This window comes from Phoenix dactylifera, unplaced genomic scaffold, assembly GCF_009389715.1.
Source record: "Phoenix dactylifera cultivar Barhee BC4 unplaced genomic scaffold, palm_55x_up_171113_PBpolish2nd_filt_p 000600F, whole genome shotgun sequence".
Classification (NCBI taxonomy): domain Eukaryota; kingdom Viridiplantae; phylum Streptophyta; class Magnoliopsida; order Arecales; family Arecaceae; genus Phoenix; species Phoenix dactylifera.
This window is the reverse complement of record NW_024067997.1, coordinates 186,600-258,688: the sequence shown is the minus strand read 5'-3', so window position 1 is coordinate 258,688 and position 72,089 is coordinate 186,600.

Genomic DNA, 72,089 nt, shown 5'->3' with positions numbered 1-72,089 from the left:
CAAATATTTTTGGTTTATCTCATCCCTGGATCTCTTGGATCCTTTGGCACTCACTTCTTGCTCAGACACATTTACAGATATATCCATATGCAAATGATAGAGACTGTCAATCATAAAACCATGTGCGACTATTTTATTTCTGAAATAAATAGAACAGCAGTCTTTGTCAAATGTAAAAACATGACCTTCCTGTGCTAGATATGAAACAGAAATCAAATTTCTGCTAGTAGCAGGGACATAATAGCAGTCTCTAAGTAATAAACTAAAACCAGACGGTAGTCGCAGATGGTAGGTGCCCACAGCCACAGCAGCAACTTTTGTCCCGTTGCCAACCCGAAGGGTTACCGCACCTTCCGCCAGCCTTCTACTTTTCTTTAGACCCTGCATGGTAGCGCATAAATGAGCACTAGAACCAGAATCTATAACCCAACTAGAAGTAGAAGAAATTGTTAGATTAGTTTCAATTATGAGCAAGTCTATACCTTCTGAAGGTGTGTCACCTTTCTTGTTCTTCAGGCTCTCGAGGTATGAAGGACAGTTTCTCTTTCAGTGGCCGTCGACATTGCAGTGGAATCATTTTTCTTTGTCATTAGCCTTTTTCTTTTGAACTTCCTTCTTTGGCTTCTTGTCTTTCTTCTGCTTCTTAGCAGGCTTCTTTTTCTTCCAAGTAGACTTTCTCTTAGAACTAGAAGTCAACTCAGCAGCAAGGACATTGCCCCTTGAACCTTTCAAGGCTCCCTCAGCAGTTACCAACATATTTATCAGTTCAGTCTTAGTGCATTCAATCTTACTCATATGGTAGTTTACTATAAACTGACCAAATGAATCAGGAAGGGATTGAAGGATCAGATCTACTTGCAATTCCTTGTGCATGTTCATACCGAGCTTCTCAAGCTCCTCTAGGTCCTTGATCATAGTCAGACCGTGATCATGGACGGACTGCCCCTCGCGCATCTTTGCTTTGAAGAGCCTCTTGGACACTTCAAAACGAGCTGTGCGACTCTGCTCACCATACAACTCTTGCAGGTATGCTAGTATGTCCCTAGCAGTCTTCATATTCTCATGGTGGCATTGGAGTTCATTGGACATGGATGCCATCATATAGCACTTGACTCTAATGTCATCATCCATCCACTTTTGATGCATCTCACGCTGAACATCAGTAGCACGTGTTGGTAGTGTGGGGATATCTGAATCGAGTATGTAGCCTATTTTCTCACAGTTCAAAACAATTTTGAGGTTTCTTAGCCAGTCCTTGTAATTGGTTCCAGTCAATCGGTTGGTCTCAAGAATACGGGTCAAAGGGTTTGAGGCTGACATTATGATCTGCAGAGAGTAATGATTTTAGTTAGACTTTTGTACTAGATCCTTAATCTGTTCTAAGGTCTTTTAGAACAAATGTATCTCCCACTGTTCTCTCGAATCCCTTACACTCCCCTAGTAAGAAAATGGAAATCCTACGCGACTAGAGTTTCTAGTAGGTACTGAGGTCTCACCAATCTACATGGCACCTCACCTAATAGTTATTGGTGACACATAGATGGAGGAGTGTATAACTCTTGTACAATGCTTCTCAAGCATGTTGCAGTGCAACTTGGTCTCTAAGCCATGAAGACCTCACCTAACAGTTATTGGTCCCATTTCTTAGTTAAGTCAGACTCACCGTATAACCATAGAAATAAAGTCGTCATTGGGTCCTCATCTAACAGTTATTGGTGCCCAACCCCATCTTTATCCCTACAACATCTCATGTCTATAGAGAGGTCCAGCCCCCCGATGCAACTTCCCCACTGTATCCAGCCAAGACAAATCAACATCAGAAAGACCTTAGCAGCTCTACTACAGTGGAAGACCTATTGACTTAATATTGGTTAATCAGGTCTTAGTGTTTGCAACTTGAGCTCTTCATAAGAGGTAATCGAACAATTGGGCAGGTAAGCAGGTGGGAGGCTTCCCTTACTTAGAGAGTAAGGTCCTAATTAAGTAACCACCTTTCATGCTTTCCTAGACACCAATTAGATCAATTAATCTAATATAACTTGCTCATGTTGGTTCACTCTCGACTTGATTGAGGAGGTTTTGATTTAGGTCTCAATTGGGTTTGTTACATCACATGTAAACCTATCTACCCCGCTCTCATTCACATCACATGCAAACGGCACATCACAGGTAGTTATAATCGCAGCATCAAATGAAGCTAAACTTTAAATAGGTGATGATCATGGATTCTAATTAGGTCGTATTACATGCACATGCACGTCAATCGATCAATTGGTCTTCAACTCTTGAATTGGTTCCAAGCCTCCTTGATTCGATCCTTGATCAACTCTTGATCCAATCGCCATCAACCGCTTAGATCGCCGTTCATCTCATGCCTTGTCTTCAACTTGATCATTGACGTACATCACATCTTAGAAATACAACCAGATATAAAATAAAAATAATAATAAATTACATTCCCTTTTAGGAGGCACGCAGGCCTCTCAAAATATCAAATAAGATGCATGCAAGCATCTAAAGATATTACAGATCACATCGCAGGTCATTACATTTTATACCAAAAGGGTTTGAATCCTATGATCATCACCACATGCAGCAATTATAATTTTCAGATCTGAAATCTAATTGATTATCTCATGACATAGGTTGCTGATCATGCTAATCATGATTCTAAACTTTGTAATCCCATTAACAATGTGATTAGAATCATCTTTTTATCACATAAAAATCAGCATGCAAAAATCAGCATCCTAGAAAAAATCAGCATGCAAAAAATTTTCAGCATGCATAATCATTTAAATTTCAGATCTAATAAACCAATTAATAATTAATCCTTACCTTAATCTACGATGCCTATGCTCTGATACCACTGTTAGGAACCCGCCCATGCCGCAGAAAATTTTCAGAAATTACAGATGCAGCGGAAGAGGCATGCGCGGGATCAACCGTTCATCGCATGAATGTTGTTTAAAACCGTTCGTAGATAGATAAGGATTAAAAACTTTTAAAAATATTAGAAGATCAGATCTTCACCTTGTGTGGGTAGATGATCACCGCAAACTGATGATCGTGATTTTGGATGAAGGTTCGCTTGAAGCCATTCAAGTGCCCGGCCTCTACGGGTATCCACACGAAGCAGGAACCGATCCAAGCTTTCTATCTTCCCGGGGTGCTAGCTCCCTTGCAGAGATAACTTTGATGGCTGATGTCCTCCCTCTTAATCAACCCTTGATTTGTTAGATGTATGCCCTAGAAGCCAATCTGGCTGACACATTATTAATTCTGGGACATAAATTTGTACTTGACTTTATTATTATTGAATAATAAATGGGCATTCTTTTCATTCATATTGTTTATGTGTCTATGAATCGTCCAAGGAATTAATAAGATGATGATACATATTCTCAAGAGTTGAGAATTTGAGCCATGTATCATTGGTAATTAATTTCTAAATGCTCCTGATCAATGGATCATCACGAGGACGGTGATCGATCCGATCAGTGCACACATCGCTTTCCTTATGGATGGACGAGACTCGAGTCCACAGTGTGGGGACACTGAAGTGATAGTGCAGGTGCTTGTTAGAGAACAAGTGTACTGAGCGTGACCAAGACAAGAAGTCACTTGGATGTCTATCCACTCTTCAGTGACTTGCTTGATGTTGCAGTAGTATGACTGATCCTTTGACCTGCGGTGCTTCGGCTACTCACAGTGAGGTTATTGTAGTTTGACTATACATACACATGGTCTCTAGTCATATGGGTCCTTGTAGTGTAGATTGGCTGGAGTAGGGTACGTATCTACATGGAATCTATCGACCTTGATAGATGAGGAGAGATCCTATGTGATTTATTAGACTGAGTTCTAAGATCTTGGCCAGAGCAGTAATATACAGTGGAGAAAGAGTTTTCCACTATCGAACTCAAGTCGAATAAATCTAGACATATGACAGACGACGGGATTTGACGAGTTATCCATGATCTCCGGTCTGTAGGGATCCACGATAGAAGGACTGTATCATACGATAACTACACCTAGAGGTTCATCATTCTATTCTACTGGGTAGCCACTACATACTGCTAGGTGTCACTGGTAGATGGTGAGACTCACAGGGATCATCTTGATGGTCGATAAACCCTGATGAGTTGAGTTGAAATTGTTTCAACCCATTGAAAGGAGTTTTCAATGATATTGTGATAGAGATCGCAATATATCTCACTACCAGTCAGAATGGAACCTATGGGGTCACACACATTAGAGGTAATGACCGATCCGATGGTTGAATGTGATTAGAAATCACAAATAATCAATTAGATTGATGAATGGATAACCCGCTAAGAGTTAGTGGTTGGAAGAAGGAACAATTGCAATCGGATTGCAATTTAATTTAATTAATTAAATTCAATTAATTGGACTTGATCACAAGTTCTACTTGGAGTAGGATCCTTGGAGTCCTAATTGGATTAGGATTTCAAATTAAATTAGAATCCTATTTGGAATAGGATTTCTAAAGTCCTAATTGTCTTAGGGCTGAAATTTAATAAGTCCTAATTAGATTAGGATTATTTTAAGTCTTAATTAATTTTAAATTTAATCTAATTAATTTTATGACTCCTAATTGGATTAGGATTGAAGAGTTCAATAGAGTCATGGTTCAATTAAATCCTAATTAGATTAGGATTTGGAGGAAATTGAAATAGGTGCATATAAATCCTATTTTGACTAGGATTAGACCCATGCATTAGACCCAAACCATTTTACCATTTAATTTGATTAAGTGGTTAATTAAAGGGGTTATGAGGGAGGGGCCCACGCCCCTCCCCTTGGGAAATGCGTGGAAGGAAAAGGAGGGGCGTAAGCCCCTCCTTGCTGCCGAATAAAAAAGATAAGGGTGAGCTCCTAAAAAATAGGAGCTCATCCTTATCTCATGGGAAATTAAAAGGAGGAGGTGTTTTTTGGCCCCTCCTCTCATAATTTTCTGGGAGTTCACGGCAGCAACCCTCCTCCCCTCATTCCTCCTTCCAGCCGCAAGAGAAAAGGGAGAAAAAGAAAGGGTGGGGTGGCCTTCTTCTTCCTCTTCCTTGGGTCCAGCGTAGGAGAAAAAGAAAAGGCTGCGAAGAGCCTTTGTTTCTTCTTTCTTGGCATTTTCTTCTTCTTCCTCCTCTCAAGCCAATCAAAGGTTGATTCAAAGGAGAGGACCTCAGCCATCTAAAGCCATCTCTGCAAGGGAGCTAGCACCCCGGGGAGATCCAAAGGCTTCGATCGACTCACTACCTCGTGTGGATACCCGTAGAGGCCGGATGCGTGTGCGGCTTCCATTGAACCTTCTACAAATCCACGTAAATCAGATTTTCGGAAACCATCTACCTGCACAAGGTGAAGATCTGATCTTCTTAATGATTTTAAAATGGTTTAAAATAATTTAATTCTAATCTATCTACAAACGAATGGTTTTAAAATACGTTCATGCGATGAACGGATCCCGCATAGTTTTTCCGCTGCAATCTGAAAATTATTTCGAATTTTCATGGCATATGTGGGATGCTAACAGTGGTATCAGAGCCATGGTTATGTAGATTAAGATTAGAATTAAATTTTTCAAGGCATTTTAGATCTAAAATTTAAGGGATTATGCTCGCTAAAAATTAAGTATGCAGAATTTTCAGCTTGCTGTTTTTTCTGCATAGTAATTAATGGATGCTTGGATTAATGATTCTAATGCATTAATAATGTGATTATAAATGTTTAGAGTCAAATCTAGCATGATCAGCAAGTCATGAGATGGAATAATCAATTAAATTACAGATCTGAAAATAATTTTTTTATGCATGTGATGCGTATGGTGATGATCATGGATGGACCCTTTGAATGTGCTGAAATGTTCTGCGATGTTCTGTGATGCATGTAATTTTAATTTTCAGATGCCTGCGTGCATCTTAAATTTATGTATTAGAGACCTGCGTGTCTCAATGAAAAGGGTTGTAATTTTATTTTTATTTTTATTTAATTTTTAGAGCAATCTGGGATGTAATCTGTGATGTGTGTTGCACGTCGATGGTTGATCGATATGTACATCAACAAACTCAACATGTGCGGATCAAGATCAAGGGTTGATTGAAGATGGATCAAGGAGTTGATCACAATTGGACCTAGAGGATCAAGATCAAGTCAAGAGTTGAAGACGATCAAACCAATTGACGTGCATGTGCTTGTAAAATGACCCCATCCTGGATCCATGATCATCACCATTTAATTTTATTTTTGATAAATGCCTGGATGTTTAATGCTTATGATTATGCGGGTAGACTTATATTTGCATGAGATGTGAATACGCGATCGAGTGAGACCTAAATCGAAACCTCCCTAATCAGTCGAGGGTGAACCAACATGAGTTAGTCATATTAGATTAATTGATCTAACTGGTGTCTAGGCAAGCTTATAAGGTGGTTACTTAATTAGGACCTTACTCTCTGAGTAAGGGGAGCCTCCCACCTGCTTACCTGGCCAATTGTTCGATTACCTCTTATGAAGAACTCAAGTTGCAAACACTAAGACTTGATTATGCAATATTAAGTCCATAGGTCTTCCACCGTAGTAGAGCTGCTAAGGTCTTTCCGGCGTTGATTTGTCTCGGCTGGACACAGTGGGCAAGTTGCATCGGGGGACTGGACCTCTCTATTAGACATGAGATGTTGTGGGGTAAAGGTGGGGTTGAGCACCAATAACTGTTAGGTGAGGACCCAATGACGACTTTATTTCTGCGGTTATATGGTGGGTCTGACTTAACTAAGTAATGGGGCCAATAACTGTTAGGTGAGGTCTTCATGACTTAGAGACCAAGTACCACTGCCATTTGCTTGAGAAGCATTGTACAAGAGTTGTACACTCATCCATTTATATGTCACCAATAACTGTTAGGTGAGGCGGCATGTAAATCGGTGAGACCGCAGTACCCACTAAAAATCCTAGTCGCGTAGGGTTTTCGTTTCTCCATCAGGGGAGTATGAGGGATTCGAGAAAATAGTGGGAGCATATTTGTTTTAAAAGCCCCTAGAACAAATTAAATTCAAGTACAAAGTCTAACTAGAATCTTTACTCTCTACAGATCACAATGTCAGCTTCAAACCCTTTGACCTGAATCCTTGAGACCAACAGACTGACCGGAACCAACTATAAAGACTGGCTTAGGAACCTAAAAATTATTCTGAATTGTGAGAAAATAGGGTATGTGCTCGAGAATGATATCCCTAGGCTACCAGCACGTCCTACTGATGATCAGCATGAGACGCATCAGAAGTGGACTGATGATGACATTAGGGTCAAGTGCTATATCATGGCATCCATGACTAACGAACTTCAATGCTAGCATGAGAACATAAAGACTGCTAGGAAAATACTGGCTCACCTGCAAGAGTTGTATGGTGAGCAGAGCCGCACTGCACGCTTTGAAGTGTCCAAGAGGCTCTTCAAGGCAAAGATGAGCGAGGGGCAGTCTGTCCATGATTATTGTCTGACTATGATCAAGGACCTCGAGGAGCTTGAGAAGCTCGGTATGACCATGCATAAGGAACTGCAGATAGATCTGATCCTGCAATCCCTTCCTGATTCATTTGGTCAGTTTATAGTAAACTACCATATGAATAAAATTGAATGCACGAAGACCGAGTTGTTGAATATGTTGGTAACTGCTGAAGGGGCCTTGAAAAGTTAAAGGGGCTCTGTTCTGGCTGCTAAGCTGACTTCTGGTTCCAAGAGAAAGTCTACTTGGAAGAATAAGAAGCCTGCAAAGAAGCACAAGAAAGACAAAAAGTCTAAGAAGGAAGTTCAGAAGAAAAAGGCTAATGACAAGGAAAAATATTTCCACTGCAATGTCGACGGCCGCTGAAAAAGGAACTGCCCTTCATACCTCGAGAGCCTGAAGAACAAAAGGGATACACCTTCTGAAGGTATGCTAGACTTGCTCGTGATTGAAACTAATCTTACGGTTTCTTCTACTTCTAGTTGGATTATAGATTCTGGTTCTAGTGCTCATTTATGCACTACTATACAGGGTCTAAAGGAAAGTAGGAGGCTGGCAGAAGGTGCAGTGACCCTTCGGGTTGGCAACGGAGCAAGAGTTGCTGTTGTGGCTGCAGGCACCTACCCTCTGCGATTACCATCTGGATTTAGTTTATTGCTCAAAGACTGTTATTATGTCCCTGCTGCTAGCAGGAATTTGATTTCTGTTTCATGTTTAGCACAGGATGGTCATGTTTTGTCATTTGACAAAGACTGTTGTTCTATTTATTTCAGAAATAAATTAGTTGCACGTGGTTTCATGATTGACAGTCTTTATCACTTGCATATTGATGTATCTGTGAATGTGTCTGAGCAAGTAGTGGATGCCATAGGATCTAAAAGATCGAGAGATGAGATAAACCAGAAGTATTTGTGGCACCTCAGGCTTGGCCATATTGGAGAGGACAAAATGAACAAATTGGAGAAAGATGGGCTTCTCGGCCCATTGACTTCTGAGTCATATCCAGTTTGTGAGTCCTGTCTTCAAGAAAAAATGGCTAGATTACCTTTTGTAGGACATGGGGAGAGGACCGCTGAAATACTTACCCTGGTTCATACTCATGTATGTGGCCCATTTGATGTGTCAGCCAGGGGTCGTTATTCATACTTCATTACCTTTATCGATGACTATTCACGATATGGGTATGTGTATCTTATGAGATACAAATCTGAGTCTTTTGAAAAGTTCAAAGAGTTCAGAAACGAAGTAGAAAAACAGTCAGGAAAAATCCTTAAGGTTCTTCGATCAGATCGAGGAGGAGAATACCTTAGTGGAGAATTTCGGGACTATCTCAAGGAGAATGGCATAGTCTCACAATGGACACCTCCGGGTACACCTCAACTCAACGGGGTGTTAGAAAGGAGGAATCAGACTCTATTGGATATGGTCCGATCCATGATGAGCTTCACAGATCTGCCTATATTTCTTTGGGGAGATGCCTTATTATCCGTGATTTATTTACTGAATAGAGTTCCCTCTAAATCCATTCCTACCACACCGTATGAGATATGGCATGGTAAGAAGCTGAGTCTTGGTTATCTCAAGATTTGGGGATGTCCGGCCCATGTCAAAAGAATGCAGGCGGACAAGTTAGAGCCTAGGACCATAAGTGCTCGTTTCATTGGATATCCTAAAGAGTCATTAGGATACAATTTTTACGTCTCAAAGGATCACAATGTGTTTGTGAGCCGACATGCCGTCTTTTTGGAAAAACAGTTTATTCTTGATAGAGGCAGTGGGAGAAAAATTGAGCTTGAAGAGAGAGTCTCTGAAAAGCAACAAGTAATGGATCCTATAGAACCTATTCACATAGAGCCAGTACACGTTGTACCTCCTCCACCTCGTAGATCAAGTAGGGTCTCCCATCCTCCCGATAGATACTTAGGTATACTAGTAGAGGATACAGAGGAAATGTTCCTCATGGGAGATAGGGAACATATACAAGATCCCAATACCTACAACGAGGCGATATCTGATATCGATTCCGAGAAATGGCTGGAAGCCATGAAGTCAGAGATAGACTCCATGTATTCCAACCAAGTCTAGACCTTAGTAGATCCACCAGAAGGTATATTACCTATTGGATGCAAATGGATCTATAAAAGAAAGATAGGTTCGGATGGAAAGGTAGAGACCTATAAGGCAAGGCTAGTGGCGAAAGGGTATAGTCAGCGTGAAGGCATTGACTATCAGGAGACCTTTTCACCTGTAGCCATGCTAAAATCCATTCGAACATTGCTTGCCATTGCAGCATTTCATGATTATGAAATATGGCAGATGGATGTGAAAACTGCTTTTCTGAATGGATATCTTGATGAAGATATCTATATGGAGCAGCCTTTGGGTTTCACTTTCAGTGATGAAGATCACAAGGTCTGCAAGCTGCAAAGGTCCATCTCGGAGTTGGAATACTTGTTTCAATGATGCGATCAAATCGTTTGATTTCATCAAGAACGAAGAGGAACCATGTGTTTACAAGAAGGTTAGTGGGAGTGCTGTCGTGTTCCTCGTACTGTACGTGGATGACATCCTCTTGATTGGGAATGATGTTCCCATGCTAACCTCAGTCAAGGTCTGGTTGTCAAAAGAGTTCTCTATGAAAGACCTTGGAGAAGCATCCTACATTTTGGGGATTAAGGTCTATAGATATAGATCTAAAAGGATGCTTGGCCTATCACAGAAAATGTACATAGAGGAGGTACTGAAGAGGTTCAGTATGGAAAACTCCAAGAGGGGTCTATTACCCCTTAGGCATGGGATTCATCTCTCCAAGAAGATGTGCCCCAACACATCTGAAGAGATTCAACGCATGAGCAGGATTTCTTATGCTTCTGCAATAGGAAGCCTCATGTATGCCATGCTGTGTACACGACCTGATATAGCCCTTGCTGTGAGTGTCACTAGCAGATATCAGTCGAATCCAGGTGAAGAGCACTGGACAGCTGTGAAGAACATTCTTAAGTACTTAAGAAGAACTAAAGATTTGTTCTTGGTCTTTGGAGGAGCATCGGAGTTAAAGGTAGAAGGATACACAGATTCAGACTTTATGACTGATATTGATGATAGAAAGTCTACATCTGGATATGTGTTCTTGTGCAATGGTGGTACAGTAAATTGGAAGAGTTCCAAACAACCGATCATTGCTGATTCTACCACGGAAGCTGAGTATATCGCCGCCTCTGAAGCTGCAAAGGAAGCCTTTTGGTTCAAGAAATTTATTGCAGAGCTAGATGTAATACCATCAGATGCCATCACACTCTACTGCGATAATAATGGCGCCATAGCTCTTGCTAAGGAGCCAAGGTCTCATCAGAAGTTTAAGCACATAGAGCGGCGCTTTCACCTTATACGAGCGGCGCTTTCACCTTATACGCGACTACCTCGAGAAGAAATATGTCGAGGTGCAGAGAGTAGACTCCACGGACAACGTGGCAGACCCGCTCACTAAGCAGCTAAGTCAGCAGAAGACTGAAGCCCACCTTGAGAAGATGGGACTTAGATATATGACTGATTGGCTTTAGTGCAAGTGGGAGATTGTTAGATGTATGCCCTAGAAGCCAATCTGGCTGACACATTATTAATTCTGGGACATAAATTTGTACTTGACTTTATTATTATTGAATAATAAATGGGCATTCTTTTCATTCATATTGTTTATGTGTCTATGAATCGTCCAAGGAATTAATAAGATGATGATACATATTCTCAAGAGTTGAGAATTTGAGCCATGTATCATTGGTGATTAATTTCTAAATGCTCCTGATCAATGGATCATCACGAGGACGGTGATCGATCCGATCAGTGCACACATCGCTTTCCTTATGGATGGACGAGACTCGAGTCCACAGTGTGGGAACACTGAAGTGATAGTGCAGGTGCTTGTTAGAGAACAAGGGTACTGAGCGTGACCAAGACAAGAAGTCACTTGGATGTCTATCCACTCGCCAGTGACTTGCTTGATGTTGCAGTAGTATGACTGGTCCTTTGACCTGCGGTGCTTCGGCTACTCACAGTGAGGTTATTGTAGTTTCACTACACATACACATGGTCTCTAGTCATATGGGTCCTTGTAGTGTAGATTGGCTGCAGTAAGTTCACTGTAGGAGTAGAGTACGCATCTACATGGAATCTATCGACCTTGATAGATGAGGAGAGATCCTATGTGATTTATTAGACTGAGTTCTAAGACCTTGGCCAGGGCAGTAATATACAGTGGAGAAAGAGTTTTCCACTATCGAACTCAAGTCGAATAAATCTAGACATATGACAGACGACGGGGTTTGACGAGTTATCCATGACCTCCGGTCTGTAGGGATCCACGATAGAAGGACTGTATCATACGATAACTACACCTCGAGGTTCATCATTCTATTCTACTGGGTAGCCACTACATACTGCTAGGTGTCACTGGTAGATGGTGAGACTCACAGGGATCATCTTGATGGTCGATAAACCCTGATGAGTTGAGTTGAAATTGTTTCAACCCATTGAAAGGAGTTTTCAATGATATTGTGATAGAGATCGCAATATATCTCACTACCAGTCAGAATGGAACCTATGGGGTCACACACATTAGAGGTAATGACCGATCCGATGGTTGAATGCGATTAGGAATCACAAATAATCAATTAGATTGATAAATGGATAACCCGCTAAGAGTTAGTGGTTGGAAGAAGGAACAATTGCAATCGGATTGCAATTTAATTTAATTAATTAAATTTAGTTAATTGGACTTGATCACAAGTCCTACTTGGAGTAGGATCCTTGGAGTCCTAATTGGATTAGGATTTCAAATTAAATTAGAATCCTATTTGGAATAGGATTTCTAAAGTCCTAATTGTCTTAGGGCTGAAATTTAATAAGTCCTAATTAGATTAGGATTATTTTAAGTCCTAATTAATTTTAAATTTAATCTAATTAATTTCATGACTCCTAATTGGATTAGGATTGAAGAGTTCAATAGAGTCATGGTTCAATTAAATCCTAATTAGATTAGGATTTGGAGGAAATTGAAATAGGTGCATATAAATCCTATTTTGACTAGGATTAGACCCATGCATTAGACCCAAACCATTTTACCATTTAATTTGATTAAGTGGTTAATTAAAGGGGTTATGAGGGAGGGGCCCACGCCCCTCCCCTTGGGAAATGCGTGGAAGGAAAAGGAGGGGCGTAAGCCCCTCCTTGCTGCCGAATAAAAAAGATAAGGGTGAGCTCCTAAAAAATAGGAGCTCATCCTTATCTCATGGGAAATTAAAAGGAGGAGGTGTTTTTTGGCCCCTCCTCTCATAATTTTCTGGGAGTTCACGGCAGCAACCCTCCTCCCCTCATTCCTCCTTCCAGCCGCAAGAGAAAAGGGAGAAAAAGAAAGGGTGGGGTGGCCTTCTTCTTCCTCTTCCTTGGGTCCAGCGTAGGAGAAAAAGAAAAGGCTGCGAAGAGCCTTTGTTTCTTCTTTCTTGGCATTTTCTTCTTCTTCCTCCTCTCAAGCCAATCAAAGGTTGATTCAAAGGAGAGGACCTCAGCCATCTAAAGCCATCTCTGCAAGGGAGCTAGCACCCCGGGGAGATCCAAAGGCTTCGATCGACTCACTACCTCGTGTGGATACTCGTAGAGGCCGGACGCGTGTGCGGCTTCCATTGAACCTTCTACAAATCCACGTAAATCAGATTTGCGGAGACCATCTACCCGCACAAGGTGAAGATCTGATCTTCTTAATAATTTTAAAATGGTTTAAAATAATTTAATTCTAATCTATCTACAAACGAATGGTTTTAAAATACGTTCATGCGATGAACGGATCCCACATAGTTTTTCCGCTGCAATCTGAAAATTATTTCGAATTTTCATGGCATATGTGGGATGCTAACATGATTGTGCTTGGGAGGAGGAAGAAGAAGGATGAAGACTTGATGAAGAACCAAAGCCTGATTTCAGCCTTTTCCTTTCCTGCGTTGGATGAAGGAAAGGAGGAGGGAGGAGGATCCGCCAACCACCTTTGGCTTTCCCCCTTGCTTGCGGCTGAAGGCAAAGGGGAAGAAGAGGGCCACGGCACAAGGGAGGAGAGGGCTTCAATTGCTTGCCCTAGCTGCCGCCCACACCCTCTTTTAAAGACATGTGGAGCTCCTAACATTTAGGAGCTCTTGATGACTTCCCTAAGAGGGGCGCCGCCCTCTCTTCATGCCGCACCAAGAAGATAAGGTGGAGGGGCGTGATCCCCTCCTTCTTATGATGCCCTAATCCTCCTCTAAGGAGGATTAGGTGTCCCTTTTATGGCTAAGTCCTAATCCAATTAGGCTTTAACCAAATCATGAATCAATTGGGTTTAATCTATGCTAGTCCTAATCCAATTAGAACTTGAATGAACCATGACTCAATTGAACTCTTCAATCCTAATCCAATTAGGAGTCATGTTGATTCATTAGATTAATAATTAATTAGGACTTAAAAAATCCTAATCCAATTAGGACTTATTTAATTTTAGTCCTAATCCAATTAGGACTCTAATTTGAATTCGAAGTCCTAATCCGATTAGGACTCTAGGAATCCTACTCCAAGTAGGGATCCAAATTTAGTTCAAAACTCCTAATCTAATTAGGATTATAGGAATCCTACTCCAAGTAGGAATCCTAGTCCTACTCCAAATAGGATTCCCAGTCCAAGTAGGAATTTCAGTCCAAGTAGGAATCCTAGTCCTAATCCAATTAGGACTCTAGGAATCCTACTCCAAGTAGGATTCTTGTTTTAAGTCCAATTAATTAATTCCCTTTGTTCCTTCTTCAACTTATTATCAATCGAATTTATTACATGTGATTCCTAATCATGATTCAACCATCGGATCGGTCAATGCCTCTAGTATGTGTGACCCCATAGGTTCTACTCTGACTGGTAGTGAGATATATTGTGATCTCTATCACAATATCATTGAAAACTCCTTTCAATGGATTGGAACGATTCCAACTCTACTCATTATGGTTTATCGATTATCGAGATAATCCCTATGAGTCCCACCATCCACCAGTGACACCTAGCAGCATGTAGTGGCTACCCAGTAGAATAGAATGATGAACCTCTAGGTGCAGTTATCATGTGATACAGTCCTACTATCGTGGATCCCTACAGGACGGAGGTCATGGACATCTCGTCAAACCCCATCGTCTGTCATATGTGAAGATTTATTCGACTTAAGTTCGAGAGTGGAAAACTCTTTCTCCACTGTACATACTGCCCCGGCCGAGGTCTTACGAACTCAGTCTTATAAATCACATAGGATCTCTCCTTATCTATCAAGATCGATAGATTCCTTATAGGTGCATACCCTACTCCTACAGTGAACCTACTGTAGCCAATCTACACTGCATGGACCCATATGGCTAGAGACCATGCATGTGTGCAGTCAAACTACAATAATCTTACTGTGAGTGGCCGAAGCACCGCAGGTCAAAGGACTAGTCACATTACTGCAATATCAAGCAAGTCACTGACGAGTGGATAGACATCCAAGTGACTTCTTATCTTGGTCACGCTCAGTACCCTTGTTCTCTAACAAGCACCTGTACTATTACTTTAGTGTCTCCACACCGTGGACTCGAGTCTCGTCCATCCATAGGGAAAGTAATGTGTGCACTGATCTCATCGGATCGATCACCGTCCTCGTGATGATCCATCGATCAGGAGCTTTTTAGAAATTAATCACTAATAATACATAGCTCAAATTCTCAACTCTTGAGAATATGCATCATCATCTTATTAATTCCTTGGACGATTCATAGACACAATAACAATATTAATGAAAAAGATGCCTTTCATTTATTCAATAATAATAAGTCAAGTATAAATTATGTCCTGGAATTAATAATGTGTCAGCCAGAATTGGCTTCTAGGGCATACATCTAACAGACTCGGCTGTTACTGGAGTCGACTTGTCCTTTATAGGAGACGACTCGCCCACTGTTCAGGATTTGAATTAAAGTGCTTGTTCCATTCTAGAGTCGACTTGGACCATACTGGAATCGACTCACCAACATCTAGAGATGACTCGGGCACTTAGGAGTCGGCTCGTTCTCAGGGTTCCAGAAATCCATATATCTGCTCTTCTCTCTCGAGTCGACTCGGGTTCTCTTGGAGTCGACTTGGCTCTTAGAGTCCAAAAAGCCGATCCTCTATCTGTTGATCTGAACTGCCTCGGAGTCGACTCGGACCTTATTGGGGTCGACTCGGCTGATATGGGAGTCGACTCTGGAGCACTTGGAGTCGACTCGTTCATAGGGTCTCCGAAGTTGGTTCTCTGCCTTCAGACTTGCTTTCCTCTGGAAGTCGACTCGGATATAACTGGAAGTCGACTCGCCAAACATCGGAGTCGACTCGTAACCTTCTAGAGTCGACTCGGTAACAGGATCTAAAAAACATCATTCTGTCTTTCTTCTGTTACCCTTTGGAGTCGACTCGGAACCGTCGGGAGTCGACTCAGCAAGCATCGGTGTCAACTCGAAATCTTCGGAGTCGACTCGGTGACAGGGTCTGAAATTCATGTTTCTGTCCTTCTGTCTGTTCTCAGTCGAAGTCGACTCGTAGTGTACCGGAGTCGACTCGAGCTTGTGCCAGAACCTCTGAAATACTTAGAGTCGACTTGCAATCTTCCGGAGTCGACTCGAGCTTTAGACTTTGGTTCAATTGAGTTCAACACTTAGCCAAATTACTTTGAACCAAGGCTCGACGCACTTAAACATAAATTCACATATATTCATCTGAAACACTAGATTGAATTCATTAGTACAACATGAAATATACTCAAATGCTTTGAGCTCATCAAAATCAAATAGGGGTATAATCAATCACTCCACAAAGGACAAGGTTAAGGAAAGCGTGGTGGAGTGATGTGGTTGGATCCACTAGACCGCCTCGGACTAAATCATTTGGTTATTTTTGCTTTTGAGTCCTTGATGTTAATTTTATTTCAGCATAGCCTTGCTCGGGCTAGCCGACTTGGCCTTTATTAAAGTCGCTTTGGGTTTGGTTGTTTCTTGAATTCAATTAGATCAAGTCAAGTTAAGGGGTCAGGTAGCCACCTATAAATAGATGTGGTGAGCACCTATTTCAGCATGCAAAAATTAATTGAAAGGCTTTTGCCCTAACTCTCTTCCCTTCTCTCCTCTCTTCTTGCAACCGCCACCCCCTCCTTCGTCCAGCTACACCACCTCTGTCCCGAGAGGCCAGCCACCTTCTCCCTCTTCTTCCTCTCCTCCTTGATCCCTACCAGCCCTTATAAATAACTCCATCCCGTCGGATTATCAGCCCGTTCTCCCCTGCGCAGTCTTCCGTCAGAGGCTGATATCTCGAGATCTCGATATCCCCTCTAGACCCACGACCTACTGTCGAAAAGCTAACGCGGATACCTACAACATATCCAAAATGGAGATCGATATGACGGGTAGATCTTCGAGAATCACGCCCGTAAGCAGGTCGGAACCACCCTCCCAGAAATCAAGAAGAGTCAAGAATCTTGAGATACAGATCGAGTTCTATCAGATCGCATCAATCCATTTGTTTGAATCAGTTAGTATAGCTCAATCCATTTGATCAAAAAATATATATCAAATCAAGAACAAGGTAATAGATCAGAAATTATCACTTATGGGTCCAAGGTAGCTGATAATAGTCAGCCGCAGGACGGATAGGGTCATCTATGTTAGAAGTATGCCCTAGAAGCCAACGTGGCTGACGCATATTTGTAATCTGGGGCATAAATTTATAATTTTATACTTATTAATAAATAAGATTGGGCAATTTATTTTTCATTCATGTTTGTATGTGTCTATGAATCGTCGAAAAAATTAATAGATGATGACACATAATTTCAAGGAGTTGAGAATTTCAGGCATGTGTCATTAGGAATTAATTTCTAAATGCTCCTGATCGATGGATCCATCACGAGGGATGGTGATCGATCCGCTAAGATTAGTGCACAGATCACGTAGTCAGATGGACGAGTCTCGAGTCCACGGTGTAGAGACACTGGAGTGATTATGCAAGTGCTTGTTAGAGAACAGGGTATTGAGCGTGACCAAAGATAGTAGTCACATTGATATCTATCCACTTGTCAGTGACTACTTATGCTGTAGTTGTATGACTGGTCCTTTGACATGCGATGCCTCAGCTATTCACTGTGAGGTTGCTGTAGTTTGACGAGCATGTGAACTTGGGCCCTAGTCATTCGGATCCTTGTAGTGTGAATTGGCTGCAGTAGGTTCATTTTGGAATAGGGTTGCATCTAGATGGGATCTATCGACCTTAATAGATTAGGAGTGATCCTATGTGATTTATGAGACTGAGTTCGATAAATTTCTGGCCAGGTATTTTGGAAAAAGAGTTATCCATATCTCGAACTGGAAGTCGTATAAATTTGACATATGACAGACGATGGAGTTTGACGAGATATCCATGATAGAGGGACTGCATCATACGCTAACTGCACCAAGAGTTTCAGATATTTCATTCTGCTGGGTTGCCACCACATACTGCTAGGTGTCACTAGCGGATTATGAGACTCGAAGGCATTCATTTGGTGATCAGTGAACCCTAAGAGTAGAACTGAAATCGTTTCAGTCCACTGACAGGAGTTTCAGTGATATTGAGATGGAGATCTCAATATTTCTCACTACCAGCCAAAATAGAACCTACGGGGTCACACACATAGAGGATTTAATTAGTCTGACTATCATAATTGTGATTTGAAATCATAATAGAAATCAATCATCAATATGATTGGTGATTGAATTAACCCACTAAGTGTTAGTGAGTTAATGGAAGAAGAATTAAGTGGAATTGATTGCAATTGGATTGCAATTGGGCTGATTTAATGAGCCAAATCAAATTGGGTTCGATCCAAATTAATTTGGGTTCATGATTGGGTCAATTTGATTGAACCAAGGTTTGTGCGGATTTTAAAGACCACATGTCGTTGTAGGATGAATATGACTTAAGTCATGTTCACAATATGCGGACTTTAAAGTCCACATGGCGTCGTAGGATGCATGCTCCCAAATCAATTAATTCTCCTAATGAGATTAGGAATCCTAATATGATTAGAAAATTAATCAATTGATTAAACAGACACATGTCATGCATCTATGAGCACAAGGATTGGACACTTGGCATTAATCCAAGGGTGGGTTATAGTCCCATACTCCTAATAAGATTAGGAGGAGCCCTGAACCCAATCTATAAAAGGGTAGCAGGGGAGAAGTTATGAAAAAATTCTCTCCTCTTCCTCTCCACGCCTCCTCTTCTTTCTTCCTCCTCCACGGCAGCAAGGGGTCTTCATCCTCCTCTTCTTCCATGGTAGTAAGGCAAGGAAGATCCACGTGCAAGGTTCCTCCTTCCTCTTCCTCCATCGCGAGCAAGGTTGAAGAAGAAAGGGTTCTTCTTTAAGAATGTATGTTGCAGATTTTTATCTTCTAATCTATATGATAGTCATTAGAGGTCTTTGCAAGAAGCTAGCACTCCGGTAAGACCCTATCTCAGATGATTAGATCCTCATGTGGATACCTGTAGAGGCCGGATAATTGTGTGGCTCAAACAGGAACCTAGATAGATCATCAGGCTGCGGTGTTATTCACCTGCAGAATTTTTGAAGATGAGATCTTCAAATTAATTTCTTCTGATTTTAGTTTCAGTTTTATGAATCCTAATCAACCTTCTTCAGATCCTAATCTCCCCTTCCTAATGAATTCAAAGATCTTCTGGATTTGGATCCAGAAAATTTTTTGAATTCTACGATCCAAGGCGCGTTCATGCGATGAACGACGTTCCGTTCGAATTCCGGTGCAAACATCGCATCGAACGGGGCGTAAGTCAGCAGTGGTATCAGAGCCATGGTTCTAGGGAGCATGATTAGGACCTAAGGATTGATTACTCCATTTTTAATCTGATTTTTAAAGGAATTATGCTTGCTGGATTTTCTGCGTGCTGAAATTTTCAGCATGTAGATTTTTATTTGCTATGATCTTGTAAATTATTTTAGAATTGCAATTAGATTACAATATTTTAAATCAAGTAATGTATGATCTGAAATTCAGAGAATAGCATAATAGGTTTAAAATTTCAGATCTGAAAATATACATGAGATGCATATGGTAATCATAATGTTCATACTTATTTAAGGTTATGTTTAAAATAATGTATGCATGAGATGTATGTATTAGTTAAATAAAAATTTATTTGCATGAGATGTAAATAAAATCCTTAAACAATAGGACATTTACATAAAATGCAAACTAAAACAATTATGTCATTTACATAAGATGTAATCACATAATATATGAAAGGGTTTCATAATTACATAGGATGTAAACCTAAACCAATGTGACATTTACATAAGATGTAAATCGAATGACATATGGTATGGGGTAGATGGTTACGTTAGATGTAAATTTCCAGAGACCTAATGTTAGATGTATGCCCTAGAAGCCAATCTGGCGGACACATTATTAATTCTGGGACATAAATTTGTACTTGACTTTATTATTATTAAATAATAAATGGGCATTCTTTTCATTCATATTGTTTATGTGTCTATGAATCGTCCAAAAAATTAATAAGATGATGATACATATTCTCAAGAGTTGACAATTTGAGCCATGTATCATTGGTGATTAATTTCTAAATGCTCCTGATCAATGGATCATCACGAGGACGGTGATCGATCTGATCAGTGCATAGATTGCTTTCCTTATGGATGGACGAGACTCGAGTCCACAGTGTAGGGACACTGAAGTGAGAGTGCAGGTGCTTGTTAGAGAACAAGGGTACTGAGCGTGATCAAGACAAGAAGTCACTTGGATGTCTATCCACTCGTCAGTGACTTGCTTGATGTTGCAGTAGTGTGACTGGTCCTTTGACCTGCGGTGCTTCAGCTATTCACAGTAAGGTTATTGTAGTTTGACTGCACATATACATGGTCTCTAGTCATATGGGTCCTTGTTGTGTAGATTGGCTGCAGTAGGTTCACTGTAGGAGTAGGGTATGCACTTACATGGAATCTATCGACCTTGATAGAAGAGGAGTGATCCTATGTGATTTATTAGACTGAGTTCTAAGACCTTGGCTAGGGCAGTAATATAAAGTGGAGAAAGAGTTTTTCACTATCGAACTCAAGTCAAATAAATCTAGACATATGACAGACGACGGGGTTTGACGAGTTATCCATGACCTCCAGTCTGTAGGGATCCACGATAGAAGGACTGTATCATACGATAACTGCACCTAGAGGTTCATCATTCTTGTTGCCCAAGGTGACAACCCAAGAGGGGGGGTGAATTGGGTTTTCTAAAAATTATGTTCCCTAATTTTTACTTTGAATTGAATGCAGCAGAATGATAAGATGTTATTTATTTAAGCTCTAGGCAATTACAAGTAAAGTAGTGGAAAATTAAGCTAGAGCAATTATACTATGGCCTTAGGGTGCAATTGATCTAAAATTAACTTATAGTTGTATGATCAATTTTAATCTATGTGTATGGTAAGAATGGAGAGGAAGCTAAGCAAATTCTAAACAATCACTTATAACTCTATAGAAAATAAAGCTAGAGATATTACACAATCAAGAATGAATGTAAGGCATGAAATACAAGAGATAAGGCATCACAAACACAAAGATGTATAGTGGTTCGGTGCACCCCAGCACCTACATCCACTCCCCAAGACCTCTTGGGAATTTCACTATAATCCCTCAGATTACAGCCGGTTGTTTTACAAGCTCACAACCCAACTTGTTGTTTTGCGAGATCACAACGAACTCGGTCGGTTTTCACAGGCTCACCGACTAGAACAAACCGATTGTTTTTCCGGGTTCACAATCAAACCCAGTTGGTTTTTCCAAAGGCTCACCAACCACAACCTTACAACGATTGTTTTCCGGGTTCACAATCAACCCAGTTGGTTTTCTCAAAGGCTCACCAACCACAACCTTGCAACGTTGGTTTTCCCTTTGGCTCACCAACAAACATTAACCCCTTGATTCAATCCCTTGATTGAATCAAGTTACAAGATATTAAAACAAGAGTTTAAATCAAATACAAGCTTCTCAAATAAGCAAATATAGCAAATATAAACAAGCAAAGTAAAGAGAAGAAGCCCTCAAACAAATTTGTAGATGAAGGAACTCGGCTTCTTCTTTACTTGACCCTCTTCTGATTTTGCACGAAGTAGAGGATCACCGAGGCAGCACACAATTGGAGAGGAAGCTTTGGGATTCACTTGGATGCTCTTCTTCTCTCTCTTTTACTTTGAATGGCCCTTTTGTGCTTTTGGAAGATTTCTCTTGTAATCTCTTTGAAATCTCTTTCCTAAATGTTCTCTCCCACTTCCATACCTTCTTTCCTAGCTCTCCTCTTGTTTTTATAGCTTTAGAGGGAGTGGAAACAAAAATCTAGCCGTTAGAGACAAAAATAGAGCCGTTGGAATCAAGAAAAAACTAGCCGTTATGCCTCCCAGCATGCTGGAGTCGACTCGGCTGAAGTAGGAGTCGACTCGGCTGAAACAGGAGTCACTTGTGAATAGTAGTCTGTCGGCACTGTAGCTGGGAGTCGACTCCGCACTGTAGCGCTGAAGTAGGAGTCGACTCGAGCACTGTAGCACTGAAGTAGGAGTCGACTCGAACACTGTAGCGCTGAAGTAGGAGTCGACTCGAGCACTGTAGCGCTGAAAATCAACTCTATCTTTTTGTTTGTTCTCAGTCGGAGTCGACTCGTAGAGTATCGGAGTCGACTCGAGCACTGTTTCTTGAAACTCCAGAGTGCCAGAGTCGACTCTAAACTCCCAGGAGTCGACTCGAGGACTATTCTTTTGAATCTTTCTTTGAATTTGCTCCTCTAACTTGAATCATCTGAACTTGAAACTTGGGTCAATAAAGTGTAGCTTTCTTCCAACTTTTCTTGAGAGCTTTTAATGCCTTCTTGTATTTTTCCAACTTGCTATGTTCCTTGCAAAACAAATTATCTTTCTTCTTGCAACACAAACATTAGTATTTATACTTCAAGATTTTGTGATCATCAAAATCAATCTTTAAATCAATCTTTGGGTCATCAGTCTCCCCCTTTTTGATGATGACAAAACTTGGAGTATATGCAATATAAAATATATTATGTTCTAGAAGTAATGCATAGCTAAGTTGTTTGAAGTAGAAAATATATATCTTTAAAATATACTTCATGATAATGCTTTAGATTTAATCAACTTAACATAATCAACACATAAAGCATTATGAGCATATACTTAGATATTTCTCCCCCTTTTTGACAACATCAAAAAGATAGTGAGACATTAAGCACAAAGAGAAGAATACTCAAATATTTCTTTTTCTTTTTGTACTCTGATTTGCATGTCAAATTATTGCAAGAATATGAATCATATAATTCAAGACAATAATGTTAGAAAAAGATTAATGAGCATAGACCAGAGCCAATTAAGATAATTTCAGAGGAGAACACATCAAATGTGATTCCAAAGATAGTTTTCAAATCAAGTGTAGGTGGAATCTTTCTTAAGTTAATTCAAGAAGTACCACAAATGATATTCAAGGAAAGCACGAATGGAAATCTAACCTCTCTTCAATAATAAGTATGAAAGCTTGTTCATTTAAGATCTTTTGCCCAATATATTAAGTATTTTATCAACATGAGAGCAATTTAATTAATTTTCAGAGTATAAGATCAAAACTTATATACTTGAAAAATATATCATCATGTTGGATCATTAATTCTTAATGACTTCAAAGTTCTTTTATGATAATAAGAGCATTGGGGCACAAATACCAAAATATGGATTCATGCAATTTTTGATACATCTTAGAGCTCTTTTAAAGACTTTCTTTTATTCCTTTAGAAAATAAGCACAATTTGATACATAAAAATATGAATTGGCACAAAATTGAAGCTCTAAAGAGCAAGCCAATTAGGACTCATTAGTGAATTTCAAAATAGATTTTCTAAGAGATACTCAAAAAAATTCAACACATTATTCTCCCCCTTTTTCATTAAATTAGAGGCTCTTAAGATCAACTATTTGAATTGCAATTTGGTTCATGATTGATGCATAAGATATACTAACCAAATAACAAGCCTCAAGGTGTATCGTAAAGATTTTTAGATTAAATTTCAGATGATACATATTGGAGAGTATTAGGATCACTTTTCATTTAGTATTCTTTCTCTCTCCTTTAGTTATGAATTTATGCGATTAAGTTCCATATGATCTTTCCTTCTGAAATTTTCTTTCTCTCCCTTAATTGATCGTTCCTATTTAAGAGTTTAGAATTTAAAGATAATGTTCAATAAAATTGTCAATCTCAAAAATATATTTTCTATAAGTTTCAGCATATTTTCATAAGACTCAAGGTTTGAGATAAGACAACCTTTATATAACTCAACTCAAGGCAAGCAATGGCAACACAAGGAGGTTTATCAAAATCAATCCATAAAACATTGAAGATATTCATCAAATGATGTAACCTTTTGCATTTAGATTGAATATCTAAAGCTCCCCCTCAAAAGATGCATTTTTCTTTAATCATTCTTTTCTTTGTTGAATTTCAGATTTTGATGATAAGTGTGAATAGAACTGAAATTCTATGATATCGAGAATGTAGAGTGATCTAGAATTATTCAAAATTTGTAGCAATTACTCTTTCTAATCCTTCAAGAACAAGTTATGCTTTCTCTTAATCTAGAGAAAATGTATAGAAATATTAATCAGAAAATGATTCATTTGAAGCTCAATTTCTTTCAAAAGCATTTACATTTTCTTTCTTTTAAGAATCATTTGAGTGAGCTGAAATATTTCTAGCTTTAAGATCATTCACTCTATATATATATTTTGATGGAAGTCTTTAAGAATGTAGGAGAGAAAAATATATAGATGATCAGTGAGGTATATATATTTATAGAACTCAATTTCTTAATCATAGTTTTTCAGCAATGTATACATGAAGCACAATAAATCTTTTCAATATCAAAATAAAATAATATATTTAAAAATATTTGTTTGCAATCAAGATCATCGAAAGACACATCATTTAGACCAATATTAGTACACTTTAAAGATAAGAAATGATATGTTTCATATGCGTATCGGGGCAAACAATCAAGGCATCAGAATTATTCTATTTTTCTTAAACTGTAGTTTTTATCTAGAAATCATATTGAGTTTAAGCTTTTATACAAAATCAGATTCTGAATTTCATAAAGATTTTCAATAGAGGCTTTCAAAATCATAATTTGAGATATGTATCTTCCACATTGTAGCTTATCTTAAATTATTACGATTGAAAACACATATTTCAAACATATTAGAGCATATTCAGAATCTTTGTATTTAATGTTGAGTTTTGGTATGAATTAGAACATTATATACCAAATTTAGGCAAGTTGAAGGATAAAACAAAATCAATTAATTTTGTCTAAATAGAGATATCCTTCTCTTCTCCTTTTTACAAATTTATTCAACTTTCAGATTTTAAAGATGATTGTGAACGACAAATCTGAAATTTCTTTTCAATAATACCAAAAAAAATTTTATGTAGTATTTCAAACATTCAATCAAATTGTCCAAGCATGGAGCATTACAAAATATTGAGAACCCATAATTCAAGACATCATGCCACATGCAAAATATATTATGTGTTAAGTCATGCATTAAAATATTAAGAACAAGCATGTCAATGATCAAAATCAATTCTTTTCAAATAAACTCCCCCTATTTAAATATAATCTTGCACTGATTTCATCCTTAAAGTGTGTTTTTACGTGATTAAAAATTTGACTTGATTCTTCTTATATACTTTCATTTACTTTGTCTTTCATTTTTACTTTCTTATGCTCTATACTCTATTTGCTCCCTATCCGGTGGAGTTGGAAGGGGCACGAGGTACTACCACTAGCCTCTCTCTTGTGCCGTCCCTAATATACCCTACACCGAATAGTTGGGTCAAATAGTGCCGGGTACTACCACTAGCCTTCCCATTGGCACCATCCCTATGATGAGCAATATAGAAAGGTTAAAATGTTCACTTCAAACTCTCCCTGTTTAAGTGTAATTAATTACAGATTTTATTCCTTCCAAAAGAATGCTCACACAAGTCTCACAAATGTGCCGAATATATTATGCTTGTTTTGGTTTTCCTTAAGATTGGAGTTTTTGTCTTTACTTAGATTTTACTTCTCTTGAATAATATCCATTTTCTTTTCTTTATCTCTTTCTCTTTTTGTTATTCTCAAGTAATTTACATGAAAGAGCAGAATAAAGAAATAATCTTATGTATCATATAGATGTATATCATGCAAACAACATTTTCATTATGCTCAAGAATTCATAGCTTCTCACAAGTCATTTTAAATCAGCATTTTAAGCATATACTTGTGTATTTCATGGTTATGATATAGGCAAAGGAATATTTTAGTTTGAGCAAACCATGAATCAATTTCTAAAAGTATAAGTCAATTAATACATATATAGACATGATATCAAGAAATTAATGATTAAAGATTTTAACCATGCCACAATAAGATTTAAGTTATTGACTTTGCTCAGCTAATTTATGAGAAAGGTATCTAAAATTACCGATTCATTCTGCATTCTTCAAGTCAAATACCTACTAGATTTCTTATGTGTAACCTTTTGGCTGAAGAAAGTCCTCTCTCTTGTTTGCATGTGAATGTTTATTGTACCTTTCATGGAGGTGTCCTTCAAGTTGAAATTTCTTATTTCTTGCTCATAGATCCTGCATTATCAACAAAATCCTTTTCTTTTTTGAAAGCAAGTCATTAGTTTCTTCGAGATACAAAACATTCATATAGCATATTTCTTAACTAGGTGACTCAACATAAGATATAATAATAATTGAATGTTGAGTCACTTTACTCAAGAGATTGCCTGAATATAAGCAAACATATGTCACTTGAACTAAAGAGATAGTTTCATTAACCAAGATGGTTCAAGGACAAGTATGTGAAGCAATAGGAAGATTCATCAAGGTCAAATCAATTTCTTATTTTCAAAATCAATTTAGTTTAGATTTTATTTACTTAAGATAATTATCAATAAGACACGCTAGCTAAGTTTTAATCAACTTATCTTAAACAGTTGTTTCTATCAAAATTCAGATTATGATTTATTTGTTATCAATAAAATATGATTCATTAGAGTTAGATTGAAGTCTTGCACAAGGGCACATAATGAGCATATAATCTAGTCTACTAACTGTACGATAAAATACTTATTCTATCATGCTTCAATATAGCTTTAAAACAATAGATCTACTTTGCTCATCCTTTTCAAATTCTACAAGATGGGGTCATAGACATACCTTCTTCATGCCAATCTTCTATAAGAGTTTTCTTGTGGACTAACTTTGGTCAATGAAGATCCCCTTTCTTGTTTGTCTTAATTTGGAGTTCAAGAAAAAATGTTAATTCATTCATTATACATATTTCAAACTCACTTTGCATGACTTAGTAAAATCTCCATATAAATCTTCATTAGTAGAACCAAAAAGGATGCCATCAATGTATGCTTTGAGCAAGCAAGATATCACAAATTCTTCTTTTTAATGTATAGATTTATTACTTTTTATCAAAAAGTTACTCAAGCTTTTATATCATGCTTTTGATGCTTGTTCCATATCATATATTGCTTTATCATATTTGTAATGAGTGTTTTCAAATAAGGTGGTTATTCTACATAGACCCTTTTTTTAATGAAATAACCACATAGGAGTGCATTCTACACATTCATTTGACAAAATATAAAGCTCATAAAGTAAGCAAATGATAATGGTAATCTTAACTTCTAATCATGCAAGAATTTCATCAAGATCTATTTCATCTTTTCTTAATTTAGTCCTTTAGTAGTCATCAATTTTTCTTTATTAAGTGCATTTCTGAAAAATCCAATTTGGTTCTAATTATTAACAAGTTTTCAGATTGTTATATGTAAAAGATTAACCATATACATATATAATTTGATTTCAGTATCTTGATACTAAATCATTAGTCTCATAAAGAATAAAATGAATTGATATTTCTACAACTAGAATCTTTTCATTGAATGTTCTATATGCATTGCTTGATGAATGATATCCAAAGATAGAAATATCTTTATCAGATTTGGCATTATTTTCAAGAAACTATATCAAGCATAACATATACTACTGAAAAATATGACAGATATGCAATAGATCATTTTTTATTTTTCAGAAGATCAAATGGAGTTTTCATCAAAAAATAGATCTAATAGAAACCATATAGATGACAAGCAATGATGATAGCTTTTAGATGACCATCATACAACATTGCCTTTTTCATTTCTTCAAGGATTCTATTAATCCTATTTTACTCATTGTATTCTTGGTGCAGAAATAATTGTATTCATTATTATTTTCTGTGCACGGCTTAATACAAAATTGGTTTTCAAAACTATGCCATGATACTTCTTTATTTTTATAGTTTGCAAACCTTTTTCATTTGAACCCTTTTTGTGAGTTTGTGCCAATGTAGAAAATATTTCAATTTGAGTGCCAAGAGCAAAACTAATGTAAGCTTTTGAAAACTTAGTAATGGAAACAACATCTTTAGATTTAGAAATTGATTTTTGGTTGTTTCCTTAGTTAACATGCATAGCAAACTTTGACCTTTCAGAAGATAATCTAAGTAAGCCAATGGCAAGGTCTTTTGAGATTAAGTACATACTAGCATGAGTCGATTTAATATGCCAAAGATGGTTTCTTTAATCTTGGTATTCATAGTGCATATATTCAAAGACATACCAAGTACATATTTTCATATCTATGATCGATAAACAATAATGCCATGGATAAAAACTCTCAATCAAGCATATAGAAAATTCATAGAGTTATTCTTAATAAATTGATTAATCATTTAGCAACTTATCCAATAGTGAGTAAAGCATACTATAAAATGAAGTGATTTGATTATATTTCCAAAAGTATTTTTTATATCACAAAATTAATCAATACTTGCAATTCATATTGTAATCAAATACTAAAGCAAAAATAATGATGAGATGCAAGGGTTACTGATTTCATTATTATTATTTTTTAATTACTTTTCATAAGTATATTTTAAGTTTCATTTTTTGACGTGTGTCTAGAACATCCATTTGTATGAAAGTTCTATTTGTTCCATGGGTATCTTGGCACACCTACATCTACATCCTCATATTTTCATTTTGGGTACCCAAGCTTGCTTGGGTCCTTGAGAGTTAGGACATATAGTTCCTTTTGGAACCCAAATTTGTTTAATTGTAATAACTTTACCATTTGATTTAATTATATTAGAACGATAGGTAAAGTTGTTATGCCCATTCTTTTCATGTTTAAAATAAGTTATCTTATTTAATGGTTTGCTTGGTGAATTGATAACCTTTTTCTCTAGAGATTTATTGTTAAGTAAAGGTGTCAAGCCAAGTTTTGATTTATCATAAGCAACATATTGGCTTTCAAACATCATTTTTAATCTTTCTGAACTTATAATGAATTTGTTAATAAAAGATTTTAATTGGTTAATTTCTTTACTTAAGTTTTGATTTTCTTTAATTAGACTCTGATTTTTTTGAATCAATTGTTCTAAATTTAACCTTAAGCTTTCATTTTCAGAATTTAGTTTATCTTGTATTTCATCACTAGAATTTCTTTCTTTTGAAATTTTCAGATTTAGTTTCTTAAGATTTTTATTCTTCATAGCAAATTTTCTACATTCACCATACAAATCATTGTTGGGAACCCGCCCATGCCGCTGATATTTCAAAAATTTTTTAGATGGCAGCGGAATCGGCATGCACGGGTTCGACGTTCATCGCATGAACGTTGTTTCGAGACCTTTCGTAATTAGGTAAGAATTAAAACTTTTAAAACTATTAGGAAGATCAAATCTTCACCTTGCGCGGGTAGATGATCACCGCAAATCTGAATTCGTGTTTTTTGGAAGAGGGTTCGCTTGAAGCCGTTCAAACGTCCGGCCTCTACGGGTATCCACACGAAGCAGGATCCGATCCAAGCTCTCTATCTCACCGGGGTGCTAGTTCCCTTGCAAAGATAGCTTTGATGGCTGATGTCCTCTCTTTCAATCAACTCTTGATTGCACTAGAGAGGAGGAAGAAGAAGGATCTTGAAGAAGAAGAAGAAGATCAAATCCCTTCGCAGCCTTCTTCTCTTCACACGCGCTGAAGCCATGGAAGAAGACCAAGAGGAGGGAGACGCCTCCTCTTCTTTTCCTTTGCTGATGGCGGCTGAACCAAGGGTGGAGAGGGAGAGGGTAGCCACGGCTTGGAGGAAGAGGGCTCTTTTTTCTTGGGGCCGGCCCTAGTCCTCCTTTTATAAGGAGTGGAGCTCCTAACAATTAGGAGCTCCAAGACAATCTTCCAAAGAGGGAAGGGGGGCGCCGGCCCCTCTCTTCATGCCGCACACAAGGAGAGGAGGAGGGGCGTGATCCCTCCTTCTTGTGTTGCCCTAATCCTCTTCCAAAGAGGATTGGGTGCCTCTCTTATGGTTAAGTCCTAATCTAATTAGGATTGACCATATTGGGTTCAATCTACGCTAGTCCTAATCCAATTAGGACTTGAATGAACCATGACTCAATTGAACTCTTCAATCCTAATCCAATTAGGAGTCATGTTGATTCATTAGATTATTAATTAATTTAGACTTAAGGAATCCTAATCCAATTAGGATTTGTTTAATTTTAGTCCTAATCCAATTAGGACTCCATTTGAATCCGAAGTCCTAATCCAATTAGGATTTCTAGGAATCCTACTCCAAGTAGGAATCCTATTTTAATTCAAAATTCCTAATCTCATTAGGATTGTAGGAATCCTATTCCAAGTAGGAATCCCAGTCCTACTCCAACTAGGATTCCCAGTCCTAATCCAATTAGGATTCTAGGAATCCTACCCGAAGTAGGACTCTTGTTTCAAGTCCAATTAATTAATTCCCTTGGTTCCTTCTTCAACTTCTTATCAATCAAATTGATTTCTTGTGATTCCTAATCACGATTTCAACCATCGGATCGGTCAATACTTCTAGTGTGTGTGACCCCATAGGTTCTATTCTGACTGGTAGTGAGATATATTGTGATCTCTATCACTATATCATTGAAAACTCCTTTCAATGGGTTGGAACGATTCCAACTCAACTCATTAGGGTTTATCGATCATCAAGATAATCCCTATGAGTCCCACCATCCCCCAGTGACACCTAGCAGCATGTAGTGGCTACCCAGCAGAATGGAATGATGAACCTCTAGGTGCAGTTAACATGTGATACAGTCCTACTATCGTGGATCCCTACAGGACGGAGGTCATGGACAACTCGTCAAACCCCATCGTCTGTCATATGTCAAGATTTATTCGACTTGAGTTCGATAGTGGAAAACTCTTTTTCCACTTTATATTACTGCCCTGGCCAAGGTCTTAGAACTCAGTCTAACAAATCACATAGGATCACTCCTCTTCTATCAAGGTCGATAGATTCCTTATAGGTGCATACCCTACTCCTACAGTGAACCTACTGCAGCCAATCTACACTGCATGGACCCATATGGCTAGAGACCATGTATGTGTGCAGTCAAACTACAATAACCTCACTGTGAGTAGCCGAAGCACCGCAGGTCAAAGGACCAGTCACACTACTGCAACATCAAGCAAGTCACTGACGAGTGGATAGACATCCAAGTGACTTCTTGTCTTGGTCACGCTCAGTACCCTTGTTCTCTAACAAGCACCTGCACTATCACTTCAGTGTCCCTACACTGTGGACTCAAGTCTCGTCCATCCAGAAGGAAAGTGATCTGTGCACTGATCGGATCGATCACCGTCCTCGTGATGATCCATTGATCAGGAGCATTTAGAAATTAATCACCAATGATACATGGCTCAAATTCTCAACTCTTGAGAATATGTATCATCATCTTATTAATTTCTTGGACGATTCATAGACACATAAACAATATGAATGAAAAGATGCCTTTTATTTATTCAATAATAAATAGTCAAGTACAAAATTATGTCCCTAGAATCAACAATGTGTCAGCCAAATTGGCTTCTAGGGCATACATCTAACAATCATGAAAAGCATTTAATAATTCATCATAAGGGAATTCTTCTTGAAAATCATTTGATGTAAAGGTAGATTCAGATTTTACCTTATCTTCTTGTGCCATGAAGCACAAGTTAGTTACCTCTTGTAGTTCTTTGGAGCTAATATCATCATTGTTGCTCCTAGCTTTTATTTTCTTGTTTGACTCTTTCTTTCTTTCATCTAGCTTCCTCTTCTTCTTTGTCTTTAGGAAGCTTTTGAATTTTTTTGTTGTTCTTTCTTCCTCGAGTCGACTCGGGTTTACTTGGAGTCGACTCGACTGACTTGAGAGTCGACTCGAGATCTTCGGAAGATGTCTCGCTCTCAGAGGCCTAAAAGATGATTCTCTGTCTTTTGAACTGTTCTGCTTCGAAGTCGATTCGGGCCTTGTTGGAGTCGACTCGGTTAACTTGGGAGTCGACTCTGAAATACTTGGAGTCGACTCGTTCACAGGATCTCCAAGACTGAGTCTCTGCCTTTCAGACTGTTTTTCTCTAGGAGTCGACTCGGACAAACTGGGAGTCGACTCGGCTAATGTGGAAGATTCTGCAGTCTCATTGTTAGTATGCAATTGAAGCACATGTGAGCTAATATGAGATTTATCATAAATATTTCTTAAAGTATCCCAGATTTCTTTAGCAGATAAGCATGCAGAAATCTTATGAAATATAGATTCATGGATAGCACAATATAGGATGTTCATAGCATTAGTATTCAATTGTGCTAAGTCTTTTTCATTGACAGCTTGAGAGAGTGTGTGAGGGCCATTTAGAATGATATACCATATTTTATAGTTTTGTGATTGAACAAAAATTTTCATTCTAGCTTTCCATTGAATATAGTAAGTTCCATCAAAAGGTGGAGGTCTGTTTATGGAAAGTCCCTCGGCAAATAATGTATTATATGGGGTTGTCATAATCTTTAGCTCTAGTCGGTTAAGACTATAATTAATAGAAGAGCACCTGCTCTGATACCACTTGTTGCCCAAAGTGACAACCCAAGAGGGAAGGTGAATTGGGTTTTCTAAAAATTATGTTCCCTAATTTTTACTTTGAATTGAATGCAGCGGAATGATAAGATGTTATTTACTTAAGCTCTAGGCAATTACAAGTAAAGTAGTGAAAAATTAAGCTAGAGCAATTATACTATGGCCTTAGGGTGCAATTGATCTAAAATTAACTTATAGTTATATCATCAATTTTAATCTATGTGTATGGTAAGAATGGAGAGGAAGCTAAGCAAATTCTAAACAATCACTTATAACTCTATAGAAAACAAAGCTAGAGATATTACACAATCAAGAATGAATGTAAGGCATGAAATACAAGAGATAAGGCATCACAAACACAAAGATGTATAGTGGTTCGGTGCACCCCAGCACCTACATCCACTCCCCAAGACCTCTTGGAAATTTCACTATAATCCCTCAGATTACAGCCGGTTGTTTTACAAGCTCACAACCCAATTTGTTGTTTTGCGAGATCACAACGAACTCGGTCGGTTTTCACAGGCTCACCGACTAGAACCAACCGATTATTTTTCTGGATTCACAATCAAACCCAGTTGGTTTTCCTAAAGGCTCACCAACCACAACCTTACAATGATTGTTTTCCGGGTTCACAATCAACCCAGTTGGTTTTCCTAAAGGCTCACCAACCACAACCTTGCAACGTTGGTTTTCCCTTTGGCTCACCAACAAACCTTAACCCCTTGATTCAATCCCTTGATTGAATCAAGTTACAAGATATTAGAACAAGAGTTTAAATCAAATACAAGCTTCTCAAATAAGCAAATATAGCAAATATAAACAAGCAAAGTAAAGAGAAGAAGCCCTCAAACAAATTTGTAGATGAAGGAACTCGGCTTCTTCTTTACTTGACCCTCTTCTGATTTTGCACGAAGTAGAGGATCACCAAGGCAGCACACAGTTGGAGAGGAAGCTTTGGGATTCACTTGGATGCTCTTCTTCTCTCTTTTACTTTGAATGGCCCTTTTGTGCTTTTGGAAGATTTCTCTTGTAATCTCTTTGAAATCTCTTTCCTAAATGTTCTCTCCCACTTCCATACCTTCTTTCCTAGCTCTCCTCTTGTTTTTATAGCTTTAGAGGGAGTGGAAACAAAAATCTAGCCGTTAGAGACAAAAATAGAGCCGTTGGAATCAAGAAAAAACTAGCCGTTATGCCTCCCAGCGTGCTGGAGTCGACTCGGCTGAAGTAGGAGTCGACTCGGCTGAAACAGGAGTCATTTGTGAATAGTAATCTATCGGCACTGTAGCTGGAAGTCGACTCCGCACTGTAGCACTGAAGTAGGAGTCGACTCGAGCACTGTAGCACTGAAGTAGGAGTCGACTCGAGCACTGTAGCGCTAAAGTAGGAGTCGACTCGAGCACTGTAGCGCTGAAAATCAACTCTCTGTCTTTTTGTTTGTTCTCAATCGGAGTCGACTCGTAGAGTATCGGAGTCGACTCGAGCACTGTTTCTTGAAACTCCAGAGTGCCAGAGTCGACTCTAAACTCCCAGGAGTCGACTCGAGGACTATTCTTTTGAATCTTTCTTTGAATTTGCTCCTCTAACTTGAATCATTTGAACTTGAAACTTGGGTCAATAAAGTGTAGCTTTCTTCCAACTTTTCTTGAGAGCTTTTGAGGCCTTCTTGTATTTTTCCAACTTGCTATGTTCCTTGCAAAACAAATTATCTTTCTTCTTGCAACACAAACATTAGTATTTATACTTCAAGATTTTGTGATCATCAAAATCAATTTTTAAATCAATCTTTGGGTCATCAATTCTATTCTGCTGGGTGGCCACTACATACTGCTAGGTGTCACTGGTGGATGGTGAGACTCGCAGGGATCATCTCGATGGTCGATAATCCCTGGTGAGTTGAGTTAAAATTGTTTCAACCCATTGAAAGGAGTTTTCAATGATATTGTGATAGACATCGCAATATATCTCACTACTAGTCAGAATAGAACCTATGGGGTCACACACATTAGAGGTATTGACCGATCCGATGGTTGAATGTGATTAGGAATCACAAATAATCAATTAGATTGATAAATAGATAACCCGCTAAGAGTTAGTGGTTGGAAGAAAGAACAATTGCAATCGGATTGCAATTTAATTTAATTAATTGGACTTGATCATGAGTCCTACTTGGAGTGGGATTCATGAAATCCTAATTGGATTAGGATTTCAAATTAAATTAGAATCCTATTTGGAATAGAATTTCTAAAGTCCTGATTGTCTTAGGGCTGAAATTTAATAAGTCCTAATTAGATTAGGATTATTTTAAGTCCTAATTAATTTTAAATTTAATCTAATTAATTTTATGACTCCTAATTGGATTAGGATTGAAGAGTTCAATAGAGTCATGGTTCAATTAAATTCTAATTAGATTAGGATAAGGAGGAAATTGAAATGGGTTCATAAAAATCCTATTTTCAATAGGATTGGACTCATAAAATGAACCCAAACCATCTTGCCACTTAATTTGATTAAATGGCTAATAAAATGGGATATGAGGGAGGGGCCCACGCCCCTCCCCTTGGGAAGTGCGTGGAAGAAAAAGGAGGGGTGTAAGCCCCTCCTTGCTGCCGAATAAAAATAGGAGCTCATCCTTATCTCATGGGAAATTAAAAGGAGGAGGGTTTTGGCCCCTCCTCTAATAATATTTCTGGTGGTTCACGGCAGCAAGTTTCCTCTCCCATTCCTCCATTCAGCCACAAGAGAAAAGGGAGAAAAAGAAAGGGTGGTGTGGCCTTCTTCTTCCTCTTCCTTGGGTCCAGCGCAGGAGAAAAAGAAAAGGCTGCAAAGAGCCTTGTTTCCTCTTCCTAGATCCATCCTTCTTCTTCCTCCTCCCTTAGGCATTCAAGAGTTGATTGAAAGGGAGGATATCAGCCATTCATAGCCTTCTCTGCAAGGGAGCTAGCACCCCGAAAAGATCTAAAGGCTTCGATCGACTCATTACTTCGTGTGGATACCCGTAGAGGCCGGACGCGTGTGCGGCTTCCACTGAGCCTTGATCAAATACCACGTAAATCAGATTTGCGGAGACCATCTACCTGCACAAGGTGAAGATCTGATCTTCTTAATGATTTTAAAATGGTTTAAAATAATTTAATTCTAATCTATCTACAAACGAAAGGTTTTAAAACACGTTCATACGATGAACGGATCCCGCATATGTTTTCCGCTGCAATTTGAAAATTATTTCGAAATTTTCATGGCATATGAGGGATACTAACACCTAAAACCTCCCTAAATCAATCGAGAGTGAACGATACATTGAGCTAGCCATATTTGATTAATTGATCTAATTGGTGTCTAGGCAAGCTCAAAGGTGATTACTTAATTAGGATCTTACTCTCTGAGTAAGGGGAGCCTCCCACCTGCTTATCTGGCCAATTGATCGATTACCTCCTATGGAAAGCTCAAAGTTGGAATCACTAAGATCTGATTACCCAATATTAAGTCGATTGGTCTTCCACCATAGTAGAGTTGCTAAGATCTTTCCGACGTTGATTAGTCTCGGCTAGATACAGTGGGCTAGTTGCATCGGAGGATTGGACCTCTCTATTAACATAAGATATTGTGGGGTAAAGGTGGGGTTGGGCTTCAATAACTGTTAGGTGAGGACCCAATCACAGCTTTATTTTTGCGGGATATACGGTGGGTCTGACTTAACCAAGGAACGAATCCAATAACTGTTAGGTGAGGTCCTTATGACTTGGAGACCAGGTTAGCTCAATATGATTACGAAGCATTGTATAAGAGTTGTACACTCATCGTCTATGTGTCTCCAATAACTATTAGGTGAGGTGACATGTAGATTGGTGGGACCGCAGTACCCCATTCGAAACCCTAAGTCGCAGGTTTCCGTATCTTTACCAGGGGAGTGTGAGAGATCCGAGAAATAGTGGGAGGATTTGATCCAATTTTGTTTTAAAAGTCTCTAAAACAAATTAATGTCAAATACAAATTTCTAATTAGAATCTTCACTCTCTGCAGATGTCAATGGCTTCCAACCCGATAGTTCCAATTGTAGATAACAATAGGTTGACCGGACCAAACTATAAAGATTGGCTCCGCAACTTGAAGATTGTCTTGAGTTGCGAAAAGATAGCTTATGTTCTTGACCATGAACTTCCGGTGTTACCAACCCGTGCAACCAATGAGCAGCATGAGACGCATGCAAAATGGTTGGATGACGACAATAAGGTTAGGTGCTACATTTTGGCATCCATGTCCAATGAATTGCAATGCCAGCATGAGAGCATGAAGACTGCTAAGGACATACTTGATCACCTATAAGAGTTGTATGGTGAATAGAGTCGCGCAGCAAGATTTGAAATGTCCAAGCGGCTCTTCAAAGCCAAGATGCGTGACGGGCAGTCTGTCCATGAACATGGTTTGACCATGATCAAGGATCTTAAGGAGCTTGAGAAGCTTGGCATGACCATGCATAAGGATTTGCAAACGGATTTGATCCTACAATCGTTGCCATCTTCATATGAGCAGTTTATTGTAAACTACCATATGAATAAAATTGAATGCACCAAACTTGAATTGTTGAATATGTTGGTGACAACTGAGAGAGCCTTGAAAAGTTCAAGGGGCACAGTTCTTCCTGTTGAGCTAGCTTCTACTTCCAAGAGAAAGTCTATTGGGAAGAAGAAGAAGCCTGCGAAGAAGCAGAAGACCGAGAAAAAGCCGAAGAAGGAAGTTTCTAAGAAGAAGGCCGAACCCAAAGGAAAATGTTTCCATTGCAATGAAGACGGCCATTGGAAGAGGAACTGTCCTATCTACATGGGAAACATAAAGAGCAAGAAGGGTGACATGCCTATTGAAGGTATGTCTAATATGCTCATTATTGAAACTAATCTAACATTTTCTTCTATTTTCAGTTGGGTTATAGACTCTAGTTCTAGTATTCACGTGTGCACTACCATGCAGGGTCTAAAGGAAAGTAGAAGGCTTACGGAAGGTGCGGTAACCCTAAGGGTTGGCAATGGAGCAAGAGTTGCTGCTGTTGCTGTAGGCATATTCCCTTTGCATTTACCGTCAGGATTTAGTTTGATAATTATAGATTGTTATTTTGTACCTAGTGCTAGCAGAAATCTGATTTCTGTATCTTGTCTAGCATAGGAACATTATGAATTCAATTTCAATAAAGACTACGTTTCTATTTATTTGTGAAATAAACTGTTTGGACGTGGTTTTATGATTGACGGTCTCTATCACTTACATATGGATGTATCTGTGAACGTATCTGAGCATACAATGAGTACCATAGGATCAAAAAGATCTAGAGATAAGATAAATCAAAAGTATTTATGGCACCTCAGACTTGGTCATATAGGAGAAGACAGAATTAACAAATTGGAGAAACATGGGCTTTTGAGTTCATTGACTTCTGAGTCATATCCGACTTGTGAATCCTGCCTTCAAGAAAAAATGGCTAAATTACCCTTTGTAGGACACGGGGAGAGGTCCATTGAAATACTTGCCCTAGTACACACTGATGTGTGTGGCCCATTCGATGTGCAGGCTAGGGATCAATTTTTCTACTTTATTACTTTTACCGATGATTTCTCATGGTATGGTTATGTCTATCTTATGAGACATAAATCTGAAGCATTTGAAAGGTTCAAAAAATTCAGATTTGAAGTAGAAAAACAGACAGAGAAACTCATTAAGATTTTTTTATCAGATCGAGGAGGAGAATACCTTAGTGGAGAGTTTCGCGATTATCTCAAACAAAATGGTATAGTTTCACAATGGACACCTCCTGCAACACCTCAACTCAATGGAGTGTCAGAAAGGAGGAATCGGACCCTATTGGATATGGTCAGGTCCGTGATGAGCTTCACTGACTTACCTTTATTCTTGTGGGGAGATGCCCTACTTACAGCTATCTATATATTGAATAGAGTTCCCTCTAAGTCCGTTCCTACCACACCGTATGAGATATGGCATGGTAAGAAACCAAGTCTTGGTTATCTCAAGATTTGGGGATGTCCAGCCCAAGTCAAGCGATAACAGGCGGACAAGTTAGAGTCTAGGACAATTGCTGCTCGTTTCATTGGATATCCTAAAAAGTCGTTGGGATACAATTTTTACATCCCAGAAGATCACAAAGTGTTTGTGAGCCGACATGCCATCTTCTTGGAAAAATAGTTTATCCTTGATAGAGGCAGTGGAAGAAAAATTGAGCTCGAAGAGAAAGTTTCTGAAGAGCAACGTGCAATTGAGCCTCGTGAACCTATTCACATTGAGCCAATACATGAAGAACTTCGTCCACTTCAAAGATCCAGTAGGATCTCCCATCCTCCTGAAAGATACTTAGGTATGCTTACAGAAGAAATAGAGGAAGAGTTCCTCATGGGAGAAAAAGATCATAGTAATTATCCCAAGACCTACAACGAAGCGATGTTAGACATCGACTCCGAAAAATGGATTGATGCGATGAAGTCAGAAATAGACTCCATGCATTCCAACCAAGTATGGACCTTAGTAGATCCGCCTGAAGGTATAGTACCTATTGGGTGTAAATGGATCTACAAAAGGAAAATGGGTTCGGATGGCAAGGTAGAGACCTATAAGGCAAGGTTGGTGGCAAAAGGTTATAGTCAGCGCGAAGGCATTGACTATCAAGATACCTTTTCACTGATAGCCATGCTGAAGTCCATTCGAACATTGCTTGCCATTGCAGCTTATCATGATTATGAGATATGGCAGATGGATGTGAAAACTGCTTTTCTTAATGGATATCTTGAGGAAAATATCTATATGGAACAGCCTCAGGGTTTCACTTCCAGTGATAGTGATCACAAGGTCTGCAAGCTGCAAAGATTCATTTATGGACTAAAGCAAGCATCTCGGAGTTGGAACAATCGTTTCGATGATGTAATCAAATCGTTTGATTTCATCAAGAATGAAGAGGAACCATGTGTGTACAAAAAGGTCAGTGGGAGGGCTACAGTATTTCTCGTATTGTACGTGGATGATATACTCCTAATTGGGAATGATATTCCCATGCTCACATCGGTCAGGTTATGGCTGTCTAAGAAGTTCTCCATGAAAGATCTAGGTGAAGCATTTTATATTTTAAGGATTAAAGTCTGTAGAGATAGATCTAAGAGGATGCTTGGCCTATCACAGAAAATGTACATAGAGGAAGTGCTGAAGAGGTTCAGCATGGAAAACTCTAAGAGGGGATTGTTACCCCTAAGGCATGGGATAAATCTCTCCAAAAAGATGTGCCCCAAAATATCTGAAGAGATTCAGCGCATGAGTAGGATCCCTTATGCATCGGCAATAGGGAGCCTCATGTATGCCATGCTATGTTCTCGACCTGATATAGCACATGCTGTGAGTATCACGAGCAGATATCAGTCAAATCCAGACGAGGAGCACTGGATAGCTGTGAAAAATATCCTTAAGTACTTGAGAAGGACTAAGGATCTGTTTTTGGTCTTTGGGGGAGGCATAGAGTTAAAGGTAGAAGGATATACTGATTCAGACTTCATGACTGACTCTGATGATAGAAAGTCTACATCAGGATATGTATTCTTATGCAATGGAGGATCGGTAAATTGGAAGAGTTCCAAGCAACTGATTATTGCAGATTCTACCATGGAAGCAGAGTACATTGCTGCATCGGATGCTGCGAAGGAAGCGTTCTGGTACAAGAAGTTTGTCGAAGAGCTAGGAGTCATGTTGATGAGAGCACAAAAGTGCGATCTAAGTACCAATTAACTTAGCCTAATGCTAGCAAAATAATGATAAATAATAGGTGTTAGCATTTGCATGATTAATATTTTATCTTTAGCACTTATTATAATTTTTATCATTATTCTGTATAAATGCATCTAAAAAGGATGCATCTTTCCAACTGCAGAACAGAGTCCATGACTCTTCTTCTGCGCACCCGAGCAACTTTCCAAATTCCGCGATGCAACTCAAGCTTCCAGCCATCTGCAATCAATTGACTTTGTGATTCCAAATCAGCATCATCCCAAGCGCCAGCATCAGTTGTTTTTTTTCATCTGCACCATCCACGTCTACCTTTTCCAAGCTTCAATCCTGCAGCAGTCCGCTCACCCTGCGCCTCACGCGCTCCAGCTCCAGCTTCCGCGATCACCGCCCAGCCGTCCGCCCACCTCATCCGCCTGTGTCCATCCTCCTCCCAGCAGCATCCGCGCGTCATCCTCAACCGCGATCGGCTCCCCTGCTTCCAGATTCCCTCTACAGTGCCTCTCAATCTTCCGAATTCGCGATCTTCCCAGCTCCACCATGTCCCAGATTCCGCGATCCCATTCCTTCTTCCGGAGTCCGCGTCTCAGCCTTCCTCTCAGCCGAGCCCAATGCCCATTCATCCGCCTCTTCCAGATTAGCAAGCAATCAGCTCCCGCACCCATCCGCTTCTCCTGCACCATCCCAGCATCCGTGAAGCGTGCCAAGCCGTCCGCGATCATCCCCATTCCATGCACCCAATTTCTCCCGTAATCCCATACTTCAGCCTGTGATCACCCCCCAGCATCAGCGATCTTCCGGAGTCTCAGATCCACGGCGTCCGAGCATCTTCTCCCGCGAGCAATCTTCTATGATCATCCCACGATCATCTTCTGGCCGTTCGCCTCCTCCATCACGTCCGTTCCCAGCGACGGATCTGGCTATAATCAGCTCCCGCAGGTCCCGCGTCCACTTTCCTCCTTTGCTCCAACGTGATTTGCTTGGAAGATTATTCAATATTTAGGGAGGTTTTCATTGTATAAAAAGGGGAAACAGTGGCTCATTTTAAGGGGGAAGAAGAGGAAGAACAGAGGAGCGGCCGACCTCTTCGATTCAAACAAAAATAGGGGCTGCAGTTGAAAGAAACAAAAAAAACAAAAGGGAGAAGGAAGAAACAGGGGATGCCCTATTCTTCCGAAAAGAATAGAATAAGAGAGGGAAAGGCTAATATTTTAATGGAGGGTTGATTTCTTAGGTGAAGGGTGATGGAGGAACCTTTGATGTATTGCTTTCTTTCAAGTAAATTCTGAACCTTTACTCTTATAGATTTATATTTTCAATGTGTTATGGATTCTTGCATAATTATTTTGTAGATAGTTCTTTAATGGTTTATGTTGATTGACATATGGACCGCTTTAGTATTTGATTTGTCATTGATATAATAGGCATGATGAATGCTTAGAAATAGAGTTCATATGTCCATAAAATATATCCCATGTTTTGATCTATTTTGCTTTTACATCTTTAATCAAGAACCGAAGAATTTATTTCTTGAATGCAATATTATCAAGGGGGATTCCAGATCCCTACACCATCTTAATCTATCCAAACTTCGATTCTCTATTTACTGGTTTATTTTCTATTTGCAAAACATCATCTTAGTCCACAAGTTTATTGAATTAATTAATCTAAAATTATGCTAATAATTCATATTTCGTTTTCTGAGGAATCGACCTCGGACTTCCGAGTTTTATTGCTTGTGCGATTCTCCTGCACTTGGAAGAGCATTTTTGCAAGCACACCAAGTTTTTGGTGCCGTTGTCGGGGAACGGCTTAGTTATTAGTATAATTTTAGATTTAATTTTTATCTTAGTAGTTAGTATTTTTCTTTTGAAAAATAAAATTAAATCTTTACTACTATTTTTAATTTCCTGCACAGTTTGCATCAAACTCTGATCTCATAGAAATTAGCCGTCTGATTGGACTCAAATTTGGTCCGATAGTGCAAGACACATTGTTGGATAATCTGAACGATCTGATTGACATTCTGAGACTTTTAAGACCATTAGATTAATATAAAACCTTGATGATTTCTGTTTTAAATTTTCTGTGTTTAAATTTTTAGAATCAAAATTTTATTGTTATTATATCTCATTAACCCTTGTTGCTAATTGAAAATTGAAGAAAAAAAAACTTTAAGAAAAGATCAAGGGTGATTATTCAAAAATTTAAAAAAAAAAGAGGAAAAACCTAAAATTTCAAATTTTAAATTTCAAATTTCAGAATTCAAATTTCAAACTTCAACTCTAAAATTTAAAAAAAAAAATAATTCGCTTGATCACCTATTCAATAAAATTTAATGTCATGTCATAAAACATTAAAAAAAAATATCTTGATTGTTGCATATAGTATAAGGCATCAGCATAAAATATTCTAAGGGCTGAACCCATTAAAAAAAATAAAGTCGGGATTTAATCACTCGTCCTTAGCCCAAAAATCACCCCAGTGCGTAAATATCCTAAGCTTAAGGACATTCGAGCTCAATAGGACGAAGACCACCGAAAGATGCACCCTCTAAGGGAGATAGTCTCTGTTCGAGGAAAGTGGGTTTTAAGTGGGACCCTTGCTAAACGCATCGTGACCCCTCCACTTACCTGGGAGGTTACCTAGTCGACTAGGTTACTAGACCGGATTGGAGGCTTAGGTGTCCTCTTCAAACTAGTTAGGAGCTGTCTAGAAATTTAAGAAAAATATTAGGAATTGAGGTGTAATGTTTTGTTACATGTTTGATTGTGAATAGATTTTCGTATTAGGATATCTTTAGGTGGTACTTATACTTATAAAAAAAAAGAGAGAAATATTTTGCATGCTAAAGTGGAATAGGGACGACACCGGTCGATTAAGTCGTACAAGTTTAGATCATCCCTTAGGACACATCCCTGAAATTCCTTCGCGGTATCTCACACCTTGTGAGATGGCTGATTTAAATGAAGATGCGGCGAGTCACCACAATCAAGAACGAGAACCCCATGTTATGACTCTAAGACAATACCTACAACCAGCTAGGACTAGTCAGCCTTCATGCATAATTTTTTTTGATAATGTAGGACATTTTGACATTAAACCAGGGGTAATTCAATTGCTGCCCAAGTTTCATGGGTTAGAGTCTGAGAGTCTGTATCTTCATTTAAAGAATTTTGAAGAATTGAGCATTACCTTTAGAGTGCCGAACGTCACCGAGGATGTCCTCAAGCTGACGTTGTTCCCTTTCCCTCTAAAAGATAAGGCCAAAATATGGCTAAACTCCTTGCGACCTAGATCAATAAGAACTTGGCAAGATATGCAGAGAGAATTTTTGAAGAAGTTCTTTTCCGCACAAAGGACCAACTTTTTGAAAAGACATATCAGCAATTTCCAACAAAAAGATAATGTGTTGCCCAAGGAGACAACCCAAGAGGGGGGGTGAATTGGGTTTTAAGTAATTATTGCAAATAAAAACTTAATGAGTAACTAATTAAACCTTATTGCAAGTGGATTAATTAGTTTACTATATGTAGTGAATGAAGGGAATGGAAGAGACAATGAAACAATCACAAATACAAGAGATTTTATAGTGGTTCGGAGCTAACCCTTGCTCCTACGTCCACTCCCCAAGCTTCACTTGGGAGTTCACTATAATCCCACGGATTACAGCCGGTTGTTTTACAAGTTCACAACCCAACTTGTTGTTTTCACGAGATCACAACGAACTCGGTCGGTTTTCATAGGCTCACCGACTAGAACTACCTGATTGTTTTCCCGGGATCACAATCGAACCCTTACACTATTGGTTTTAACTTTGGCTCACCAATAAACCTCAACAACCTTGATTCAATCCCCTGATTGAATCAAGTAACAAGAAAACAGTTTTTTTTAAAGAGTACAGGAAAAGCTTCTTAAAAAGCAAATATGAACAATGTAAATAATGTAGAGTTAGAAACCCTCAAACAGATTTTGGAAGAGGAAGTAGGGGCTTCTCGAACTCTGAGTCTCTTCTTTGAATGTACTGAAGATCTGATGTCAGAGGAGAGCCTTGAATGCGAAGGAACCCTTTGTTGGATGAAGTTCAATGCGCTTTTTCCTTCTTTCTCTTGTATTTACTCTTGAGAGCCTTTGGTAGGTGGAAATCCTTTTTTGTTTGAATGGAATAGCTCTCTTGGTGTCTATTACTGTTCACTCTGACTATTTAAGCAGTCCACTTTCAAAACTAGCCATTAGATACCTTTTTATGGCCGTTCTACATAATCTGCAACTCCTGACAGTGTATCCGTTGGGATCGAAGTCGACTCGCTCGATCTGGAGTCGACTCGGCTGTTGCTGGAGTCGACTCATGCTTTACTGGAGACGACTCGCCCCACTGTTCAGGATTTGAATTAAAGTGCTTTCCCGTTCTGGAGTCGACTCGGCCAACCCTGGAGTCGACTCGCCAATGTCCGGAGATGACTCGGCCCTCTGAAGACGACTCGTTCTCAGGGTTCTAGAGATCTGTTTTTCTGCATTTCTTTCTCGAGTCGACTCGGCTCATCTTGAAGTCGACTCGGCTCTCAGAGTCCGAAAACTGTTTCTCTGTGTTTTGGTTTGAACTGCCTCGGAGTCGACTCGCACCTTGTTGGAGTCGACTCGGCTCTCAGAGTCCGAAGTTGGTTCTCTGCCTTCTAAGATTGAGAATCCACTGGATGGTAAAATTTTTAAGGTAAATAGACACAGGTTAAAACCTTTTCTTGAGAATTTTGCAGATGAAGAGGACTCCTTTTCTTTGGGGGAGCCTTCTTATTACTGAATATGAAGGCAAAGGTATGTGTATATTAGTTAGAATTATTTTTTTCTAGTTTTGTAGGTCTTATTTTCTGGATATCAACAGCTCAAGGTATTCCTCTTCTCTCCAATATTATTTTCTCTACTGTCTCTCATATAAATATTTCTTTTATCTATTGCATTGAGGACAATGCAATGTTTAAGTTGGGGGGAGGGAAATATTTTTCAAAAAAAAAAAAAACTTGTTTTTGCATTTGATTTATTACCAATGCACATGTATTTTCATATTGAGTTTGTGCAACTATTAAGGCAAGGAACACATGCATACTATGACTGATCAGAGATCTATTATTAGATCCCGGCACATGTACTTAATGATTATAGGAAGGCCTCAGGAGTTCTGTTGCCCAAGGTGACAAGCCAAGAGGGGGGGTGAATTGGTTTCTCTAAATTTTTACTATCCTAACTTAATCAATCAATGAGTGAGTGAAGTTTAAAACAATACATAATGCAAACATACAAAAAGTATAGTGGTTCGGTGCTCTCCTAAGCACCTACGTCCACTCCCCAAGCGACCCCTTGGGAATTCACTATAATTCCGCGTATTACAGTTGGATTGTTTTCCGGGCTCACAATCCAAAAACCTTTACACTTTGGTTTTTCGAGATCACCTAGAACCTATGTTGGTTTTACGGGCTCACCAACGAACCTTCACAATTGGTTTTACGGGCTCACCAACAAACCAACACCGTTGGTTTTACGGGCTCACCAACAAACCTTCACTGTTGGTTTTACGGGCTCACCAACAAACCTTTACAAGGTGATTAAAGAGAAGAAGAAAGTTGAAACTCCTAGATGAGCAAGTATAACAATTATAAGCTACAAAGAAGAGTTTAGAATATAGTTATCGCTTGATGAAACTTCTCTCTTCTTTGTCAAGAATGCTTCACTCTTCAAGGATGGATGGAGCTCTTAATGTCTCTTGGAATTTGCTCAACCACTTCCTTTTTAACTCTTTGAATGAAGCACTTGGATGAAGAGAGTTAGGGCTCTTGTCTTTCTTGTGTAAGCTTTGATATTTTTCAAAAGTCCATTTTCTCTGATGAATAGTGTCTCTTTAAATAGTTTTCCTCATCCATTGGACACCTCCCATTGGTTAGATTTCAAAAACTAGCCGTTACTTGCTGTTGGGAGGACAAAAAGTACTTCTGTAGAACTAGCCATTATTCTTCTGCCCGTGCTTGGGTCGACCCAAACTTTCCTGGGGTCGACTCAAACCACTGTTCATCAGACTTGGAGTCGACTCAACTTTCACTGGGGTCGACCCAACTTTCACTGGGGTCGACTCATGCTACATTGGGGTCGGGCCTCTCAGGAAACACAGAACCTTACATTTCAGCCGTCTTTCACTTAGGTCGACTCAACTCTTTTTGGGTCGACTCAAGGTTCAGGTGGGTCGACTCAATTTCCATTGGGGTCGACCCTCTCAGGGATTCCAAAGAACCAGTTTTTGAATGACACAGCCTTTAGGTCGACTCATGTTCAGTTTGGGTCGACTCAGGATGGGGTCGACTCAAGTTCCATTGGGGTCGACCCTCTCAGGGATTCCAGAGACTTGTTTTCATGAGGCTTGAAGATGGGGTCAACTCAACTTCTACTTGGGTCGACCCAAGTACTGTTCATCCGTGCCATTTTTGCAGAAGTGTGCCCGATGGTTCCTTGATGTGCCGGGGTCGACTCCACCAATCTTGGGGTCGACTCATTCCACATTTTGCTGCAACTTAAGATTAGATTCATCCATATAATCAATGAAATATATTTCAAGCAATTTTGAATATATGTCATGGTGGTGCTACATACTCTAATCAGTGAAAATTACTACCGTCCACTTAAGAGTACGTTTCACTTGAAACTTTGCCGTATTGGAATTTAGAATTCACTATCCCTTTTCTATCGCAAATTTTATCTCATTGGTAATCATTGAAGTACATCTTGATGTCATTCTTCTAATGTACCGTGGGTGACGAACTTAGTAATGATGTATCATATTACCTTATAATATCTAATTAGATATTTCCTTAATGGTTGTGTTAATCATCAAAATACCACTATCATTCTCAATCTCCCTCTTTTTGATGATTACAAAATATTGAGTATGAGCAGATTGTTACTTAACTTAAAATCAGTTTTAGAAGAGCTCAAGTTGCTGAATTTCAGCTTTTTAAATTTGAGAGTGAATTCTCCCCCTTTTTCATCCAAATATTGCCAAATTAAACTTTTTGATTTACTCCCCCTTTCTTTTATATTTGGTTAAAGATGAAACTTCAAAAATTTGAGATAAAGCAAGAGTTTCAGATTATGTATCGAGGTGTAAAAGGTATGTGCCAAATTCTGAAATGTGATTAAAAGTTTAGACTTTAACATTTTCATTGTTACATATCACTCCCCCTTAAGTGTATATTATCCCCTTTTATTAATTTTCAACCTTGTTTGATAACCTATTGCAACTTCTTTCTTTCCTTACTTCTCCCCCTTTTTGTTATCATCAAATAGGTGCATGGCAATAGATAAGTAAACGTAGTAAATAATAAACATTTAGATTTTACTGATCAAACATGGAACATTGTAGTACATTAATACCAAAAATACAATGTTCTTCAATCAAAGTGCAAAGTACATGATCAACACAAAATACATATGAGAACTAGATAAATCCTAGGCACTAATCATAGTGCTAACATCAGCCTAGGGGGTATCTAATGGCTGTGATCTGGTCCTCATCCTCCTAGCATAAGTGGCGAGGGGAGGTCGAGCCTGATGGGACTGAGTCTGGCGTGGACCTCGCTGAGCTGGATGACTCTGTGCCGATACCTCTGACTCAGCTGCTCGGGGCACAGATGGACCATGAGCCTCTCTCTCTCTCCGTAAAGCTCCTACCTGCTCTCTGAGATCGCTAATCTCAGCAGTCATGCTATTCATCCTGCTCCACATCCCATCAAAGAGAGTCCTCACCTGAGCTGATACAAGCTCAGTCATCCTACTCCAAAACTCCTCTGTACATCCCGTAGGTGTGGATGACGAAGGTCCAGCCTCTGAAGGTGCTGTAGGATGATCCGCAGGCACCTCATCCTCAGGGATGGGGTCTCCAATCTCTAGTGCATCATCCTCTGGTGCATCACCCTCTGGTGCATGTATCCCTGCTCCTACAAGCACCCACTGCCCGTTCACCTTTTCATAACTCATGCGAATTAGGGATCGTACAGTGTAAGTGTCAGTAAATAATAGATGCCTGGAGATCTCTCCCTCTACTGATATGTCATGCTGTCGGAAGACCAGGGTGAGTATCATACCATAGGGCAAGGAGACTCTCGAATTGCATATGGTCTTTCTCATCTCTCTGATCATCATAGTTGGGAGGTTCAGGGGAATGCCCTGAATAACGTGCTCCATAACAACCAGATCTCGCTCAAATATGAGATCAAATCTTCCACTCTTCGGAAACAGTATCCGACCTATTAAGTTATGCAATAACCTCATCTCAACTGATAGAGAGCTAGCTACTAAATTTTCTGAATAATCAAAATCCTCTCTCTCAAAAATCAGCTGTAGAGCTCTCAACTTACTTTCTGGTTTTTTCGGTGTAGCTTTTTCGCAGGGAAGATGAAGCAACTCACTCAAACTTTCTTCTGAAACCCTAACCCTTACTCCTCGGACTTCAGATATAAGCCCTCCCATTCCAACTTTCAGGAAGGCATAGAACTCACGAACCAACCCTGGGTAGATCACAACATCTAGGGAGCAAAGATACTCCCATCCTTGCCTTCGGATCCAATCACCTAACCGGAACCCTTCTTGATCCAAGAATTCGGAGTGGATCCTTCTTCCTGTGGTCATCGGTCTCCCCGCATATTTTGCAAGTTGTACGAAGGGAGAGGGAGGAGGAGGAGGCTCTACACGTGTGTCACCTTGTGGAGGCACTGTAGAAGACTCTCCACCATGTCTATCAACACGGGTTGTCTATGAAACTCTCCCGGATCTCTTAGCAACGGCTCATTTGGGTCCCATTCCTTCCAAGATCTTGATCTAACGGCTTAGAAAAGCTTCCTTCTACTGTTTGGAGATGATTGGAAGAGATTGGAGAGTTGGAAATAGGGTTTTAGGAAGAAGACAAGATGAAACAGTGCCCTAATGTCGCTCACGGGTCCTTGTTTAAAAAATAGGGTCCCATCATTGGGTCGACCCCAGAATTTTCTTGGGTCGACCCCAATCTAACTTGGGTCGACCCTAGTTCAGAAAATTTTCTTTCTCTTTCTTTTAAAAAAAATTCTTCCTTTCCTCCAATCCTTACAAATTCTTTATGGGACAATGATACATGAGCAAGGAATCTATAGATGACTAGTTTGACTAATATTTCATGGGTTTTTCGAAATGGGAGGAGAGTATCATGAGACAACTTGTTCCTTCTTATATCTCCTCAATCAAAAGGATCACATATATCTAATTCCCTCCTAAGCATGCAAAATTTGTCTTTACTTAAAGGTTTTGTGAATATGTCAGCCAATTATTTCTCGGTACACACATGCTCAATACATATATTTCCATTTTGAACATGATCTCTAATAAAATGATACCTTATTTCAATATGTTTGGCTTTAGAGTACTGAACTGGATTCTTGGTATGGTTAATGGCACTAGTGTTATCACACTTTATAGGAATATTATCTAGTTTAATTCCATAGTCTTCTAGTTGTTGCTTGAGCCAATGTACTTGAGCACAGCAACTGCCGGCAGTTATATATTCGGCTTCAGCCGTTGACAATGCTACTGAATTCTGCTTTTTGCTAAACCAAGATACTAAGTTATTTCCTAAAAATTGACATGTTCCACTAGTGCTCTTCCTATCTAATTTGCAACCAGCAAAATCTGCATCTGAGTATGCAAGCAAATCTAGACAGGAGTCTCTCGAGTACCATAATCCTATGTTTGTAGTTCCTCTCAAATATCTAAGAATTCTTTTAACAGCACTTAGATGTGACTCCTTAGGATCTGATTGGTATCTAGCACATATTCCCACACTAAACACTATGTCTGGCCTACTAGCAGTAAGGTAAAGCACGGATCCAATTAAGCCTCTATAAAGCTTCATATCTATACTTTTTCCTTTTTCATCTTTGTCTAGCTTATTAGTGGGATTCATTGGGGTGCCTATTCCCTTATGATTTTCATTCCCAAACTTCTTGAATATTTCCTTTGTGTATTTAGTTTGATGAATGAAGATACCTTCCTTAGTTTGCTTGATTTGTAATCCGAGAAAGAAGTTTAGTTCTCCCATCATACTCATCTCGAATTCTCCTTGCATTAATTCAGCAAACTCTTTGCAAAGATCATCATTAGTGGCACCAAAAATTATGTCATTTACATATATTTGAACTACTAGCAGATTTCTGTCTTTTCTTTTAAGAAAAAGTGTTTTATCTACATTTTTTCTACTGAATTCATTATTCAGTAGAAATTTGCTTAGTCGATCATACCAAGCCCTAGGTGCTTGTTTCAATCCATATAATGCCTTATATAATCTAAACACATGATTTGGCAATTCATGATTCTCAAAACCAGGAGGTTGCTCTACATATACTTCTTCCTCTATAAAACCGTTTAAGAAGGCACTTTTTACATCCATTTGATACAATTTGAAATCCATGAAACATGCAAAAGCTAGAAGTAATCTAATAGCTTCTAATCTAGCCATGGGAGCAAATGTTTTCTCAAAATCTATCCCTTCTTCTTGATTGTATTCCTTAGCTACAAGTCTAGCTTTATTTCTTATGACTACCCCATTTTCATCTAATTTATTTTTAAAGATCAATTTTGTTCCAATTACAGAGTTATGCTTTGGTCTCTCAGTTAATGTCCATACATTACTTCTTTTGAATTGATTTAATTCTTCTTGCATAGCATTTATCCAATTTGTGTCTTTTTCAGCTTCTTCATAAGTCTTAGGTACTAATTGTGAAACAAAAACAAGATAATCATTTAAATTTCTAAGAGAGGATCGAGTTCTTACCCCTTGAGATGGATCACCAATGATTAAATCTTTAGGGTGTCCATGTGCATACCTCCATTCCTTTGGCAAGTCTTGAGATTGTGGTGGCACGAGATCATTTTTCATTTCTTGATTTGGCACGTCATCAAGATTCAATTTTTTAAAGTCAATAATTCATGCATCATCATCAAGAATATTTTCTCTCCTAGGAGACTCACTATCAGACTCATCAAAAATGACATTAACTGACTCTTCAACTACAAGAGCTCTTTTGTTGAATACTATGTATGCCCTGCTAGATGTAGAGTATCCTAAGAAGATACCTTCATCTGACTTGGCATCAAATTTACTTAGATCCTCCTTGCCATTGTTTAAAATGAAACATCTACATCCAAATACTTTAAGATATTTAGCAGTTGGTTTCTTATTCTTCCAAAGTTCATAAGGAGTTTTCTTGGTTATAGGTCGTATTAGGACACAATTTAGAATATGGCAAGTAGTGCTTATAGCTTCAGCCTAAAAGTACTTTGGAAGATTTGACTCGCACAATATTGTGCGTGCCATTTCTGCCAAGGTCCTATTTTTTCTTTCAACAACCCCATTTTGTTGAGGCGTTCTAGGTGCTGAAAATTGATGTGAGATACCATTTTCATTACAAAATTCTGCAAAGTGTTGATTTTCAAATTTAGTTCCATGATCACTTCGAATTGCTATTAAGGTAAGCTTCTTTTCAGTTATTATATTTTTATAATATTTCACGAATGCTGAAAATGCTTCATTCTTTTGTGCAAGAAATGAAACCCATATATATCTTGAGAAATCATCTACTATAACTAGTCCATACTTTTTTCCTCCTAGACTTGCGATTCTAGTGGGTCCAAATAGATCCATGTGTATAAGTTCAAAAGGCCTAGTGGTTGATACTATATTCTTTGATTTGAAGGATGATTTTGTTTGCTTTCCTAATGAGCATGGACCACAGATTTTATCCTTTTCAAAGATCAATTTTGGCAGATCTTTTATCAAATCCTTCTTGACTAGTTTTGATATTAAGTCCATACTAGCATGTCCTAGTCTACGATGCCAAAGCCAACTTGTTTCACTTTTCCTTTCTTCATTAGTAATTAAACATAATCCATTTTTCTTGCCTAATTCAAGAAGATCTACCATGTAAATATTTCTTTGCCTTTGTCCTACAAGTACAATGCTATTATTTTTAGGATTTGTGATTATGCATACTGAGGCTTCAAATGTGACTTTAAAATCTTTATCACAAAATTGATTTATGCTAAGTAGGTTATGTTTCAGACCATTAACTAATAAGACATTTTTTATAAAGGTAGATGGAGTAATAAAAATTTTACCCTTTTCAATGATAAATCATTTTCCATTGTCTCCATAGGTTACTACTCCACCCTTCTTAGATTCCAAGGTGACAAATTGTTCTACGACACCTGTCATGTGTCTTGAATAGCCGCTATCTAGATACCATCGTTTATCCACCATATTAGCTGCAAGACACTCCTGCAATCAAGATCAAGAATAAGCTTTAGGTACCCAAACTATGTTGGGTCCTTTAGGGTTAGTGATTGATGTTCCTTTTGGAACCCAAACTTTCTTGGATTTTAGCTTATGATTATTACTTAATTTGTTGTAGCTAGACTTTCTATAGTTACACTCATATGCTTTATGTCCTAATTCATTGCAGCTATGACAAGTTATATTTTCATTTTTGGCTTTCACAAATATGTTCTTTAAATATTTTTATTTTCTATTTGTTTTATATCCTAATCCAGCTTTATCATATACAGCTTTTTGACTATCAAGAATAATATTTAATTTAGTTGAGCTAAATGTAAACTTGTCTACTAAGGATTTGTATTTTTCAGCATCTTCCTTTAACTTGATATTTTCAGCAATTTGAATTTTAGTTTCATTGGTAAATCTCCTACTTAATGTTTTATAGTCATTAGATAGTTTTTGCTTTTCTTTGATAAGAGATTGATTTTCATCTTTTAGAACTTTATTTTTATTGATTAATTTCTTGTGTTCTTCCATGAGTTCTAAAAATGCATCATGTAACTCTTCTACTGTAAAATCACATTCAAGTTCAGAATTTACCTCATCGTCATTGGCCATATGACAGATTTGGGCTGTCTCTTGTTGATCTTTCTCTTCCGAACTTGACTTCTCACTTTCACTCCATTCAGCCATGAAGTTCTTCTTCTTAAGTTTTCTTGCCATCCACTTCAATTCCGGACAATCTATCTTGAAATGCCCAGTCTTGTTACACTCATAGCAAATTGGTGTTTCTTTTTCCTTTTCTTTGTCCTCACCCTTTTCTTTGCTTGAGCTACCTTTGAAGAAGGGCTTCCTTTTATGAAATTTCTTCTTTCCTCTTATGAATTTTCTAAATTTTTTTCCAAGCATAGCCATTCCTTCTTCATCATATTCCTCCTCATCATCAGATTCTTCTTATTCAGTTTCCTATTTTGGAGTAGTGGACTTCAAGGCAATGGTCTTTCTTTTCTTGACCTTATCTTCTGAATTTTGCCTCATGGTCAACTCATGGGTCATGAGTGATCCTAAAAGTTCTTCCTATTGCAATATATTGAGGTCCTTTGCTTCTTGAATTGCTGTTACTTTGGCCTCCCAAACTCTTGGTAGAGATCTGAGAATTTTTCGCACTAAATCAGAGTTAGTATAAGACTTTCCTAAACTTTTTAGCCCATTTATGATTTCTGTGAATCGAGTAAACATTTCAGTTATGAACTCAGTGGACTCCATTTTAAACAGCTCATACTTATGAATTAATATATTTATTTTTGACTCCTTGACCTGATTAGTTCCTTCATGTATGACCTCTAGTTTATCCCAAATTTCTTTCACGGAGATGCATGTAGATATTCTATTAAATTCACTTACATCTAGTGAACAGTAAAGCGCATTTATTGCTTTTGCATTTAGTTGTGCTAGTCTTCTATTACTCTCATTCCAATCCATTTCTGCTTTGGGAATGATTGTTCCCTCTATACTAATTGTGGATGTGTGTGGTCCTCTAGTTATGATATTCCACAATTCATAGTCTAGAGCTTGAATGAATATCCTCATCCTAGCTTTTCAGCATGAGTAATTTGAGCCATTAAACAGAGGAGGTCTATTCGTAGATTGCCCCTCACTCATAGAACATCCTACTTGGGTTGTCATGATCTTTGTCTCTTGATGGTGAGATCAACAAATACTATGTGAGCACCTCGCTCTGATACCACTTGTTGCCCAAGGTGACAAGCCAAGAAGAGAGGGTGAATTGGTTTCTCTAAATTTTTACTATCTTAATTTAATCAATCGATGAGTGAGTGAAGTTTAAAACAATACACAATGCAAACACACAAAAAGTATAGTGGTTCGGTGCTCTCCTAAGCACCTACGTCCACTCCCCAAGCGATCCTTTGGAAATTCACTATAATCCTGCAGATTACAGTTGGATTGTTTTCCGGGCTCACAATCCAAAAACCTTTATACTTTAGTTTTCCGGGATCACCAAGAACCTATGTTGGTTTTACGGGCTCACCAACGAACCTTCACAATTGGTTTTACGGGCTCACCAACAAACCTACACCGTTGGTTTTACAGGCTCACCAACAAACCTTCACCGTTGGTTTTACGGGCTCACCAACAAACCTTTACAAGGTGATTAAAGAGAAGAAGAAAGTTAAAACTCCTAGATGAGCAAGTATAACAATTATAAGCTACAAAGAAGAGTTTAGAATATAGTTATCGCTTGAAGAGACTTCTCTCTTCTTTGTCAAGAATGCTTCACTCTTCAAGGATGGATGGAGCTCTTAATGTCTCTTGAAATTTGCTCAACCACTTCCTTTTAACTCTTTGAATGAAGCACTTGGATGAAGAGAGTTAGGGCTCTTGTCTTTCTTGTGTAAGCTTTGATATTTTTCAAAAGTTTCTTTTCTCTGATGAATAGTATCCCTTTAAATAGTTTTCCTCATCTATTGGACACCCCCAATTAGTTAGATTTCAAAAACTAGCCGTTACTTGCTGTTGGAAGGATAAAAAGTACTTTTACAGAACTAGCCATTATGCTTCTGCCCGTGCTTGGGTCGACCCAAACTTTCCTGGGGTCGACTCAAACCACTGTTCATCAGACTTGGGGTCGACTCAACTTTCACTGGGGTCGACCCAACTTTCACTGGGGTCGACTCATGCTATATTGGGGTCGGCCCTCTCAGGAAACACAGAACCTTACATTTCAGCCGTCTTTCACTTGGGTCGACTCAACTCTTTTTGGGTCGACTCAAGGTTCAGGTGGGTCGACTCAATTTTCATTGGGGTCGACCTTCTCAGGGATTCCAGAGAACCAGTTTTTGAATGACACAGCCTTTGGGTCGACTCATGTTCAGTTTGGGTCGACTCAGGGTGGGGTCGACTCAAGCTCCATTGGGGTCGACCCAAGTTCCATTGGGGTCGACCCTCTCAGGGATTCCAGAAACTTGTTTTCATGAGGCTTGAAGATGGGGTCGACTCAACATCCACTTGGGTCGACCCAAGTACTGTTCATCCGTGCCATTTTTGCAGAAGTATGCCCGATAGTTCCTTGATGTGCCGGGGTCGACTCCACCAATCTTGGGGTCGACTCATTCTACATTTTGCTGCAACTTAAGGTTAGATTCATCCATATAATCAATGAAATATACTTCAAGCAATTTTGAATATATGTCATGGTGGTGCTACATACTCTAATCAATGAAAATTACTACCGTCCACTTAAGAGTACGTTTCACTTGAAACTTTGCCGTATTGGAATTTAGAATTCACTATCCCTTTTCTATCACAAATTTTATCTCATTGGTAATCATTGAAGTACATCTTGATGTCATTCTTCTAATGTACCGTGGGTGACGAACTTAGTAATGATGTATCATATTACCTTATAATATCTAATTAGATATTCCCTTAATGGTTGTGTTAATCATCAAAATACCACTATCATTCTCAAGTTCACATTTGTTTAATGCATTTTTATTAAGCCATATCTGTAAAAGAAGTACGAGTATCCTTTTTCGTACTATAAGGTTCATGATTTGGTTTTCACATAAAGATAGAAGTTGAATACCCCGGCTAGATCATCTAAGTGTCTTATGTTCTGACCTTGGTTGACCTATAGTCACGATACAGTCACATTATATGGTTCAGTTTACCTTCTCTATTTTGCAAAAAAAAATGAGGAGATGACAAGTCTAACCTCGTGGCGTAGTCTGGTTCGAGTAATTAAGCCTGAGGGGTGTTTCATCTAATGCCTTGAGCCAACTGGATCAGGAGTCATTGGCCGAAAACTCGCTACATGGACCTTGCTAGAGCCTAAGGGGGTTGGACTACTGTAATCATCATATGTGTTCAAAAATAAAAATAAGCATGAATAGGGTTGGTCGGGCTGAACCCAGTGACATGTGGTAATGGCTGGTTTGACTCCATTGTATTGGACCTCTGTGTACTTTGGATATTTAGTTGGGATTGATAGCTCCTTCTTTTTATGCGAACCATTTTTGACAATTTTAGACAACATGAGATATTCCAAAAATTTGATGGATCAGGCTCTAATAAACTGTAGTTCAAAAATTAAATCAGGTGGCAGCGGAATCGGCATGTGCGGGATCGACGTTCATCGCATGAACGTTGTTTCGAGACCTTTCGTAATTAGGTAAGAATTAAAACCTTTTTAAAACTATTAGGAAGATCAAATCTTCACCTTGCGCGGGTAGATGATCACCGCAAATCTGAATTCGTGGTTTTGGAAGAGGGTTCGCTTGAAGCCGTTCAAACGTCCGGCCTCTACGGATATCCACACGAAGTAGAGGACCGATCCAAGCTCTCTATCTCACCGGGGTGCTAGCTCCCTTGCAGAGATAGCTTTGATGGCTGATGTCCTCCCTCTCAATCAACTCTTGATTGTGCTTGGAAGGAGGAAGAAGAAGGATGAAGACTAGGAAGAAGAAGAATCCCTGCAGCCTTCTTCTCTTTTCATGCGTTGGAGCCAAGGAAGGGAAGGGAAGGAGGCCGCCAACACTTGGAGATCTTTTCCCTTGCTTGCGGCTGCAACTAAAGAGGAGGAGAGGGGGCTTCCACAGCTTGAAGAGGAGGAGAAGACCCCTCTAGGGCGCCGGCCCTAGTGCCTCTCTTATAGCCATCAAGGGCTCCTCCAAAGTAGGAGCCCTAGATGATTTTCCAAAGAGGGAAGGGGGGCGCCGGCCCCTCTCTTCATGCCGCACACAAGGAGAGGAGGAGGGGCGTGATCCCTCCTTCTTGTGTTGCCCTAATCCTCTCACAAAGAGGATTGGGTGCCTCTCTTATGGTTAAGTCCTAATCTAATTAGGATTGACCATATTGGGTTCAATCTACGCTAGTCCTAATCCAATTAGGACTTGAATGAACCATGACTCAATTGAACTCTTCAATCCTAATCCAATTAGGAGTCATGTTGATTCATTAGATTATTAATTAATTTAGACTTAAGGAATCCTAATCCAATTAGGATTTGTTTAATTTTAGTCCTAATCCAATTAGGACTCCATTTGAATCCGAAGTCCTAATCCAATTAGGATTTCTAGGAATCCTACTCCAAGTAGGAATCCAATTCAAAATTCCTAATCTCATTAGGATTGTAGGAATCCTATTCCAAATAGGAATCCCAGTCCTACTCCAACTAGGATTCCCAGTCCTAATCCAATTAGGACTCTAGGAATCCTACCCGATGTAGGATTTGTGTTTAAGTCCAATTAATTAATTCCCTTTGTTCCTTCTTCAACTTCTTATCAATCAAATTGATTTCTTGTGATTCCTAATCACGATTTCAACCATCGGATCGGTCAATACTTCTAGTGTGTGTGACCCCATAGGTTCTATTCTGACTGGTAGTGAGATATATTGTGATCTCTATCACTATATTATTGAAAACTCCTTTCAATGGGTTGGAACGATTCCAACTCAACTCATTAGGGTTTATCGATCATCAAGATAATCCCTATGAGTCCCACCATCCACCAGTGACACCTAGCAGCATGTAGTGGCTACCCAGCAGAATGGAATGATGAACCTCTAGGCGCAGTTAACATGTGATACAGTCCTACTATCGTGGATCCCTACAGGACGGAGGTCATGGACAACTCGTCAAACCCCATCGTCTGTCATATGTCAAGATTTATTCGACTCGAGTTCGATAGTGAAAAACTCTTTCTCCACTTTATATTACTGCCCTGGCCAAGGTCTTAGAACTCAGTCTAACAAATCACATAGGATCTCTCCTCTTCTATCAAGGTCGATAGATTCCTTGTAGGTGCATACCCTACTCCTACAGTGAACCTACTGCAGCCAATCTACACTGCATGGACCCATATGGCTAGAGACCATGTATGTGTGCAGTCAAACTACAATAACCTCACTGTGAGTAGCCGAAGCACCGCAGGTCAAAGGACCAGTCACACTACTGCAACATCAAGCAAGTCACTGACGAGTGGATAGACATCCAAGTGACTTCTTGTCTTGGTCACGCTCAGTACCCTTGTTCTCTAACAAGCACCTGCACTATCACTTCAGTGTCACTACACTGTGGACTCATGTCTCGTCCATCCAGAGGGAAAGTGATCTGTGCACTAATCGGATCGATCACCGTTCTCGTGATGATCCATTGATCAGGAGCATTTAGAAATTAATCACCAATGATACATGGCTCAAATTCTAAACTCTTGAGAATATGTATCATCATCTTATTAATTTCTTGGACGATTCATAGACACATAAACAATATGAATGAAAAGATGCCTTTTATTTATTCAATAATAAATAGTCAAGTACAAAATTATGTCCCTAGAATCAACAATGTGTCAGCCAAATTGGCTTCTAGGGCATACATCTAACAATCTCCCACTTGCACTAAAGCCAATTGGTCATATATCTTAGGCCCATCTTCTCAAGGTGGGCTTCAGTCTTTTGCTGACTCAGCTGCTTAGTGAACGGGTCTGCCACGTTATCCGCGGAGTCTACTCTCTGCACCTCTACATCATAGTCGCGTATGAAATGGAAGGGCCGCTCTATGTGCTTGAATTTCTGATGAGACCATGGCTCCATAGCTTGTGCTATGGTGCCAATGTTATCGCAGTAAAGTGTTATGGCATCTAATGACATTACACCTAACTCTGCAATTAACTTTTAATCAGAAGGTTTCCACTGCACCCTTAGATACGGCTTAACATTCAGCTTCTAAGATAGAATCTATAATGATCGGTTGTTTGGAACTCTTCCAATTTACTGAATCACAATTGCACATATTCTGATGTAGACTTTCTATCATCAATATGTGTGCATCCTTCTACCTTCAACTCTGATCTTCTCCCAAAGACCAAGAATAAATCTTTAGTTCTTCTCAAGCACTTAAGAATATTCTTCACAGCTGTCCAGTGTTCTTCACCTGGATTCGACTGATATCTGCTTGTGACACTCACAGCAAGAGTTATATCAGGTCGTGTACACAGCATGGCATACATGAGGCTTCCTATTGCCGATGCATAGGGAATCTTGCTCATGCGTTGAATCTCTTCAGATGTGTTGGGGCACATCTTCTTGGAGAGATGAATTCCATGCCTAAAGGGGTAAGAGACCCCTCTTGGAGTTTTCCATGCTGAACCTCTTCAGCACCTCCTCTATGTACATTTTCTGTGAAAGGCCAAGCATCCTTTTAGATCTATCTCTATAGACCTTTATTCCCAAAATATAGGATGCTTCCCCAAGGTCTTTTATGGAGAATTCTTTTGACAACCAGACCTTGACCGAGGTTAGCATGGGAATATCATTCCCAATCAGGAGAATGTCATCTACGTACAGTACGAGAAAAACGACAGCACTCCCACTAACCTTTTTGTAAACACACGGTTCCTCTTCGTTTTTGATGAAATCAAACGTTTTGATTGCGTCATCGAAACGAGTGTTCCAACTCCGAGATGCTTGCTTTAGTCCATAGATGGACCTTTGCAGCTTGCAGACCTTGTGATCTCCATCACTGGAAGTGAAACCCAAAGGCTGTTCCATATAGATATCTTCATCAAGATATCCATTCAGGAAAGCAGTTTTCACATCCATCTGCCAAATTTCATAATCATGAAATGCTGCAATGGCAAGCAATGTTCGGATGGATTTTAGCATGGCTACAGGTGAAAAGGTCTCCTGATAGTCAATGCCTTCGCGTTGACTATACCCTTTCGCCACAAGCCTTGCCTTATAGGTCTCTACCTCTCCATCCGAACCTATCTTCCTTTTGTAGATCCATTTGCATCCAATAGGTACAATACCTTCTGGTGGATCTACTAAGGTCCAGACTTGGTTGGAATGCATGGAGTCTAACTCTGACTTCATAGCTTCCAGCCATTTCTCAGAATCGATATCAGATATCGCCTCGTTGTAGGTTTTGGGATCCTGTATGTGATCCCTATCTCCCACCAGGAACATTTCCTCGGTATCCTCTTCTAGTATACCTAAGTATCTATCGGGAGGATGGGAGACCCTACTAGATCTACGAGGTGGTCGAGGGACATCGTGTACTGGCTCTGTATGAATGGGTTCAATAGGATCCATGACTCGTTGCTTTTCAGAGACTTTCTCTTCAAGCTCAATTTTCCTCCCACTGCCTCTATCAAGGATAAACTGATTTTCCAAGAAGATGGCATGACGGCTCACAAACACATTGTGATCTTCTGAGACGTAAAAATTGTATCCTAATGACTCTTTAGGATATCCTATAAAACGAGTACTTATGGTCCTAGCCTCTAACTTGTCCGCCTATAGTTGCTTGACGTGGGCCGGACATCCCCAAATCTTGAGATGACCCAGACTTGGTTTCTTACCATGCCATATCTCATACGGTGTGGTAGGAACGGATTTAGAGGGAACTCTATTCAATAAATAAATCGCTGTGAGTAAGGCATCTCCCCAAAGGAACATAGGTAAATCAGTGAAGCTCATCATGGACCTGACCATATCCAATAGGGTCCGATTCCTCCTCTCTGACACCCCGTTGAGTTGAGGTGTACCCGGAGGTGTCCATTGTGAGACTATGCCGTTTTCTTTGAGATAGTCCCGGAATTCCCCACTAAGGTATTCTCCTCCTCGATCTGATCGAAGAGCCTTAAGAGGTTTTCCAGTTTGTTTTTCTACTTCATTCTTGAACTCTTTGAACTTTTCAAAGGATTCAGACTTGTGTCTCATAAGATACACATACCCATACCGTGAATAATCATCGGTAAAGGTAATGAAGTAAGAATAACGTCCCCTGGCTAGCACATCGAATGGGCCACATACATCTGTATGTATTAGGGTAAGTATTTCAGTGGTCCTCTCCCCATGTCCTACAAAGGGCAGTCTAGCCATTTTTCCTTGAAGACAGGACTCGCAAACTGGATATGACTCGGAAGTCAATGAGCCGAGAAGCCCATCTTTATCCATTTTGTTCATTCTGTCCTCTCCAATATGGCCAAGCCTGAGGTGCCACAAATATCTTTGGTTTATCTCATCTCTGGATCTTTTGGATCCTTTGGCACTCACTTCTTGTTCGGTAACATTCACAGATACATCCATATGTAAATGATAGAGACTGTCGATCATGAAACCACGTGCGACTATTTTATTTCTCAAATAAATAGAACAGCAGTCTTTGTCAAATGTAAAAACATGACCTTCCTGTGCTAGACATGAAACAGAAATCAAATTTCTGCTAGCAACAGGTACATAATAGCAGTCTCTAAGTATTAAACTAAATCCAGACGGTAGTCGCAGATGGTAGGTGCCCACAGCCACAGCAGCAACTTTTGCCCCGTTGCCAACCCGAAGGGTTACCGCACCTTCCGCCAGCCTTCTACTTTCCTTTAGACCCTGCATGGTAGTGCACAAATGAGCACTAGAACCAGAATCTATAACCCAACTAGAAGTAGAAAAAATCGTTAGATTAGTTTCAATTATGAGCAAGTCTATACCTTCTGAAGGTGTGTCACCTTTCTTGTTCTTCAGGCTCTCGAGGTATAAAGGACAGTTTCTCTTCCAGTGGCCTTCGACATTGCAGTGGAAACATTTTTCTTTGTCGTTAGCCTTTTTCTTTTGAACTTCCTTCTTTGGCTTCTTGTCTTTCTTCTGCTTCTTAGCAGGCTTCTTTTTCTTCCAAGTAGACTTTCTCTTGGAACCAGAAGTCAACTCAGCAGCAAGGACATTGCCCCTTGAACCTTTCAAGGCTCCCTCAGCAGTTACCAACATGTTGTTTAGTTCAGTCTTAGTGCATTCAATCTTATTCATGTGGTAGTTTACTATAAACTGACCAAATGAATCAGGAAGTGACTGTAGGATCAAATCCACTTGTAATTCCTTGTGCATGTCCATACCGAGCTTCTCAAGCTCCTCTAGGTCCTTGATCATGGTCTGACCGTGATCATGGACAGACTGCCCCTCGCGCATCTTCGCTTTGAAGAGCCTCTTGGACACTTCAAAACGAGCTGTGCGACTCTGCTCACCATACAACTCTTGCAGGTGTGCCAGTATGTCCCTAGCAGTCTTTATATTTTCATGCTGGCATTGGAGTTCATTAGACATGGATGCCATCATATAGCATTTTACTCTAATGTCATCATCCAACCACTTTTTATGCATTTCACGCTGGACATCAGTAGGACGTGCTGGTAGTGTGGGGATATCTGAATCGAGTATTTAGCCTATTTTCTCACAGCTCAAAATAATTTTGAGATTCCTAAGCCAGTCCTTGTAATTGGTTCCGGTCAATCGGTTTGTCTCAAGAATACGGGTCAAAGGGTTTGAAGCTGACATTGTATCTGCAGAGAGTAAAGATTCTAGTTAGACTTTTGTACTTGATCCTAATCTGTTCTAAGGTCTTTTAGAACAAATGTAACTCCCACTATTTTCTCGAATCCCTCACACTCCTCTGGTAGGGAAACGAAAATCCCACACGACTAGGATTTCTAGCGGGTACTGCGGTCCCACCGATTTACATGCCACCTCACCTAACAGTTATTGGTGACACATAGATGGATGAGTGTACAACTCTTGTACAATGCTTCTCAAGCATGTTGCAGTGTAACTTGGTCTCTAAGCCATGAAGACCTCACCTAACAGTTATTGGTCCCATTTCTTAGTTAAGTCAGACCCACCGTATAACCGTAGGAATAAAGTCGTCATTGGATCCTCACCTAACAGTTATTGGTGCCCAACCCCACCTTTACCCTACAACATCTCATGTCTATAGAGAGGTCCAGCCCCCCGATGCAACTTGACCACTATGTCCAGCCGAGACAAATCAACATCAGAAAGGCCTTAGCAGCTCTACTACAGTGGAAGACCTATTGACTTAATATTGGTTAATCAGGTCTTAGTGTTTGCAACTTGAGCCCTTCATAAGAGGTAATCGAACAATTGGCCCGGTAAGCAGGTGGGAGGCTCTCCTTACTCAGAGAGTAAGGTCCTAATTAAGTAACCACCTTTCATGCTTTCCTAGACACTAATTAGATCAATTAATCTAATATGACTTTGCTCATGTCGGTTCACTCTCGACTTGATTGACGAGGTTTTGATTTAGGTCTCAATTGGGTTTGCTACATCACATGTAAACCTATCTACCCGACTCGCATTTACATCACATGCAAACGGCACATCACAGGCAGTTATAATCGCAGCATCAAATTAAAGTTAAACTTTAAATAGGTGATGATCATGGATTCTAATTAGGTCGTATTACAAGCACATGCACATCAATCGATCAAGTGGTCTTCAACTCTTGAATTGGTTCCAAGCCTCCTTGATTCGATCCTTGATCAACTCTTGATCCCATCGCCATCAACCGCTTAGATCACCTTTCATCTCATGCCTTTGCTTCAACTTGATCGTTGATGTACATCACATCACAGAAATACAACCAGATGTAAAATAAAAATAAAAATAAATTACATCTCCTTTTAGGAGGCACGCAGGCCTCTCAAAACATCAAATAAGATGCATGCAAGCATCTGAAAAATTACATGACATCGCAGATCACATCGCAGGTCATTACATTTGATACCAAAAGGGTTTGAATCCTATGATCATCACCGTATGCAACAATTATAATTTTCAGATCTGAAAACTAACTGATTATATCATGACATAGGTCGCTGATCATGCTAATCATGATTCTAAACTTTGTAATCCCATTAACAATGCAATTAGAATCATCTTTTTATCACATAAAAATCAGCATGTAAAAAATCAGCACCCCTGAAAAATCTGCATGCAGAATTTTTCAGCATGCATGATCATTCAATTTTCAGATCTAATAAGCCTTTAGATATTTAATTCTTACCTTAATCTACGAAGCCTAGGCTCTGATACCACTGTTGGGAACCCGCCCATGCCGCTGATATTTCAAAAATTAAATCAGGTGGCAGCGGAATCGGCATGTGCGGGATCGACGTTCATCGCATGAACGTTGTTTCGAGACCTTTCGTAATTAGGTAAGAATTAAAACCTTTTTAAAACTATTAGGAAGATCAAATCTTCACCTTGCGCGGGTAGATGATCACCGCAAATCTGAATTCGTGGTTTTGGAAGAGGGTTCGCTTGAAGCCGTTCAAACGTCCGGCCTCTACGGTTATCCACACGAAGTAGAGGACCGATCCAAGCTCTCTATCTCACCGGGGTGCTAGCTCCCTTGCAGAGATAGCTTTGATGGCTGATGTCCTCCCTCTCAATCAACTCTTGATTGTGCTTGGAAGGAGGAAGAAGAAGGATGAAGACTAGGAAGAAGAAGAATCCCTGCAGCCTTCTTCTCTTTTCATGCGTTGGAGCCAAGGAAGGGAAGGGAAGGAGGCCGCCAACACTTGGAGATCTTTTCCCTTGCTTGCGGCTGCAACTAAAGAGGAGGAGAGGGGGCTTCCACGGCTTGAAGAGGAGGAGAAGACCCCTCTAGGACGCCGGCCCTAGTGCCTCTCTTATAGCCATCAAGGGCTCCTCCAAAGTAGGAGCCCTAGATGATTTTCCAAAGAGGGAAGGGGGGCGTCGGCCCCTCTCTTCATGCCGCACACAAGGAGAGGAGGAGGGGCATGATCCCTCCTTCTTGTGTTGCCCTAATCCTCTCACAAAGAGGATTGGGTGCCTCTCTTATGGTTAAGTCCTAATCTAATTAGGATTGACCATATTGGGTTCAATCTACGCTAGTCCTAATCCAATTAGGACTTGAATGAACCATGACTCAATTGAACTCTTCAATCCTAATCCAATTAGGAGTCATGTTGATTCATTAGATTATTAATTAATTTAGACTTAAGGAATCCTAATCCAATTAGGATTTGTTTAATTTTAGTCCTAATCCAATTAGGACTCCATTTGAATCCGAAGTCCTAATCCAATTAGGATTTCTAGGAATCCTACTCCAAGTAGGAATCCAATTCAAAATTCCTAATCTCATTAAGATTGTAGGAATCCTATTCCAAATAGGAATCCCAGTCCTACTCCAACTAGGATTCCCAGTCCTAATCCAATTAGGACTCTAGGAATCCTACCCGAAGTAGGATTTGTGTTTAAGTCCAATTAATTAATTCCCTTTGTTCCTTCTTCAACTTCTTATCAATCAAATTGATTTCTTGTGATTCCTAATCACGATTTCAACCATCGGATCGGTCAATACTTCTAGTGTGTGTGACCCCATAGGTTCTATTCTGACTGGTAGTGAGATATATTGTGATCTCTATCACTATATCATTGAAAACTTTTTTCAATGGGTTGGAACGATTCCAACTCAACTCATTAGGGTTTATCGATCATCAAGATAATCCCTATGAGTCCCACCATCCACCAGTGACACCTAGCAGCATGTAGTGGCTACCCAGCAGAATGGAATGATGAACCTCTAGGTGCAGTTAACATGTGATACAGTCCTACTATCGTGGATCCCTACAGGACGGAGGTCATGGACAACTCGTCAAACCCCATCGTCTGTCATATGTCAAGATTTATTCGACTCGAGTTCGATAGTGGAAAACTCTTTCTCCACTTTATATTACTGCCCTGGCCAAGGTCTTAGAACTCAGTCTAACAAATCACATAAGATCTCTCCTCTTCTATCAAGGTCGATAGATTCCTTGTAGGTGCATACCCTACTCCTACAGTGAACCTACTGCAGCCAATCTACACTGCATGGACCCATATGGCTAGAGACCATGTATGTGTGCAGTCAAACTACAATAACCTCACTGTGAGTAGCCGAAGCACCGCAGGTCAAAGGACCAGTCACACTACTGCAACATCAAGCAAGTCACTGACGAGTGGATAGACATCCAAGTGACTTCTTGTCTTGGTCACGCTCAGTACCCTTGTTCTCTAACAAGCACCTGCACTATCACTTCAGTGTCACTACACTGTGGACTCAAGTCTCGTCCATCCAGAGGGAAAGTGATCTGTGCACTGATCGGATCGATCACCGTCCTCGTGATGATCCATTGATCAGGAGCATTTAGAAATTAATCACCAATGATACATGGCTCAAATTCTCAACTCTTGAGAATATATATCATCATCTTATTAATTTCTTGGACGATTCATAGACACATAAACAATATGAATGAAAAGATGCCTTTTATTTATTCAATAATAAATAGTCAAGTACAAAATTATGTCCCTAGAATCAACAATGTGTCAGCCAAATTGGCTTCTAGGGCATACATCTAACAGGTATTAGTACTCCGAGAAAGTCATACTATTTAATGCACACTACACTTTCATATTTTTCTTGCTTTGAAAGTTGCCGTGCTTGAAAATATATATTAATTAATTACATGTGTATTAGCTTAGGCTTTATTTTAGGATCTCATGTCATATCATTCATGATGTTTGTGGATAACATCCCTGAAAACCCTCACGAGACAACCCTCGTCCACTAGGGTAACCTAGGGGTTTAACGGCTTGTTGCACGTGCTAAGTGCAATCGTGATGCCCTACGAAAATGGGTATATATCTTAGTTTTATGTCTTTAGCTTTAATAAAAAGTTAAAGGATTAACTAACACTTTTTGTAGTCTCATGTTATTGTTTACTCTAAATTGCTAGAGACTAGTAATAAGCTAGTTGGGGGGTATGATGAGAGCACAAAAGTGCGATCTAAGTACCAATTAACTTAGCCTAATGTTAGCAAAATAATGATAAATAATTGGTGTTAACATTTGCATGATTAATATTTTATCTTTAGCACTTATTATAATTTTTATCATTATTCTGTATAAATTCATCTAAAAAGGATGCATCTTCCCAACTGCAGAACAGAGTCCATGACTCTTCTTCTGCGCACCCGAGCGACTTTCCAAATTCCGCGATGCAACCTAAGCTTCCAGCCATCTGCAGTCAATTGACTTTGTGATTCCAAATCAGCATCATCCCAAGCACCAGCATCAGTTGTTTTTTTTCATCTGCACCATCCACGTCTGCCTTTTCCAAGCTTCAATCCCGCAGCCGTCCGCTTACCCTGCGCCTCACGCACTCCAGCTCCAGCTTCCGCGATCACCGCCCAGCCGTCCGCCCACCTCATCCGCCTGCGTCCGTCCTCCTCCCAGCAGCATCCGCGCATCATCCTCAATCGTGATCGGCTCCTCTGCTTCCAGATTCCCTCTACAGTGCCTCTCAATCTTCCGGATTCGCGATCTTCCCAGCTTCACCGTGTCCCAGATTCCGCAATCCCATTCCTTCTTCCGGAGTCCGCGTCTCAGCCTTCCTCTCAGCCGAGCCCAACGCCCATTCATCCGCCTCTTCTAGATTAGCAAGCAATCAGCTCCCGCACCCATCCGCTTCTCCTGCACCATCCCAGCGTCCGTGAAGCGTGCCAAGCCGTCCGCGATCATCCCCATTCCATGCTCCCAATTTCCCCCGTAATCCCATACTTCAGCCCGTGATCACCCCCCAGCATCAGCGATCTTCCGAAGTCTCAGATCCACGGCGTCCGAGCATCTTCTCCCGCGAGCAATCTTTCGTGATCATCCCGCAATCATCTCCTGGTCGTTCGCCTCCTCCATCGCGTCCGTTCCCAGCGACGGATCTGGCTGTAATCAGCTCCCGCAGGTCCCGCGTCCACTTTCCTCCTTCGCTCCAACTGTTGAGAATCCGCCCATGCCGCAGAAAATTCAAAAAATTCAGATGCAGCGGAAGAGGCATGTGCGGGATCAACCATTCATCGCATGAACGTTGTTTAAAAACCGTTCGTGGATAGATAAGGATTAAAAACTTTTAAATAGCATTAGAAGATCAGATCTTCACCTTTGTGCAGGTAGATGATCACCGCAAACTGATGATCGTGGTTTAGGATGAAGGTTCGCTTGAAGCCGTTCAAGTGTCCGGCCTCTACGGGTATCCACACGAAGCAGAAAACCGATCCAAGCTTTCTATCTCCCCGGGGTGCTAGCTCCCTTGCAGAGATAACTTTGATGGCTGATATCCTCCCTTTCAATCAATCCTTGATTGTGCTTGGGAGGAGGAAGAAGAAGGATGAAGAGAAGAAGAGGAACGAAGCCCTGCAGCCTTCTTTTTCTTCCTTGCGTTGGAACCAAATGGTGGAGGAAGAAGGAGGCCACCAAGATCCTTTTCTTCCCTTTGTTGTTGGTGGCTGAAAAGAGAGGAGAGGAGGGTGGCCACGTGATGGAGAGGAGGAGGGCTTCACTTATCATTAGGGCACCTCCTTTCAAAGCCTTATAAAGGCATCTAGGGCTCCTATTTGGTTTAGTCCAAATCATGAATCAATTGGGTTCAATCTATGCTAGTCCTAATCCAATTAGAACTTGAATGAACCATGACTCAATTGAACTCTTCAATCCTAATCCAATTAGGAGTCATGTTGATTCATTAGATTAATAATTAATTAGGACTTAAGAAATCCTAATCCAATTAGGACTTGTTTAATTCTAGTCCTAATCCAATTAGGACTCTAATTTGAATTCGAAGTCCTAATTCGATTAGGACTCTAGGAATCCTACTCCAAGTAGGAATCTAAATTTAATTCAAAACTTCTAATCTAATTAGGATTGTAGGAATCCTACTCCAAGTAGGAATCCCAGTCCTACTCCAAATAGGATTTCCAGTCCAAGTAGGAATCCCAGTCTAAGTAGGATTCCTAGTCCTAATCCAATTAGGACTCTAGGAATCCTACTCCAAGTAGGACTCTTGTTTTAAGTCCAATTAATTAATTCTCTTTGTTCCTTCTTCAGCTTATTATCAATCGAATTGATTACTTGTGATTCCTAATCACGATTCAACCATCGGATCGGTCAATGCCTCTAGTGTGTGTGACCCCATAGGTTCTACTCTGACTGGTAGTGAGATATATTGTGATCTCTATCACAATATCATTGAAAACTCCTTTCAATGGGTCGGAACGATTCCAACTCTACTCATTAGGGCTTATCGATCATCGAGATAATCCCTATGAGTCTCACCATCCACCAGTGACACCTAGCAGCATGTAGTGGCTACCCAACAGAATAGAATGATGAACCTCTAGGTGCAGTTATCATGTGATACAGTCCTTCTATCGTGGATCCTTACAGGACGGAGGTCATGGATAACTCGTCAAACCCCTTTGTCTGTCATATGTCAAGATTTATTTGACTCGAGTTCGATAGTGGAAAACTCTTTCTCCACTTTATATTACTGCCCTGGCCAAGGTCTTAGAATTCAGTCTAACAAATCACATAGGATCACTCCTCTTCTATTAAGGTCGATAGATTCCATGTAAGTGCATACCCTACTCCTACAGTGAACTTACTGCAGCCAATCTACACTACAAGGACCCATATGACTAGAGACCATGTATACGTGTAGTCAAACTACAATAACCTCACTGTGAGTAGCCGAAGCACCGCAGGTCAAAGGACCAGTCATACTACTGCAACATCAAGCAAGTCACTGACGAGTGGATAGACGTCCAAGTAACTTCTTGTCTTGGTCACGCTCAGTACCCTTGTTCTCTAACAAGCACCTGCACTATCACTTCAGTGTCCCTACACTGTGGACTCAAGTCTCGTCCGTCCAGAAGGAAAGTGATCTGTGCATTGATCGGATCGATCACCTTCCTCGTGATGATCCATTGATCAGGAGCATTTAGAAATTAATCACCAATGATACATGGCTCAAATTCTCAACTCTTGAGAATATGCATCATCATCTTATTAATTTCTTGGACGATTCATAGACACATAATTAATATGAATGAAAAGATGCCTTTTATTTATTCAATAATAAATAGTCAAGTACAAAATTATGTCCCTAGAATTAACAATGTGTCAGCTAGATTGGCTTCTAGGGCATACATCTAACAATCTTCCACTTGCACTAAAGCCAATCAGTCATATATCTAAGCCCCATCTTCTCAAGGTGGGCTTCAGTCTTTTGCTGACTTAGCTGCTTAGTGAACGGGTCGCCATGTTATCCGCGGAGTCTACTCTCTGCACCTCTACATATTTCTTCTCAATATAGTCGCGTATGAGGTGGAAGCGCCGCTCTATGTGCTTGGACTTCTGATGAGACCTTGGCTCCATAGCTAGTGCTATGGTGCCAATGTTATCACGGTAAAGTGTTATGACATCTAATGACATTACACCTAACTCTGCAATGAACTTTTAACTAGAAGGTTTCCACTGCACCCTTAGATACGGCTTAACATTCAGCTTCTAAGGTAGAATCTATAATGATTGGTTGTTTGGAACTCTTCCAACTTACTGAACCACCATTGCACATATCTTGATGTAGACTTTCTATCATCAATATGTGTGCATCCTTCTACCTTCAACTCTGATCTTCTCCCAAAGACCAAGAACATGTCCTTAGTTCTTCTCAAGTACTTAAGACTGTTCTTCATAGCTATCCAGTGCTTTTTGCCTGGATCTGATTGACATATGCTCGTAACACTCACAGCATGTACTATATCAAGTCATGTACATAGCATGGCATACATGAGGCTCCCTATTGCTGATGCATAGGGGATCTTGCTCATGCGTTGAATCTCTTCAGATGTGTTGGGGCACATCTTCTTGGAGAGATTAATTCCATGCCTTAGGGGTAAGAGACCCCTTTTAGAGTTTTCCATGCTGAACCTTTTCAGCACTTCCTCTATGTACATCTTCTGTGATAGGCCAAGCATCCTTTTAGATCTATCTCTATAGACCTTTATTTCCAAAATATAGGATGCTTCCCCAAGGTCTTTCATGGAGAACCCTTTTTGACAACCTGACCTTGACCGAGGTTAGCATGGGAATATCATTCCCTATCAGGAGGATGTCGTCCACGTACAGTACGAGAAATACAACAGCACTCCCACTAACCCTTTTGTAAACACATGGTTCCTCTTCGTTTTTGATGAAATCAAACGTTTTGATTGCGTCATCGAAATGAGTGTTCCAACTCCGAGATGCTTGCTTTAGTCCATAGATGGACTTTTGCAGCTTGCAGACCTTGTGATCTCCATCACCAGAAGTGAAACCCAAAGGCTGTTCCATATAGATGTCTTCATCAAGATATCCATTCAGGAAAGCTGTTTTCACATCCATCTGCCAGATTCATAATCATGAAATGCTGCAATGGCAAGCAATGTTCGGATGGATTTCAGCATGGCTACAGGTGAAAAGGTCTCCTGATAGTCAATGCCCTCGCACTGACTATACCCTTTCGCCACAAGCTTTGCCTTATAGGTCTCTACCTCTCCATCCGAACCTATCTTCCTTTTGTAGATCCATTTGCATCCAATAGGTACAATACCT